The sequence below is a fragment of the Melanotaenia boesemani genome, chromosome 2, assembly GCF_017639745.1.
Source record: "Melanotaenia boesemani isolate fMelBoe1 chromosome 2, fMelBoe1.pri, whole genome shotgun sequence".
NCBI classification, from domain to species: domain Eukaryota; kingdom Metazoa; phylum Chordata; class Actinopteri; order Atheriniformes; family Melanotaeniidae; genus Melanotaenia; species Melanotaenia boesemani.
In genome coordinates this window covers 5,646,224-5,717,699 of record NC_055683.1, presented here as the reverse complement: position 1 = coordinate 5,717,699, position 71,476 = coordinate 5,646,224, and the positions used below count along the sequence as shown (strand labels likewise).

General features: G+C 41.5%; 3 protein-coding genes across 5 annotated transcripts in view; 2 read left to right on the top strand and 1 right to left on the bottom strand.

Moving 5' to 3' along the window:
- The first annotated feature begins 1,222 nt into the window (after positions 1 to 1,222).
- actb2 (actin, beta 2) lies at positions 1,223 to 5,440 on the top strand. The gene is made up of 6 exons (XM_042008429.1): positions 1,223 to 1,347; positions 2,732 to 2,861; positions 3,163 to 3,402; positions 3,788 to 4,226; positions 4,326 to 4,507; positions 4,603 to 5,440. Exons 2-6 carry the CDS (start codon positions 2,739 to 2,741, stop codon positions 4,744 to 4,746), a joined length of 1,128 nt encoding a protein of 375 aa, XP_041864363.1. The 5' UTR covers positions 1,223 to 1,347; positions 2,732 to 2,738; the 3' UTR covers positions 4,747 to 5,440.
- Positions 5,441 to 11,779: 6,339 nt separating this feature from the next.
- On the top strand, positions 11,780 to 50,776 carry tnrc18 (trinucleotide repeat containing 18). Of its 2 annotated transcripts, none has more exons than XM_042007200.1 (30): positions 11,780 to 11,872; positions 13,596 to 13,947; positions 23,378 to 23,515; positions 27,679 to 27,783; positions 28,120 to 29,871; positions 31,906 to 31,993; positions 32,125 to 32,354; positions 33,065 to 33,211; positions 33,522 to 33,706; positions 34,093 to 34,507; positions 34,630 to 35,616; positions 35,704 to 35,849; positions 35,937 to 36,070; positions 36,203 to 36,316; positions 36,414 to 36,597; positions 36,682 to 36,997; positions 37,411 to 37,623; positions 39,851 to 40,009; positions 40,357 to 40,793; positions 41,137 to 41,268; positions 41,385 to 41,526; positions 41,605 to 41,722; positions 43,033 to 43,108; positions 43,198 to 43,306; positions 43,402 to 43,518; positions 44,014 to 44,166; positions 44,809 to 46,559; positions 46,655 to 46,891; positions 48,467 to 48,541; positions 48,675 to 50,776. In XM_042007200.1, the coding sequence occupies exons 2-30, from the start codon at positions 13,728 to 13,730 to the stop codon at positions 48,879 to 48,881; spliced, it is 9,087 nt and encodes a 3,028-aa protein (XP_041863134.1). In that variant the 5' UTR covers positions 11,780 to 11,872; positions 13,596 to 13,727; the 3' UTR covers positions 48,882 to 50,776. The 2 variants fall into 2 exon arrangements, with proteins under 2 accessions (XP_041863134.1, XP_041863127.1); XM_042007193.1 differs by having other exon boundaries at positions 11,782 to 11,920.
- An 18,194-nt stretch (positions 50,777 to 68,970) lies between these two features.
- slc29a4a (solute carrier family 29 member 4a) overlaps positions 68,971 to 71,476 on the bottom strand; it is a 19,159-nt gene continuing 16,653 nt past the window's right edge. For both annotated transcript variants that reach the window (XM_042007975.1, XM_042007983.1), the window contains exons 9-10: positions 71,137 to 71,377; positions 68,971 to 69,757 (exon numbers count right to left, since the gene is read on the bottom strand). In XM_042007975.1, the coding sequence (XP_041863909.1) occupies positions 69,612 to 69,757; positions 71,137 to 71,377 (387 nt within the window). In that variant the 3' untranslated portion in view covers positions 68,971 to 69,611. The remainder of the gene's footprint in view (positions 69,758 to 71,136; positions 71,378 to 71,476) is intronic.

The following is a 71,476-nucleotide window of genomic DNA, read 5'->3' as shown; positions in this document are numbered from 1 at the left end:
AAGCCAGAAAAGACAAAAAACAAAAGTAACTGAGAGAAGTGGAAGTGGTACAGGAGGAAGAGAAGTTGCTACATGAGTCAGTGGACATGGACATGTTTTTTTTTAACAAATTAAATTAAATAAAATTTGAAAAACTATTTTATTAATCCCAGGGGACATTTACAAAGTTGTAGGGTTTAGTTTTGTTTTATTAAAAAAGTAGAATTACATGAATTAATAATTAATATGTATCTTATCTTAATGTTTCAGAAGCATGAAATGAATAAGTAAGGTTGATGCTGTGTACATTTCCAGGAAAAAAGCGAGGAAAAGATGGGGGGACAAAATAGGAGGAGTGGGCTGAAAGTAAAGAACTAATTCCATTGTAGTGTAAATGGGGAATGAAATCTTTATATGAGCAGAGAAATGAAAATATCACTAGCCTGCAAACTCAAGGTTAGCTTTAGAGAATGTCACATTACTCTCTTTAATCAGGGTCTGAAGAACCCATATCTTTTCAGTTCAGGTCTCAGTTTGATATAGTGAACCAGGAAGTTGGTTAAAATATTTGGGTAGCCAAACGGAGATCCATTGATTGAGCTGGAGGTCTGTATCAATATCTGACTGAAGTTGGCTTTGTATACATGGTCATTCCCCATTCTGTGACAGAGCAGCTTTACTGTCCAATGTGTTATGTGACTCATGTGTTTGATCTGGTGACAGATTGCCTGTGACTCCCACTGAGCCTTCAGATGTTTTTTTCAAAGTGGGCATCACATCCTCACAAAGCCTGGTCAGAAATGTCATATAATGAATGGCTAATCTAAAGACAGGACTCTGAAGAGAGATCAGGCTTTGGATAAAAGTCTTGGGCCTTTGCAGCCTTCACGGGAGGAGTCCAGGGTTGAGTTCTTGCAGTTGACACATAAGTTACTTGTCCATCTGTTTAAGACAGATGCGAGGACATATTTAAAACTTATCGAACTTTATACATAATTTTAAATCTGTCTATAAAAGGTATATCATGAAATTAGACTTACTAAACCTTACCACATCAATCCCTTCCCTTTTATTTTCTCCAATCCTTTGCTATTATCGCCTCCCTCTCTCTCCCTTGCTCTCAAATCGCGAGCGCTCAGTGCACCACATTGTGCACGCGACGTGCCCCAGTGCATGACGCTGGACCAATCAGAGGGCCAATTCCGAAAGTTTACCTTTTATGGCGACAGCAGAGCAGCCGACGTAGTATAAATATCAAGTGCCCACGGCTAACGGATTCACTCTGAGCGCCGTCACACCCACAGCTTGTGCGGGATATCATTTGCCTGAAACCGGTTCCCTTTAAGCGAAAAGCCCCCCCACCCAAAGGTAAGTAGACAAAAGTAAACTTACTGGGTACTAATTTTAGCATATTTACAAAGTAAACAATGAATAGTTTATTCTTTAATTGAAAATACTTGAAATGTGTCAATTTTTACATGCAATGATGATGAGGACCACGAGGTACGTTTGTCCTGTAAATTTCAAACTGCTCTAATTATACTTTAAACTAAATCTTTGAACTCCAGTTGTATTTTGGTATTTTTTTTCTAATATGTCGCATTTAAGGCTGGCGACAAGTAAACTTGATGTAACTGATTCGCAGGTGCTTTAGGTTGCAACCGGCTTATGGTTCAAGTTGCCTTTTCATATAAGTGGGTCCTCTTTAAAGGACTATATGATGTTTGCTTTGATATGTATTGGGAGCTGGCGTTTTATCCTCCAGAGTAGTTTCAGACAGAAGTTCAGGTTGTCTGGATCCCGGCTGCTCCCTTTGTGCGCACGAAGTATCGGGGTGTGACCTAGTTTAGCATGTTAGCCTAGCCTGTCATGCTAACACGCCCTTCAGACTTGTAACGGTTTTAATTACGGTTGCTTTTCACAGACGTATGCATTAAATACTTGAATGTGTTTAAATTCCACTTTATAGTAGTTACGGGTTGCAGTTGATTGCGACAAATGGAAGCAAAATTTTGGCTTTTTTTTTTTTTTTCTTTTTTTTTTCTTTTTTTTTTTAAAAAGACAATTATATGATTAAAGGAAGCTGCTTTAAAATACTGTCTTGTAAGTTTTACGCGAAGAAAGAAGGAAATCGTGATGACACATCATTCGGTGCTGGAAAAGGCGTGGCTTTCAGGAAACTGTTCAGTCATGGACTTGAGGCCATTCATGATTAAAGATGTCTATTATGCAGCCTTTTTATTTTTTTATTTTTTTAAATGTTAAACATTTAAGTGTAATGATGAGCAAAATACCAATATGTTAGATGCACATGGGTTTTCCAGATGGCCTGTGTGCAGTGAGTGACTTGGTTGATAATATGACGCAGTGATGAAGCAAAGATTTCTGATGGATATTAAGCAACAATGGGGGGGGGCAGGGGGAAGTTAAAACTGTAGTGAACCGGAGGGAGTGGTCTCGCGGCGCTGAGTCTGATAATGTCGAATGTTCCTTTTTTCTTGCTGTACTCTGGCCGCGCGCCACAGCGCCAGTGGCCGCAAAGCTGCTCAAAACCGAACCATGTCCTTATATGGTAACAACAGAATGCAGCACCACTTCCTTTTGTCTGGCTTGGTCAGAATGTGGAACTCTAGCTCCACCCAGCGGCTAATTCCGCGTATTGCTGCTAGGTGACAGGAAGTGGAGATGGCTGACTGTAGCGCAGCTGCAGATGGGTGGATGTGACTTGACACGCTTTTCTCTCTTTTAACAGTTAAGCCATGGACGAAGAAATCGCCGCACTGGTTGTTGACAACGGATCCGGTATGTGCAAAGCCGGATTTGCTGGAGACGACGCCCCTCGTGCTGTCTTCCCCTCCATCGTTGGTCGCCCCAGGCATCAGGTTTGTGTTGACCAAGAATCAGTCTTAATTTAATTTTTTTTTTTTTTTTTTTTTTTTTTTTTTTTTTTTCTCCCCCATTTATGAAAATGACTTCTAGCCTATTTTTAAATGGGAATATAACTTAATTTGAACATAATTATAGAAATGACACAGACTACTTAATGAGCCATGGTTATATTTTAATCATTGTATAGTTAACTGAAAGTAAATGTTTAAATTTTTTTTTTTTTTTTTTTTTTTTTTTTTAACCCAAATTGTTTAATAGTACAGTTCAGTTTTTAATAGTAAATCTTGTCTTCAGGGTGTGATGGTGGGTATGGGCCAGAAAGACAGCTACGTAGGTGATGAAGCCCAGAGCAAGAGGGGTATCCTGACCCTGAAGTACCCCATCGAGCACGGTATTGTAACCAACTGGGATGACATGGAGAAGATCTGGCATCACACCTTCTACAACGAGCTGAGAGTTGCCCCTGAGGAGCACCCTGTCCTGCTCACAGAGGCCCCTCTGAACCCCAAAGCCAACAGGGAGAAGATGACTCAGGTACACAGCTTTACTACTTGAGCAGATTTTTATTTTCCAGACAGAAGTTGCTTTTGCCTCCATTTCCTCCTTCATTCTTACTTCCTCATTCCTCCCCCTCTTCTCCAGGACTTCTCTCCTATCAGATGATCTGTCATCAACAGGTCTCTTGACTGTGTGCTTATATCTGCATTTTAAAGTTTAGCAGCGATTGGTAGATCAGCACTTAGTAGATTTGACATGCACAAGTGTGAAGGAATGTTTATTTTCTGCACTTTTCTACTAACTTCAGTGTAAGCCTCACTCTAATGCATGTAGTGAGTGCAGTGGCCACAAAATTTAGGCAGTTTGGTTTTAAAATTAACTTTTTTTTTTTTTTTTTGCTTTTTCTCCCCTCTCTTTACAGATCATGTTTGAGACCTTCAACACCCCTGCCATGTACGTTGCCATCCAGGCTGTGCTGTCCCTGTATGCCTCTGGTCGTACCACTGGTATCGTCATGGACTCCGGTGATGGTGTGACCCACACAGTGCCCATCTACGAGGGCTACGCCCTGCCCCATGCCATCCTGCGTCTGGATTTGGCTGGCCGCGACCTCACAGACTACCTCATGAAGATCCTGACAGAGCGTGGCTATTCCTTCACCACCACAGCCGAGAGGGAAATCGTGCGTGACATCAAGGAGAAGCTGTGCTATGTTGCCCTCGACTTCGAGCAGGAGATGGGCACTGCTGCCTCCTCTTCCTCCCTGGAGAAGAGCTATGAGCTGCCTGACGGACAGGTCATCACCATTGGCAATGAGAGGTTCCGTTGCCCAGAGGCCCTCTTCCAGCCTTCCTTCCTTGGTATGTTCCCATACTTGATACAACTTGCATTTAGTGTTAAATTACTGTAACTTGAAGGGTTGTCAACGCCACATGCTGACAAGTGTAATCTGTTCTCAGGTATGGAATCCTGCGGAATCCATGAGACCACCTACAACAGCATCATGAAGTGTGATGTTGACATCCGTAAGGACCTGTATGCCAACACTGTGCTGTCTGGAGGTACCACCATGTACCCTGGCATTGCTGACAGGATGCAGAAGGAAATCACAGCCCTGGCCCCATCCACCATGAAGATCAAGGTGAGTCCTCTTGCTCTGAAGCACTTGATTTGCTGTTTACATGAACACACTTGCACAAGTAGCTTTGGTATAACTCTTGTCTCGTGTTCTTGCAGATCATTGCCCCACCTGAGCGTAAATACTCTGTCTGGATCGGAGGCTCCATCCTGGCCTCCCTGTCCACCTTCCAGCAGATGTGGATCAGCAAACAGGAGTACGATGAGTCTGGCCCCTCCATCGTCCACCGCAAATGCTTCTAAACAGACTGTTCCTCTCCCCCAACCAAACACCCAACAACTTCAGCTCTGTGCAAAACGACCACACCACACATTTCTCATACACACTTGGGCGCAGAGCCTAGATGACCAACTCATTGGCATGGCTTCAGTTATTTTTGGCGCTTGACTCAGGATTTAAAACAACTGGAACGATGAAGGAGATTTTGGCTAGATATAAACACCCCAGAGTTCTGCAGTTGCACCTGGGGGGGGAAATAAAAAAAAAAAAGAAAAAAAAAATGTACATTTTGTTTCTTTGAGTCATTCCAAATGTTTGTTAACTGCATTGTTCAGACACATGATTCCAAATGTTACTGCATTGTTCAGACACGTATTTGCCTCTGTGAAGGCTACCCAGTGGTTGGCGCATACTTAAACATGGTTGTAGTATCGCTTCTATGTAAATTATGTCTGGGTTTTTTGTACTTTCAGCCTTAAAAAAAAAAATATCTTGGTCCCGTTTTGTTTTTTTTTTTTTTTTTTTTTTTTTTTTTTTTTTTTAATTTTTTTTCTGTTATGCAAAAACCCAACTGTGACCTTCCCCATGTTGAAGGCTTCATCCCTGGGTGGTGGGGCACGGGTCTTGAAATGAAGGGGTAACAAAGGGTGCCAGACCAGTGGGGCCAACCTGTACACTGACTAAACAATCCCAATAAAGTGCACATGTGTTCCGACATGTCTTGACTGTCATTGTGTGAATGTGTTGGGCAGTTATTTGTTTCTAAAATATGTACATTTGAGCTTTAACTACAGCTATTTCGCCCAGTAAGGTCTCGATGTTATCTAAATAACTAGATTCTCCTGTCTTCAACTAGGATGAACTACACTACCAGTTGAAGGACAGTTTAAAGGCTTTAATACAGCTCAAGCTCTTTGTGTTGAGCAGTGACCTGTTATGTAACAAGCTCTTTAGTTGTGGGGGGGTCATGTTAAATAGTATGAAGCACAAAACCAGCATACAGACATGTAATTCAGAACATGTTGAACAAGCTGTATGTGTTCAGTTTTAGTTTTAGCAAATTCAGCCTTTAAGTTACCAATAGCATAACATTCTAGCATCTCAGCAGCTGGGAAAACTCCCCTGTTTGCAGTTATGGTGATACTGGTTAGTCTGTAGTTGGACTGGTCTGAAGGCATAAATATTCTAAAGGAATCTGAATACAAAGAAGCAAACTAGTGGTATAGATGAGTATAAAATTGGTCTTTTTCTAATCAAGTCTAACCTAATTCTAGTTCAGCTGTCTCTCAAATTCCTGTAGAATTCGAATTGACGTTTACTCCTGATTTCAGTGCAGGCAGCAGTTGTCTGCAGTCCCTGTTGACTTCTGTCCTCAAGCTATTCAGTGTTTGGCCAGATGTGACCTTAAAACTTGTAATTAGAGTTTTAAGGGGTGGCAGCTCATCAGTTGAGTGCAGTGGTTCTTTGCCTTGGTGCTAAATCTTGCAAATGTGACTATAACCCTGAGGCAAACATGAAGTTAACTTTTCTATGTGCAACATTCTGGAAAAAAAAAAAGCTTTCATTCAAACCTTTTATTGTACTTGTAGATTATACCCTTTTAACAGCATGACCAGTAAATTCTAATACACAACTATTAGAATGTTTTTGTTAATCAAATGCCTTGTAAGCATATCTGCATGGCATCCTTTGAGATGAAACCACTCACTGAGACCAAAAGATTACAGAATATTGGCTCATCAGAAGTGTCAGTCTTGTGTAAATGCTCTTTTTGTTCTAATGCCTTTTTCCTGTTAAGAAATCCATAATAACCTGATTGAATTGGACAGTAGTTGCACTGTTTGAACAGCAGATGGCAGTAAAGGCTCATTTTATAGGCTAGGACGACTTTCTCCTGCTTGTTGTCAAAGCTGTTCTAAAAAGCCTGATCTGATCTTTAATGTGTAATATGTTTGCATTCCCATTTGTGATGGCAGTTATATTGGATTAGATTTGTGTGTGTGTATGTGTGTTTTATTTGACTGGTATAATCAACAGTGGCCATCACATACAGAAGTGTGTGCTCAGTGCAGAAATAAAAATACCATTAAAAGAAGCTGATGTTTCCTGCCAGCTTCCCTCTGAATGACGGGGAAAAAGATCCACTGCTGATACAGGCCCATTTCCTTTGCCCTTCCAAAAACAGACCTTTACATTTGTAAATTACAGGGATGAAAGAGGATAAGATGGATGTTCAAGGCAAATGGAGGAGGGAGCAGCTCCATCCTCACGCTCTGCATCATATCCTGTTTCTGTGTATGACAGCACAAATCCGATGCTAACCAAAGTCACCCTGCCTTCATTAATCAGGGCGTCCCACTTTAATGCACCACTGTGGGATGAGTGAAAGTCTGTTTGAGAGGGCACGGTGGGCCTGTGCACACACATACAGAAGTGAGTTCTTACACTAATATGAATTCATGTATGCATGCAGACCACTGGTCCATCCACATACACACTGAGGATCAAGTGTGTTTGATATTGGTAATTTATTCCATCTTCTTGCAGCCCTCACCACCACCGCACCACACCCTTGCAATTCTGCTGAGGTGGCTTCTCCTCTGATATCCTTTTACTGCCACACCAGCAAAACACTCACCGCCAGGGAAGCAAGTGTTTGGCATGTGTGTGTATGGTGTGCTGCACAATGTGAGTGAGCTCCACTGTACCTCATTTTATTCTGTATTTGTGCACGTCAGTGTGTTGCTGTGATTTGATTTAAAAAAATCCTGTTGCAGCACAATGTCCTCCCTTGAGAAATGACACAGAGGGGGGGCCAATTTGTTGGAAAATGAGGCTTGCTGTGTTCCTCCATTTACTACAGCAGGGCAGCTTTAGAGCAGATCCATCGATTCAGAGCCCACCAAGGATGCAGTTCTCTTCTTTCACCAAGAGGGGGAGCTGCTGCACAAACTGGAGCTGCTGGATAGATAAACTGGGTGAAAGGCAAATAGAGGGCTACGATTGCTGACAGAAGGAGGCCAGAATAGAATACTAGATCATATTCAAATGCAGTACGTCCTCTTTTTCAGCCTTCTAAGTTATTTTCATACTACATAGAGCGACCTGCCCACTGAGGGTAATACATCACCACTGCACGGTTATCCCAGTTAATATTTTGTCTGAATGACTGACAGCAGAAGGGATATTTTGGGTCATAAAACTGGGCATGTGGCTTAATATTTGACTATCCTGCTAAGATATACACCAGGATAAATAGCAGTTTTTTGTGGTTTAAATAGCTTTGACACATCCCAGCTGAACTGTTACTCAGCAGGATGTGTTTGTTGCATCAGAGTTCCTTTATGGTTATGGAAAGGCTGGATGGTTTTTCTCAGGAAAAAGAAGCCTGTGTTTTCTCCAAGCTCTAACCACATGAGTCAGGAACAGGCACCAAAAATACACAGACTGTGCACTACAAGCTTGTCTAAGCATCCTCTATGCATAATTGGCACAACCCCCTCAATGAGTGTTTTCATGAGTTCCTTTATGAATTTAGAGTCTTTGCTGGTAGAAATCTATGTAATGTTTGCAGCTTTATTTGTTGCAGCTGTAGCATTGATACAGTTATGATAAAGCAATAAAATAAACATCAAAGAGCACATGGTTGACATTTGCTCAAAATCTCACTCTACATTCATAATTTCATACACGACTAACGTAACAAATAGCTCATTTTTATGAAAACTGCACACTGTGTGTCAGAATATTTTGCATGGTTGCCAGGTTGGTGTGTCCGCAACCAGCTGCTTCTCCTCCAACAAAAAGCTTATAGCCCCCCCCCCCAAACCTCACAAGTGGTCCATCTTAAAACGCTGTGAGGCACTCTCTGATGATTGGCAGGTACCCCTTGAGAACTGTGTCTACATTAATGTGTGCCTCAGGTGGGGGTTGTGTGGTGATGTCAACCATATCAAACTCAGTTATATGCTTATTCCATATGTGTGTTTGCCTTTCTGTGAGTCTATCTGAGAAAATTACACTGCTGTTGGTGTTTTTTTTTGTTTTGTTTTGTTTTTTAAAAAAACCATATAAATGTCAATATTTGATATGTTATGTCAATGACAGTAAATGCTTGTGTGGAGCATAAAACATGGTATGATGAATAATTTAGCCCTGTGGGCATGTAGACACTCTATGAAAACTCCTATTAAAGTGTGTCCATGTGGAAGGAGAGTAAGAAGTCTTTTTCTTATTACTGGCACTCAATTGTTCATATAAGATGATGTAAAAAAAAACATATATGTATGTTTGTTTAACAGGGAACTCACACATTTATTAGAAGAATACCTAAGAGATATATTTACTGAAGTGCTGCTGCTAAAAGGTGAGTGCTTATACAAGAGGACATTTTTGTGCATTATATCTTTTTTCCTTTCATTAATGAATGCTGTCTTATTGCTCTCTTTCACCTGTGTGTCAATGCATCCAGAAGCCTGGAAGAAAATCCAATATTCTGTCCTTTGGTGGGGGAAATGTAATGTGGACTAAGAAAGACATGGTTTTGAGTATGTTTCCATCACAACCACTCATAAAAGAAATATGGGGTCATAAGCTTTCTTTAAAGTCTGGTTGAAGTATGTAAAATAACATAACAATTTAGCAGTGGCTCCATTTTGTCAGGTAACCTTAGTGCGCAGCCTGACCAGATAAGGCGTCATTACTACAATCATTCTAAGTGGTATTTATTGTTTTATGTGTCGCATGCCAGGTGCTGAGAGATGACAACCAGCCTTGCACTTTAACCCGACGATAATCTTTCCGCATGCCATTAAAATACTGTAAATGACACGCAACATGGTTCAAATGCTAAGTAATAACTATAAGAATGTGCCCCGAGCGCTGTGCTATTTATACAGTCTGCGCAATGCCTTGAAAGTCGTAGATCTGAACTCACACATAGGATGATTGTTGTCTGGGTTATGAGTGCAATGAGGGCTTTGAATAGGTCTTTATTGGGTTATCCAGTTAAATGAGACAGAAGGTAGGCTATATTTTCCAGAAAGATGTCAAATTGTTTACTTAAAATTAAAATAGGCTTGTGTCTCAACTTAAGTGAATGTAAAATTGCTATAATTCCCACCCTTATGTCTACAACTACACCCACCTCAAAGTGTAGATAGCCCCCCCACGAAAGAAAAACAGAAGGAAGATGAAACCTGCCTCCCTCTCTCGCAAAAGTGAAAAGAGAGCAACAATAGGGCTCTAATTTGAAGGCATTGTCTGGATTCCCAGTCGGAGCGATTTGGAGAACAAAGGCCCGCTTGGTCCCCTCGGACTGTCCGGGACATCACTCTGATCTCCGCCTGGTAATTCCCTCCCCGGGTCTCGTCAAGGAGGGGGCTGCGAGCTGACGGGTCAGCGGGGTGAGAGTTGTTGCTGAGCGGTCTCTTTATTTTTCCTCGGCTCGGTGTTTGAAATCCAGTTTGGGGAAAACATTAATTAAAAAAAATAATAATAATAAACTAAAGCGCATCGAAACGCTCAGGAACCCCAAAGCGATTTCATTTTCAGGCTTCTGTCGCAAGAAATCGTCCGTGGCCGTTCAAATGCGCCTCCATACCTCTCTCCCTCCTCACCGTCAACGTTTTGGCCGCTGTTGAAGCGTTTCCTCTCCCTTAGCAGAGGGTCGCCTTGAAACCGACACACTGCAAGGAGGAGGGGCTGGTTAGAGTGGAGAGGAGGGGGGCACCATGGGCAACTTGAAACCGACTCTCTCGTTCTCTTTTTTTAAATCAACATTTTTGCAACTGTGTAACATGGAGCGGTGTACTTCACAGCAAAGTTATGGATAATAAAAATCTACCAGTATGCCTGTGCTGTGCGCGAGGAGAAACAAGAGGTCATGTGGGAGGATTTCAAGAAATCCCATTCGACACCAAAGGCTTACACCCCCCTCCCCACCTCTCCTCTTCTCACCCGCCACATGACGCCGTATTCTGAATTTTAACATAATGGTACTAAATGAGTAGACTACGGTACCTTTTTCTCGCCTTATAATGCAAATGTGTGCGTGTTTTGGCCCCTCTACTTGGAGTCGGGCTGGGGAGACACCCAGCGTTGATTTACTTACAGCTTGTTTGCATACCGAAAGCGTGGCATTATTATTCTTCGCTCATGAGTTTAAATTAGTGCATAAAAACTACAGCTTTCATGGAAGTGATAGGAATGGCATAACACAACTCTGGGTGATTTGATAAAGGTATGGGATGGTTTTGAACGCTGAAATTAGGCTGGAGACCCAGCACAGTGCTTTGTGATAGCATATTTGCTATGACCGAGCGGGCATTTGAACACACCTGGTGTACAGTAATAAATAATCAGCAAGCTGTATGTCCTAAAAATTGAGCCAAGAAATGTTTGTAATGTATTTATATAGGCTATAAGCTATACCATTAAACATGGCGTAGCTTTAAACTTTAATACCCTCAAGAAAATGTCATCTTTATACCTAGTTTGGATTTTTAAGGTAAATTAGTGGTTGAGTTAATTATTCACCGTTATAGTGAGAGAAAGGAAATTTGAGGTCCGTGTTAAAGAACTTTTGAGTGATGTTTTGAGGGGGTCACAACGCTCCCTCCATACGTCCCTATTTCCTTTTCATAAACGTCAATTATAATCGGCGTGCAAATTGTAATGACTGGAGGTATCGCCTTAAAATTTCTCCCGCTCCACAAACTTGCACACATATTTAAAAACAAGCACATGCGCACACAAAAAACACACATTTCCATTAAAAAGTGAACCCCTCTGCTTGTTTTGATCATTCAGTCTTGAAGGGAGAGGGGACCTTGAAACTGCTCAACATCCTTGCTCCATAATTGGTTTTATAGTGTTGGCGAGCGGCCAGACTATTTTTTTTAATGCGCTGGGGACTTTGATTGACGTTTGTTTTAGCCAATCAGATAGGAGTCGTTTGAACGCTCCAGGGTTGGGTGGTAGTGAAGGAGATGGGCGGGGCTTGTAAAACAATGCTGTGTTTCATTGCTGAGGAGGACGCGTCAGGGGCTTTCTCCCCCCCACCCCCCAGTTATCCCCCAGTTTACCTTCGGACTAGCCTGTAATGGACTACTCCGGTTTTCCCAGCAACCTGGACGGATTTTGAGAGACGTAGGCATATGTTTTTAAACTCCTTCTTCGCCATTTCTCTCCTTTAAAGTAAGCGGCCGGCCTTCCTTTTTTTTTTTACATTTTCTATTTTCAGCTAAAATGTAAACGTTATCGCTGTTTTAAAACCTACTTTGACAGAGAAAAGCGTGTAAAAAGGGCGCGGAGGATTATTGCTCTGACATGTTGGAATTTTAGGGAGATGTTCTTGGTATGAAGGGAAAAAAATTCGAGACGTTTCCTCTGAAAGTTTTACGTGTGTTTAATGGAACCGTGAAAAGTTTGAAACGTGGCTGAAATGCGGAGCTCCGTCGCCCGCTGCCTAGCCCCAGGGATCTCTATCGAGGCAAATACAAAGCTACCTACCTTTCCGTCAGGGGTTTTGGAGGGCTTAATGGCAACAATTTTGTCTAGTGTTTTTGTTTAAGAAAAATGGTTTATTGTGTTTTCTGAACGAGTCCGTCTTTGGATCCCGCCCGCCTAGAAATCACGAGTCATTGGTGTTGTGTTTTCTTGCAGCCTTTGAAGGTTATCATGACTGTACGCTTGTTTCATCTATTTTAAAATATACATAAAGATTTTTTTAAAGCGTAATTTATATTTTGTTTAAATTACGATTAGCCTAATTCTGATCGGGGTGTTAAAGACCACAATGGTTCCCAAAAGATGCATTTTTATGCTACCTCGGTAGAAGTCATAGTTGCTTGTGGTTGTGCTCCTTAACTTTTATTCCGTCTTTTTATATATATATCTATATATATATATAGATATAGATATATATATTTTATGTAACACGTAATTACGCATGGCTGCAAAGATTGTATTTAATTTGAGTTTTTACAGATTCAAAGCATTTATTTGCTTCGGCTTCACGTTGAATAAACTGGCTTATCCTCCGATGTTAAAACACACTTTTCTATATTAACACAGCTTCAAAATGGTGTTTAAATGGTTTACACCATTTATGTGGAGATCCACTGAGGTCATGGTTTTTGAGTGTTTTGCTTCTAATTTCTTTACCTGGGCAGCACCCATGTCCAATGTCCAAAGGCGAAGTAGCCCATACTAAATACGCATCTGTGGGCAACAAAACACCGTTAGCCCAGCTGATTAATGATGCAGGCTTTTGCAACCTTATTTATTTTTAACCTGTTTGAAATTTATATTTGATGCGCCTCTAGTATTTATGGTGTATTGGTTTACATGGCTGCTCGGGTCCGTCGCGTAGGCTTGCATGATTTACTGTTTAGGAAAACAGCTGGGTAATCGGAAAAAGAAAGAATAGGTCATTAAAATTGGACGTTTAGCGTTTCCATGACCTAGAGAGGGACATTTTCATGGCGATCGCACAGCAGGCTGACCGCTCCTCGCTTCGGTTGTTTCTCTGGGAAGCAGAGCTCCAGGAGCGGCTGCCTGCTCGGTGTGCAGCGGGGGTGTGGAGAGCCGCTCCGACATCACAACATGAAATGATAAAAATAAGTTAAATAAGCATCAAAGTCTGCATTTAGGATATAACGAGGGCAACTCGTGTGGTTTTACTTTAGGGCAGTCAACATTCTGCATTTAGTTTATAAATAGTTTTTTTTCCAAACTGCGTCATTGCACGTATGGGCCGCCTTTTCGTCGAAAACGAGAGAAATCCTAAAACTGTCGGTTTCCAACAGTTTGTTCCGAAGCTGTATGTTATTGAATTGTGTATCAAGTGATGTTTTCTTGTATTTTATAGGTCAGCATTATGGCTGAAAAGGAGTCCGAATCGCCTGGGAAACTAAAGACATTATTATAGCCAGAATTGGCTTCTTTTCGGACCTATATCCGAACGGACAATTTCCTTTAACAACTTTCCCCTCTGTGGATAATGGATGGCAGAGATTTCGGTCCTCCCCGATCCGTCCACGTACCCCCACCGTTGTTGGCGGGGCTCGCAATGGAGTCTCACCGACTCGGAGCAGCAGCAGCCGCGGCAGCAGCAGCCGGGAGGATCCCTCCCTCGCCCGGCCACTTGGGCGCGAGCCATCCGCCGCCTCTCCACTCCGGGAAATTTTTGCCATCGGCCATTAACCTACATCCACATCACAGTAAGTGCCCGATGTTTGACTGGCAGATTCTGTTATGCGAGTTGCCCCACAAGCGCAGCCTTGAAATGATGAAATATTAAAAAGAAAATAAATAAATAAAATGCGCAGTTTGTGGCCATGTGCGGTCATACGGATGCCTGCACGGTTGAGATGTTGATTTTTATATGGTTGAATGGCTGTAATAAAGCTGTAACAAGTTTCAGATGTGATCAGATCATCCTCTTTTGCAATGTGCAACCCATTTGCGGAAAATTGGCAATTTCCAACACACACCGACCGGGTCTGACTGTTTTGAGGCTTTGGTGGTGGTGTAGGTGTTTACTGCAGCAGCGTGTGGGTCAGGCGGCAGTGGTCTTTTGATTGTATGTGGACCATTACACCGTCACTGCTGTGAGAGCAAATGCAGTCCGTGTTTATCCTCTGCGTGTGTATGTTTGCCAAAGTGGGAATGGTGAAGTTGTGACCTTAGAGGGATGACAGAACACTGTTTACCCCGTTGAGAGAATTTGCTGGAGTGTTTGTGTGAGTGAAGAACTATGGCGGTTCTGCATTTAGAGTAAAAACCACTCTGATGGAACATTTGTCAAATGGCTGATGTTTTTTTTTTCCTTTTTTTCAAAGCATGTGTAGCAGTTAGACACTCCTCACTGCTGCTTCCAACACACAGGAGGGAAATATCTGTAAAGGAGAGAGTGTATATTTGTGTGTGTTAGCACTCCTTAAGTGCAAAGTGCAAACTTGCATCTTGTAGGTGTGTGCGTGTATGTATTCAATAGATCATCTACAGTATCTGTCGTTCCCTGCTGAGCTGGTGATTTTCTTCACTACTTGCATTAAACGAAACCTTGAAAACAGTTGTTTTAAAAGAAAAGATGGAAAAAAGGACTGGGTGTTTGCAAGTAATTATGTGGTCAGTTGCAAAGGAAGTTAGATCACTCTCATGAAAACTTACGTTGTGCAAGTAGAAAAGATGTTTCTGCTGTGTGGAAAATCTGCTTTCATAAAGTTACCTCCCTATGAAGTCATAGCTGCAGATACAATTACATTTTCTCTGGTTCCTCTCTGAGGTAAACCACAAAGATAATAACGTTCCACTTAAAGATGCGTTACCCCTTCCTCATCTTTTGATTGAGTGTGGGTTCAGTGCTGTATTTGGAGTGGTATAGGAGGCACTGCTTGGAGGGCAGAGCTCTGATGCAGCGTTAATTTGACATATCGACAAAAGCCCGCACACTGAAACGCGCACACAGACATGAAAAGGTGTCAGAGATGAAATCAGCTCGCAGCAGGGGGGCGTAAGGATGATTGATAGGTGCATTGTGGCAAAGAGATGTAGCAGGGCGCAGTTTATTGCAGTCAGTTCTTCAGATTTTTGCAGCTCCAAGTGAACATGACATACCAGATTTACAGGGAGCAACACAAATACAATTTCTATTTAAAATGTCTGCTGCAGCAGGATGCTTCAGCTTGTCCCCCCCTTTTTGCCTCCCTCCTGTGGCTCAGAAATGAGCTGAAAACTGTCTGTGGTATGGAACAAACTTGAAGCATGACTGGGAAAATGGGGGGTTGTGAAGCTGAATCGACGTAACCACTGTTCTAACCCAGATTGGTAGTTTAAACACACCCTTTAAGCGGGATACATTTTATTCTGCCCACACACTGACCTTCTCACTCTCTCGCACTCTCACAGCCTACACTCACTCAAACAGACCACTATACGATGCAGGTCATTTAGCTTTATGGCACTCTTCAATTTTCAATCCCCACACATTACATCAACCAAAACCGACTGAGATCCCAGTCCCATGTTTGTAATACCACTATGCAGCCTTATTACACAATAATTACCCAGTAACTGCAAATGCTCATAATGTGCCAGTTTAATTGCAATTAAACGGGATGAATCCAGTGCTCAAGGACCTGCTGTGCAATCAGAGGAGCTCAGACAACTCTGCTGCTGGTTTTGTTTACATGTGTTCCTTTGAATTTAATATAGTTTTTTGCGTTGTTGTTTTTGGCTAAAATCTTGTTAGTTAATGTATGTTTCTAGCTGCTATTTTACCCTTAATTCCCAGGAGTCTGCCTGATTTTGGTAATTATGTGTCAGTTAGAATAAGATTTCCACAGGCCTAAATGAAATGGAGTGTCCCTAATTTTCACCGTTCATGTGAAGCATTTCTATTTGGTTTAATCACATCGTTTGCTATGAATATTTTGTTGACATTTGTGCTGCTGGTGTCTCAGTAGCTAAAAAGGCAAGATGTTTCTGCAGCGCCTACTCCTTTACTTGCATGCGTTATATCTAAACAAGGATTAGGTATAGTCTGTGTTTATAGATGTAAAATGGCTGTAAAAGGTCCTCTGTCTGCCGGTGTTTCCATCACCAGATTGAGGCCATCAGTATTCTTCCTTCACTTCTATCCCTCTTGAGTCTGAGAGCAGCAGCGGTAGGACCCCCTAAAATATAAATGCACTGAGGAGATGAGGCCAGAGATGTTTTTTTTTTCTTATGTCCCCAAACTGAAATGTTGCAGTAACAGCAGAATATTTCATGCATCAAGAATTTAAGATTATGCACTTAAGTGTTGAGATTAAAGTTGTTGTTTTTTTCACTGTACAGTATCTTCCAGAGATTTTTTCACAGTGTAGAAGGATATTACATCTTTTTTCTTGGATTTTGACCATTTTAACTACAAGATTTTTCTCATTATTATTGCATAAACTGGATGCAAGTTTGACACACACTTTGGATCACTGTTGAACTGTGTAGAAGAACCTATGAAGTATCAGACAACAGTGTAGAACAAGTGCATGTTGAATGAGACAAAAAATGTCTCTGGCGACAGCATCCCTTATCTGGTAGGCTATACACAAAGGACTTGCCGGAGACGGGAATGAGACGCATGTGTGTGTTGTGGTGCGTCCGGAGAAAGAAGGTCAATACAAGCAGATGAAAACGGCTTGAGACAAATTGGGAAGGAAAACTAAACGGGCACATTCTCTATGGTGGAAAGAAGCATTTTGTCTTTCCGAAGGTTAAGAGCTGAGCTTGCCGTTTGTGTGTGTGTGTGTGTGTGTGTGTGTGTGTGCGTGTGTGTGTGTGTGTGTGTAACGCTGCAGATGGAGAGGATTGAGGTCTTGTGTATGTAGGAGCATGTGATTGCGCTTAGTGCAGTTACTGCTGGGATTTCCCCCTGGGACTATGCAGAGATAAAGTAAGAGATTTATCCCGACCACAACACATTCATACACTGTTAGATAAATGTGGTAACCCTTCGGTTGTTTTCTCATTCCATTTTACACACACACACACACTCTCACGGGTGCAAAGGTGTAATAATTCATCCAGCTAACAGGGCAGGCCAGCGATATCCGTACCAGTTTGTCTTCTGTAGTGCTTGGTTAGTGTTTCTGTTTAAATTAATGAGACTTGTGTGTGTTCATATGTATTGAAAACAAAGGCCCGTGTGTGTAAGGATGAGGCTCAGACATGCCCCCCTCAGATTAATTGAATCCTCCAGGAGAGAAAACAGCCTCCTTAAGAGAATGCACAAGACACTGCTGCCCAGCTACAATAAACCTGTCAAACAGACAAATGACACACACACTCACACACATACACACGCACATAACTGTCAAACATGAGAGTGATAGGACGGTGTGTGTGTGAGAACAAGCATGCCGTGGCATGTTGAAATACCCAAAGCATTAGCTAAGTCATTCACTCTGCCAGAACCCTCCCTTTAACGCAAACAACAGCCTCCAGCACACAAAGGTCACACACACACACACACACACACACACACACACACACACACACACACACACACACACACACACACACACACACAAACACACACTGCCTGTTTGGCTGTGTTGAGTCTCTGCTTGTTCCATTACATAAGCCTAATAATATTCCTCTCAGGACATTCAGGTGAAATCAGAATGTGTGGTGACTTGAGTAAAAACCAGCTCCTTTCGTACTTTCTGTGCCATTGAGGCCCAGAAATGACCAGTTCCTTTCACATCTGTTTTAAAATCAGCTTGCACACAGCGTGGGAAGGTTTGGTCATGTTCCTACACTGATAGCATTTTGATAACTCATAGCACGTCTTTATTATTGTTTTAAGTATATATATATATATATATATATATATATATATAGATTAAAGAGTTTCCTGTCAGTCAGCACACATGTGGTTTGGTGTTGACATGAATTCTTACTTCATGATAAAATGTTAAACCAAGATTCACCCAACTCGGTGTCACAGCTGTGAGAATTTGTCCCTGTCCATGTGCTTTATTTATATATGTCACCACCCCGCTGTGTTTGCCATTTTGTGTGTGTGTGTGCACGCCTGTCGTGAGTGTTGTTACCATTTGCTGGTGTTGAGGAGTGTGTCAAAATCACACCAGTCTCCTTTACAGGGAATTCAAGTGCCACAGGAAGGTTTTTGAAGGCTCAAACACTCATGAGGCATGTTTCTTTCCAAATGACAAAGCAGGTTTTGTACAAACTTTCAAGTTGACAAGCTGAAATAAATCACTGCTGCTTTCTTGACTTGTTTGGTGGATAAACCCGACCTTTGTGTGATGGGATTTTGGTGGCTCAGTTTTGTTTAAGTGCTTCAGATGCAGGGTGTTGGATCACTGTCAAGCTCCTGTGGCTTACTCAGACAGGGTTAATGTTATTAGCAACACCCCCGCCATACCTATTTCTCATTCACACAAGTTTGGGGTGAAAAAGATGATCAGTTTGAGGCATCTAAGACTGCTTAGTCTGCTGTGTTTTTACGCTATTTAAATACAACCAGTGTTGATGTGAATTCAACCAGTTAAATATGTCTGGGAAAACATTTAGTTTGCTTAAATGTTTTGAATTACGATGTTAACGATATAACAGGAGATTTGTATAAAGGAAATAATCTGAGTGTAAATATTTCTATTCACACCATGTTGCACAATAATCCATGTGGCTGCAAGCTTAGATGTTTTTAGAGGTGTTTATGAGCTTTGCTCTTTTAATGGCATCTCCATTTCTACATTTTCTTTTTTATATTTGAGCAATAAAAGGTGCCTCACAGCAACTCATATATTATACTTGTATTATTCACTGAGATATAATAGCAGATACAACTTTTTTTTTAACATATAATAATAAGCAAATGTCTGATTTATTAACCAGAGTGTTCTGGCTAAAGTTCAAAAGCTTAATATTTTACTTTATAATCATAGTCAATATATATTTATTTATTTTCCAAACAGATAAGGCATCAGATCTGATAATTGATTTCTGTGGTTCTCTGTATGAATTTAATCAGTCTGATTATTGTGTAAGGCATTTTTTTCTGTCCACTTTTTATCCAAAATGAAGAATTTTCTTTTTATTACAAATTGTTTGCCTTTTTGTTGCGGGTGCGGCCTACATCCACTTCCTCCTCATAGATTTATAAGTTGTTGTTGACAGTACAGTGACCAAACAAGTAATCATAAAGCTCATCTGGTTTTGAAGTAAATGATCCATGGCAAGTGAAGCAAACTCATCCCTTTTTTTGTCATCCTGGGGAAAATATATTTATATAACAAAATAATGCTGAAGCCTGCTTTCCAGGATAATGTCCTTCGTGCTTGTTGTGCATATTTAATGTCTGCTCAGAGTGGTACAGAAAGCAGGAGATTACTTATTTAAAAATGGGTTTCTTTTGCAAAATTGTTGTAGTAAAGCAGAGATTAGTCAATTAGAAATTGGCACTTCTAGTGTTTGGAAAGTAGCCATAGTTTGGACTTGTTATATTTAAATGAAACTAAAAATGTTCATCTTGATCTTCCAAAAACACAAAGTTTCTCAGAAATGAATTAAAACCAAAAGAAAAACAAGGCCCCCGGGTTTGAATCATTGACAGGCTCTGAGTCACATGCCTGCAGTCGGATTCAAACCTGCACATCCTTGCTTTTCCACTTTTACAGTCTGGGTTAATGGTTACCAGTGTCTGTGTGCCAGTTAGCTATTACATATGCCATAGCTATATATATATATATATATATGTGTGTGTATATATGTATATAAATATATATGTATGTGTATATATATATATATATATATATATATATATATATATATATATAGTATAGTGTAGTATAGTGTAGTATATTATATTATAACCCAGAGATCAATAGAGACCCCCCTCCAGCTAACCCTGCTCTGAGTACTACTGATGGATAACAGATGGGTTCACAGAGTGTGTGTAGGTGTTTGTGTGTGTGTGTGTGTAGCAGGCTTCTTGACCAGTTTTTTCTTAAATTGTGTGTGCTTTTGTACAATTTCCAGTGTTGTTTTTGGATTATGTCGTGTTTTACCACATTTTATATTGACTTGCCATCACGGCTCTTGTGAATTCACAGATTTTTCAATCTGTGTCAGATATACAATGCCGTCTAAATCAGATTTGATCTCCAGCAGGCCATCTCTTCTCTGATATCGAGATGTGTTTTTATGAGGATCTGAACACGGAGGCTCACAGCGCGTTGGGAGACAGAGAGCATGTTTCTTGGCAACTGGCTTATCCCAATATGGCAAACTAACTGTCTTGTGAACTGGGAGCCAAATGCAGTGTTTGTGTAAGTGGTGATGGGGGGGGGGGAGGAAGGAAAGGGCTGAGAGAAAAAGAGAGCGAGCGAGAGAGGGAGGGAGGGAGGGAGGTAATGAAAGAGTAATTCCAAAACATTTAAAGAAACATTTCCCTCTCAGCTAACATTTGGATGTTGTTTCTGGAACAAGGAGTGCAAATGTTTTGCCTCATTCTACCCCTCCCTGTTTTTCCTCTTGTAGACTATTTTGGAAGGGAGAACAGGATTTGGGATTTTTTTTCTTCCCCTGGTCACTGGCACAAAGCATAACTGTAGACCGGAGGGAGCTGTGTGTATGTGTGTGTGTTAGCACTCTGCACACACAGAATAAAGAGCCTGTAGGCTGATGTGATGCTGAGATTGATCCACAGTCTAGTGAGGCATCTGTGCCCCCTTTGCTTGTGTGTGTGCGTGTGTGTTAAAGAGGCCCCGGTGTTTAGCCCGAAGAATTAGAAACTGCTGACATCCTACCAGGACTTCAACATCCCTGACAGGTGGTGGTTGTGAACATATTATGCTACATCTATGCACAGCTCCTCACACACAACAGGCAGTAATTAGTGAATTATAGGTTAGGATGATTTGTTAGAACATCACTAAGCATGTAGGCTTACAGACACCGGAGTGAAGTATTAAAATGCTATGATAAAACAATATCTTGTTTAGTGGTGTTTTTATACTAAAAGGAATTCGATCAAATGATTGCCCTGAAATCTGGGAACTTCCTGGAAAGAGTGAACACTTCAACTCATAAAGATTCTTTATACTCAGACAAAAAAAACTGTTTTTAATACATCATGTCACTGTCCTGTGAAACCAATCCATCACTAAAAGATCAATTTTTCAAGAGCCAAGCTAAACAACTCTCTATCTTGCTTAAATATAGTGAGATTTGTATTTTGGGTGAAAATATTTACAGCCTATAATTATTTCCTGTGTTATATTTCTGGTGGTCTGCTGTTAATGTTCTGATTTTAACCGACCGATAACGTCACTGTTACTTTCTTTATACTGTATGAGAGCTGCTAATGCAAAGCAAACATGTTTACGGTTCATATTAATGAAAATAAGCCATCATTTGGAGTATTTTTTCATGGCTGTAATGGATTGCAAGCTGGACCCTTATTTTTTCTTCTTTTTTTTTTTTTTGAAAATGGAAATCACATCGTATTCCTGGGTATTTAAGGTGGGTGAGGCAGAGTGACAAATACATGTGATATTTAAAATGCAGATTTCTTTTGTTTTTGTTCTTTTTTCCATGTGTAAATACATATATGTGTGTGTGTGTGTGTGTGCAGCTCCAGTGGTATCTGACTCAAAGGGCATTCACATCAAACCCACACAGAACTGTTTGCACATGTGCGATCACTCGACTCAGTGCAGCCGCAAAAACAAAAGTTGCCCTCAGTACACTCACGTGCTCCACAAACGCTTGTGCACCCCCCACCCCACCCCCACCCTCACACATACACACACTGATGCAAACATTAAGTGACTAATAAATCCCCGTTTAACAGGACTGGGTGTGGAAGGTTCCACCTACAGTGTTTTCAGAGCAGAGAATAAAGGCACAGTGCATTACTTCTGTATGTGTGTGTATACACCTCTGTGATTAATTGGAAAGGTGCATTTGGTATTGATTTAAAATGCTGTGTGTGTGCTTGTGTGTGCGCATGCTGATGGACAACAGCTTTAATGTACTGATTTAGATGCAGGGGGAAACTCAGCAAGCACAGCATGTCTTCTAGATTCCCACAGGCCTAATACAGAAACACACACTTTCAGTCCCTTCCCCCTGTAGCCCATATACAGACAGCACCCTTTCCCCTACACACATGGTTAGTTTTATCAGGGTAATGGCTGTGCAGTGCGTTCGGTAATGGGCCAGGAGGATGTTGGTGGTGATGAGGTGGGGGTGGACCTCAGCTAAACATGAAACCTTTTCCAGTTCTTGGCAGGTTGTGATTAGAAGAGGCAGTGGTGGTTCAGAGGTTGAAAGTTTGGTCAGATTGTAAACATGACAAGGGTGGAGTCTAATAAAAGCAATCAATACCCATATCACGCTGAGATACGGGATTGTTTTATGAGGATTTGCTTGGTCGATGTTTTAGTAGTGGACCTGGTTTTTATGTGGAGGTGAGTGGAGTGCACATGGTTTCAAAAGCATTTATCAGTCAAAGATAATTCTCTCTTTTCTGACTGCAGCAGCCTGAATATTAGCTATTTAAATACATTTAAAAACATGAAAAAGTCTTAACTTTTCAGAGTAGAGTGCAAGTTAGGCTGTTCATTGTCCCATTCTCTGATTCCAGTGTCTCACATCTGAAAACTTCCTTGCTCTTGTTTTTGCATAAAACAAAACACACTTCTGTTTTTATGAGTGCGAATAAATGCAGTGACACATCTGATGATTTGTGTCTGTCACATAAAGTCAGCATCTCTGTTCGATCCATTAAATCACTCGCTCCCAGGAGACTAAAGTCCCTCTATGTAGTTCCTTTCCTGTTGAGAGGATTGTGGTTTTTAGTCAGCAGTTACATTAACCGTTCCTTCTTCGGAGTTTAGGCTGTCTGTGGTCTGTCTTGTTGAGATGGAATGGAAGGCTGTGCTCAGTAATAATGTGATTACAACAGACTGCTTTGGCATAGAAACATCAGCGCATATTGACTCAGCTCCTCGCATTCAAGCACACACACACACATAAAAGCATGATCTTGTACAGCATAATAATTGATCCATGTTGTTTTGTAGGTTGCTTTTGGTGGTTTTACGGGTTACTGACTGTTTTCGTTCTTTCTTGCAGGCGATGCCTTTCCGGCCGGCAGTCCCTTCCTGTCAGGTTATCCAGGCCCCTCCGCCTTGACCTCTGACCCCACATACAGATCAACCAATCCCAGTGGGCTACAGATGGCTCAACTCTGGGCATCACACGCTCATGAAGGTAAATAACCTCAAAAACATTTGCATTTCTCTCTAACCTTCTTTTTCCGTCTCGGTTGATAATTGAAAGACGCGACTGGCGTTACATTTTCATGGCATTTCTCTCAGTCTGATGGCATCTAATGCCCTGAAGGCTTGTTCTTCTGTTTCTCGCTGCTTTCACCGCTGGGATCCTGTTTCATTTCTGTGTCACAGCTGGAAGCTCTACTCCCAGCTCTGTCCTAGATGTGTCTCACTTTCTCTGTCCTCGACCCAGTCCTGTACTTTCAGTTGTCGTCTGTTACTGTAATCTATCTTCCTCTGTCTTGTTCTCCTTCTATTTTTTTAAGCTTCCCACCCATTGCACACTTATTCTCTATCTGCTCTCCAGCCCTACTTTTCTACAACATCTTTCTCCCGACAGAGCTCATGAACATAGTTTTAGACACACAGCGTCCTCTCTTTGGACCTGTCTCTGCTTCCCCCAGGCCTGTTCAGTGAGTGATTGAATCTTGGTTCTGTCCTCATTCCCTCATGTCCTTTTGTGTCTCCTTATCAAATTTCCCCTGAGTAGAAGGTCAGATAGGAGGAGAGGCATCCCTCGCATGCTGGCGAGGTAAAGGGACAAACAGATTTCATTTAAGATTTCCCTTCAAACTGATTGCATCGCCTTAGTGACACAAATCAGATTCCATGTGATCAGTTTTTAGATGTTTGGCTTGAATTTCCTTAGTTCAAGGACTGCACAAGGCGAGTGATTTAACCTGTGGTTTTGTTGAGTTTTATTTTTTATTTATTTTTTTACTTTTGGTTTGGAATAAAGAAGATGTGATGTTTCCATTAGTGAGCTTTGTAGGTGCTGATGGAGTCATGGTTGTTTTGTCTGAAGCTGCTGCTACATTTGCATACATAATAAACAATGAAAACAATCTTAAATCGATGTACTTTAGAGACTGTAAAGGCACCAAAATCTGTATGATTTGATCAAGAGCAGCAGCCCCTGCTAAGTCACACCATGTTTGATTCTATATTTAAGTAAAGAAGGAGGCATAAAGCATGAATGGATGTTGACACTTGGCTTAAGTTTAGCTCTAACGGGTACTTCAATATCTTAAGCTAAAAAGGCTGAAACTCCGCTGCTGGATAAAGAAGTCAATGACTTCGCTTGCACTAATATGAATGAAATCTTTCTCAGCCTCAGAGAGATTCCTAATGCCTGGTGGCTGGCTTTAATAGAAGTTAAAGTTTCTTAAAGATGGAGAGGTTTTCAGACAGCAGCTTAGAAGCTGACTTGGTGATTCACTGTAGCTGCATGGGAACCACCTTACAAAAACAGAAACCGATCTATCTAACCAGTGCTTACCTTTACTGGAGATTTAACATGGATTTTTTATTAGTTGCTCCACATGCCATTGGCTGTATTAGCATCCACAACATATACTGTGATTATTAACCCAAATAAAACGCTGCCACATAAACAGCCTTTTATGATAATACTAGCCTTGTTAAAATGATTTTTTATATGAGAAATAGTTAAAAAAAAAACTGGGTATATGCTGATATTTGTACCAAGTACGTGTTTATCATCACAAATGCACAGAAAATAGTTTTTTATGCCCAGTTGAGTTAATTTTTTTTATTGTTTTGAAAATGATTCAGTACATATTACATAATTTTTTAAATCTCATCTGAGATGATAGTTTCATCTTGAATGAAAATCTTTTTCATTACCTGCATACAGCCATTGATGCCTGGTTAGATTTTATATTGTTTAGCTAAAAATTTGTTAATCTTGTGAAGCAGGAGAAGTAGAAAAAGAAAACGAGACAAAATATGGACGATGTTATGAGTGAGGGAATCTGACCACTGACCACATGATTTGTTAATTAACAAGCCAGTATTGTGCCAAAATTGGTTCCCGCTTGAAATCCAACCCTGTTTTTCTAATTTTATGTAACTTAACTAATTATAACACTTCCAAAATCATTCAGTGATGTACATATGTTATAGATTTTTATATGGTAAATATGATAAGGCCATTCTAAGAATGATAAAGTTGTGTTTTGATATTGGAACTAGGGCTGGGTGATATGGCCTAAAAATAAAATCTCCCGATTTTTTTATAACCAAATCCAATTTTAATCTATTTCTTTTTTCTTTTACAAAACATAAATAAACTTATTGAAAACATTTATTTGTTTATATAGATAAATGCCAGCAAAAATAAAGCATATAATGTCATAGCTTTTCCACCATATGAACGACTTGAAACTAGAAATATGCGACACAAATGCACCCGTGATCTCTTTCCATCTGGACCCTTATCATACAGGATCCACTGCAGAAATAATTCCCCTGATGAAGGTTGTCTCTTAACTAAAGTTTGTGGGCTAAAGTTGACTTCTGCATCTTGTAGAGAGCAGCATTTCTCACTGTTGTTATACGCACAGCTAAATCCCAGGCATTAACAAATCTGTCAGACAAACAGCGTTCTGGTGTGGAGGGAGGGCTAAGTCTGCTGCTAACTAAATATGGAAAAAAATCCAGAATTTCATGAAAATAAATCTCCACAAATGAAAAATTCAATTTATCGATTCTATCGATTATTCGCCCAGCCCTAATTTTATTTTTTATTTTTATTTTTTTATTTCGAGCACATACAAAACCACATGTACAGCCATGAGAATTCCAAATACAAAAAAGAAAAATGAAACAAAGATCATGCTCGAAAAGGGGCGGGAAGAAGTAAAACTCAGCCCTAATTGAAACTAATTAAAGATGTTTTGTTTACATGCAGTGGACAGAAATGTTCTATGTTTGATTATGAAGAATATAAATGGACCACAATGTGATTTTAAAGGCTGATTTTATAGTTTTAGCATAAAAGCTAGAAATACATATGTCCTCTAAACAAACTAACATGCGACACCAGCTTCATTCTCTCTGTTGTTAATGGCCATGTTTAAAAGAAAAGAAAAACTCTGTGGGGGTGGCAGGGACTTTTTTTGGGGCCTTGCCAAGGGGGGCCTTGCCAGAAAAAGTTTGGAAACTAGTGGTCTATAATAAGATCTAGTCTCTGAGAGCAGCAGCTGGCTGGCGGGCAGACTCTGGCTCAACACCCCGGTCTGATTTATGAACATTTGCAGGTGACATAAGTTCAACTGTAAAAAGTATAGAAAATTAGGTCTAAATGTTCAATTTGCTGACATTTTTATTGGAGCAATGAATGAGCAGCTTATTTGATAATGGACTAATTATTTGCCCTATTATTATTATTTTTCTTCACATAATATGTGAGTGTTCTGGTTTCCTTAGTTTTCAGATATTGTAAGATTTGGCTTGGTCTTGACTTGGCAAAAGTTTGGTCATCGTGCTGTGGGCGTCTTTGAGCTTTTTAAGTAAGCAAGTGGTCTATTTAAAAAAAAAAGACATTTTCACACATGCACATTTTTCACATGTACGTTTTTAGACTTTGTTCCATAAGGAAAAGACGAGAGTGAATTATCAACATTCACTCCTGACTTCTTGCCTCTGTGTAGTAAGAAATGTGTGTGAGTCTGGACCAGATTCTCTGCACAGGGGAATCCTGGATCCAGATCTGGATTGACATCAGAAGCTAATACTCTTTTAAGGTGGACCATGCTCCATCTCTTAGGATATTTATGCAAAGCTGCCCATTACATATTGAGCAATCCTGCTAACGGACAACCACAACCATCCTCATTATAAATGACACACATCTTAGTTTAAGATAGTTTAAACACCTCCAACCTGCATCTCTCTGAGACAGAACAAAAACAGGCCTACTCCTTAACAGTGTAACTTTCATAATGAAGGATTTCCTGTGAGTGTTTGGTCAGACTGTATTCATTTCATTAGATAGGGGTGGTACTTTGCAGAATGATGTAATGATCTGAAATCCAGCCTGAGCTCTTTAATCTCGCATGCTGTTATCAAATGAAATGGATGTGAGGCACCTCTGATAATAGCTGCACCATAAATAGTCGAACATTGTGAGAGAAAAAACTCCAGTCAGTCATTGTCACTGCTTGTCCAGCTGTTATCAGATTAATTGCAACAGAATTGATTAACTGATAGTAGTGGTGTTCAATCTTAGCAGTAACAAAAAGAAGCTGTGATAATTATGTCATTTTTTCTATAAATTGCTGTATATTGTGTTTCCAGGCTACCCTCCTCTCCCGAGCAGCCTGTACTCCAGCCCCTACCTGTCCCTGGGCCACCTGGATCCTCCCCCGCTCTCGCAGCACCCTCTCTATGACTCCCATAAAGGTCAGTGGCTGTCACTAAATACAATCATGGAGACAAATGGTAGAAGTTGGCATATAAATCTTCATCTATCACCTCATATATCAGTGGAGGTAAATGTGTTTTTTGTTGAGCCTTTTCATTATGAAACTAGATTAAGTTGGTTATGGATCTGCAGCCTGACTTATGTCCCCGGTAGAGCTGGGTGATGGTGTAGGAGTGGTTCATTGTAATATTTTCTTTGCAAGCAGATTCATAAATATTTATTTTCAGCCCAGCCTGTCCCTGCAATGGCCTGTTATTCTCTCAATCTGTATGTGTTTCAACAGTTTGTAAACAGTTTATTTGTGTTTGTTTCAGAGGGATACTTCCTGTCATCCTCTTTGAATCAATCGCCTCTCCACCCCCCATCTGCTTCATCGACCACCCCCTCCAGCTCCACTACCCCTCAGAGGATCTCCCGGGATGGGGGTAGGGACAGGTCGTACCGGGGAGAGAGGGAAAGGGAGAGGGAGCGGTTGCGAGAGGAGCCGCGCCCGCACAGTGTGGTCGACCTGACGCAGGACGGGAGGAGCGAGGAGGACCGCAGGGTGGGAAGAGAGCGGGATCGGGAGAAAGACAGGGACCGGGACACAGAAAGAGACAGAGATGGTTGGTCCTTTCATCTGCACCAGCAAAAGTCAAACTCTCATTCTTCCACTGTGGAGTCGAGATCCAGACAGTCTCCACAGCCTTCTTTTCCACCTGTTGGGGGAGGAGGCGGGGAGAGGTTTCATGGACCAGAAACGGAAAGAGGGGGTCGGGACGAGGAGGGCAGCGGCTCTCGACCCCACCACAATCATAACTCTAATGCTAATTCAGATAACTCCAACTCAGACCGACAGAGGAAGAACGAGTCTGTGGCCACGTCCGCTGGGACCCTTCACATCTCTTATGTCCTTCCTCCTGCTCTCCAGCCGTCCACCGCTGGTCTTCCCCACCTCTCCCTACCCAGAGAGCAGCGAGTCAGCGCACCTACATATGTGCCTTCTGTGGAGGTATACGATGAGCGGGTCGGGCCTATCCAGATCGCCTCTCAGGCCCGAGACAACAAACACACGGACAAACACAGAGACCGGGAACGGGACAGAGAGCTTGACAGAGAGAAAGACAGCTACAGGTTTCATGAGAAGACTCTCAGGGAGCATCCTCGGCTCCAGTCTGGCGATTTAAACAATCAAAGAGAGGAAGGTTCTGTCATTTGCTCCAATGGTTCCTTTGGTAAAAGAGGTCAGGATGCTTCTTTCTCTTCAAATCAATCACAGTTCAGCCCAGAAACCAGGGACATCTCCAAACATCTCAGAATTGGCATAGAGCGGGCAGGGGCGGAGCCTAAGTGGAATGCCATTAGCCCGTTGGCCAACTACGCCACAAATCAAATGGCCGCTCTTGCCGCCCAACACGGACACACACTCTCCTCCCCCCACAGCCAGTCAGCACACACACAAAAGTCAAGTTCTCCTCACACATCCCATCGACCCAGTAGCTCACAATCCTCCCACAGTCAGTCCCCCCAAACACAACATGGACACGGGCGCACAGATGAGGAGGGGAGTCAGAGACGCTACCTGGCCCCATCAGGGCTCTACAGACCCGGGGGCTCGCTGGTGGGAGCGCCCGCTGACAGAGAACGAGGCGGAGGGGCCGGTCTGGATTCCACCGAGGTTTCAGCCATGCAGAGTCTGATTAAATACAGCGGAAACTTTGCTGCTGAAGGTCCCGTTTCCTCTAGGCACATTGTAGATGGGCGGGGAGCTTTTGGGGGTCTGGCTAGTATTGGGATGGTTGCTGAGAGGGAGAGGGAAAAAGAACGGGAAAGGGATAAGGATAGAGAAAGGGTTGCAGTTGGATCAGGCAGTTCGGGAGCAATGAGGGTGCCCCCTCAGCTGAAGAGAGAACAGGAGCGGCCGGACAGCGCCCGCTCGTTTGGCCGGGAGGCGGAGGGCGAGGTGCGCCACCCTCCGGTTGGGATTGCTGTAGCCGTGGCCCGACAGAGAGACAGCGGGAGCACCAGTAAACAAACCAGTGGAACCTCAGACGCACAGAGACCCCTGCTGCAAGCAGCTATTAAAGGTAACTATGTTTAAGGTTTAAACTCCACATCCTTCAAGACCTGTGATTTTAAAAACTCTTTACATTGCAGACAAGTATTTTATTACTTTTACATAGTGAAATCTAGTATATTAAACATATCTTAAAGCGTTCACTTGTCTTCTCGAGCTTCTGCTTTCAGCTCCCTAGTATCTTTCAGAATTAAAATACCAGGAGTACATTTCCTCTTAGTTAAATTAGCCAAATCCTTATTTTGGTTTCTGTGAGTAAAAGAGGATTAATTTTCTTAGCCATCAAAGTCCTATTTATCCAGTCCCTGTTTTGACTATGAGGTCTTGAGGCATGTAGCGTGACCTTAATTGGAAAAAAAAACTTTAACCACTAATGACTTATTTTGCCACAGTTTGTATTTTGATGAAAGGCTCATTTTTGGCGACTTTTACGGGCTCTATGTGCTGCACAGCAATTTCTGTAACAGTTCACTCTGTTCTTGGACATCAAGGTCACTCAGCTGTAATGTTTCTACTCAATCTCTCTGCCTTTTACTTGTTTCTGTGTCAGCTCCATGTATCATTGAGCTCTTTCTGTCCTCCCACAATTCAACCTACCTCGCTGTCTTTTTGCTCTTTTCATTTAGTTGAATGTCTCTCTGCTTCCCCACCCTTTCTGTCCTTTTTTGTGGAGGCACTCATTCCTTGTGTCCCCCCCCACCCACCCACCCCCCTCTGCATTAAACATGTCATTACAGAGTGTGCCTAAAAGCTACAAACAAGCCTTGAATTACAATAAGACCATGGGTGTGTTGCTAAGCGATGGATCAATCTTGAGAGTAACTGTGTATGTAAATGAGTGATTGTCTGTAGATGTTTGCTGGTTTGCATCCTCATTCAGGAATAATAATTAATTTCAGAGTGCATGATCTGATGGCGTCAAGTCTGCACATTAGGAAGAGAATTAAATAAACAGGAGCTTTTCTAAAGTAACACAAAAAGATGGATGAATGGGGGGAAGGTAGATGGATGGGTAGATGGACAGAAGTGAGGAAAAGAAGGATGGTGCAACAAGAAGAGAAATGGATAGATCAATAGGTTGATAGATGGGAAGAGAGGTTTGTCAGGAAGTAAAGAAGTGAGGAAAGAGGGAGCGATAGACAGAGGTCCAGTGATGAGGAATGGGGAAGAATAAGGGGTGTGCAGTGCTAATCGCTGGGTCTCTAATACTGAGGATAGCATGTGGGACGGACTCTCTGTAACCTTGGAAACAGAAACCTTTGCTACGGAGCATATCAGAGCTTGTTAAAGTCTCCTGTCGCTTTTCTGGGCTTCACACACACGCACACACAGAGGAGACCTGAAGGCTTTGACACACATGTATTAAACCCTTCTGCCGCACAGGGACCTTCAGTCTGCGCTGATGAGATGGAGGAGGGTTCATGGGAGAGAGTACGATGTGGAGAGCCTCATGTTTATTCTGGATGGCCCAGTGGAGTGCTAGTGTCCTTTTATTTATTTATTTATTGTTTTTTCTCTTGCTTTCCCTCCCTGTCTTCAGCCGTAGGCCCTCCATAATGAGCCGGATGGGTTTAAGGCTTTGAGTGTGTGAGTACAGTAGTAAGGCAGTGGAGGCTTGTTCACACATTTCATGTGACTTTAGATTAATTGACAAGAGCTGACAGGAGGAGCTGGAACTGTCACTCTATTTCTGTGTGTTTGTACAATATGCACACAAATACAATGTTGGGCTTCAGCCTCAACTTCACATTTTCAGCCTCTCCTCTTGCTTTGACAGGCTGTGTCATGTCACCATTATATAGCTGCTGTTACCCTACCTCTCCAGCTCTCCCCTTCTCCTGTTTTCTTTCTATTCTCACCACATATCCTCCAACATTGGCCCCTCATATCTCTACAGTATAATAAGTATTCTTTCGTTATCTTCTCTTAAATGTATGTTACATGTGGGACAAGATTTAAAGTCTCAAGGAGCTTTGGTGATGCAGCCACTAAACATCCATATCTAATCTTGTTCTTTCTGCCTCTTTGCCTGAACCCGTCATAGATGAGGAGCGAGGGGAAGACCGGCCTCGCCATCATGACGACAGACTGCTGTCTGGTCGGCTGGATCGTGAGCAAGAGAAAGCAATCAGGTGAGAAAGTGAAGCTGATGTGTTTCTGTACAAAGTTGTCATTATTAAGTGGTCAATATGGCAAAAATAATGAAAAGTAAGAGTGTTTTTCTTCATATTATGTATTTCTTAAATGTCTTATCTCTTTTCAGAGAGTCCAAGAATCTGTCTGAGTTTACACAGATGCATCCGGCTCCTCTGTCAAGTGGCTTGACACCTAGTATGATGACGCCAAGCCTCATGACCCCAAACCTTATGGTCACAGGAGGAGCTGCTCTAGCAGGGCCAGGGAGGTGGCCTCCAGACCCCTCAACTCTGACCTCTCACCCCTGGATGCCCCGGCCTGGAGCTCCTCCAGTCTGGCTCTCCAGCTCTCCATACGGTACGCAGACCTACATGTGACTGAAGTCATTTGCAAGCTGCTGCAAGCACATATTTAAACGTTTCCAAAACTGGAATTCACATTCTTCTTGAGACCTTAGCATGATGTCAAAGTGAGGAATGTGTTTAGGAATTTCAAGGATTTGGGGGCTAATGTTGGGAGAGAAGATAAGAAGAATCTATTATAAGTGTGATGGACAACAGGTTAAAACAAGCTGGCAAAATCCTGCATGTGTATGCATGGTGTGGCAGTAAAGGGAGGTGCTGTCTGTGCATGTAGCTGTCCGTCCAGCATCGGCCACAGACATTCCTGATCTTTGCAGGACATTCCAGACCTGCTTCTCCTATGACCGCTGTCCACAAATAACAGTGCCAAGACACACATAATCAAACACTTATGTCAGCCTACATGTAACAAGACAGACGCTCATACAGAGCTCCAAAAAGGGAATCTCTGTCTAGACATTGAGGGCAAAAAAAACAAAACAAATTCTCTCAAAAAGCAGCTATATTCAGTGTGTTTTACCATATGTGACTCCGTTAAGATGTCAGCTTGGATGTGAATTATGGATGAAGAATAAACGCTTTGGAAATGTTAGATTTAGTTTAGCTTAGCGAGATACAGTCCCTCTGCTCTTGTTTTCATTAAACATTTTTTCACACCTCTATCTCTGTGGCTCTTTTGCTCTCATTTTCCCCACTTCCTTTCAGGCCTGGGTGCCTCGTCACTCCACCAGACCCTCCCCCCAGGCTATCCACCCTCTCTGCCAGGTTCCATGCCCCCTCCTTACCAGTTTGCCAGGGACCCTCAGTCTGGACAGCTGATCGTCATCCCTGCTGAACACCTGCCACATTATGGTATGAAAGCTGTTCACTCTCTGTCAATATGAGTGTGTGTATTTACGTATGGTATTTCAAGTATGAAATCAAGCATCTTTAATGTAGAATTTATATGATTATCATCATCTTGAGACAGATGTTAGATTAAGTGTTTACTGAAAACAAATAAGACAACTGCTAACAAAAATAGATAAAATTGACAAAAACAGTATTTTACTGAAAATAAAAATGTCATGAAGCAACACAACACAGCAGTTCCCATCTGGGAGGCAGGGCCTTGTTAGAATGTTAGAGTTATTTCTAAGTTTCTCTCTTTCTTGTGTTACAGGAGGGGATCTGCTGGAGCGTGGAGCCCCAGTGTGGTCGGGTGTGTACGGTTCAGGGAGCTCCTTGCAGCACGCAGCCCAGCTGCAGCTCCTCTCCCAGCAGCAGATGCTCCGGCAGCAGGAGCTGCTGATGATCCAGCAGCACACGGTGCAGGTCCTGGAGCTTCAGAGGAATGCCCAGCTAGTCGTAAGTGGACTAGGCATTCTGCAGCTCACAAGTCACTCCAACACTCATTATTCAACTTTTGCATGTATGATTTTGCATTTCCACATCAGTCTGACTCCATAGTAATGATACAGCATGACTACTTGATGCTTGCTTAAAAGCTCAGAAGTGGTAGTACTTGAGGGGAAAAACCAAGCTACACTATGCATTTGAATTCCCTGTTTTCTTTTTGGTTCCACATATAAAGTTGTGCAACATATTTATTTAACACTTGCATCCTGTGTCTTCAGAAGAATACAGTTAGGGAGTCTAAATAAAGCACACATGATACTAATATTTATACACTGTCACATCAGTTGCACACAGTGAGTGCATCTGTCAGAAACATCTCCTCTGTTGTGTCCCAGGAGCGCTTAAAAGCCAGCGAGCACCGGCCAGAGTTGGAAGAAAAAGCAGACAAGCGGAACGCTGATCCAAAAACCCGACCTTCCTCAATATCCTCCCCGCTACTCTCACCCATTCTGCATCCCCGCAAACCTCCCCTTCCCTCTCGGTCGCCAACCCCATCTACGACCTCCCTCACCCCACTGCCTCCTGTCTCCTCTCCGGTGACCACTCTTAAGTCAGAGGGGGGAGGGCAGAGAGTCCCATCGCATGCACCAAAGCCCCTTCCTCACCCGGCTTCTCCCCGTTCAGCATCTCCACCCCCATCCTCACCACGGCGGCCAAAACAGGAGGTGGTGGAGGAGGGGGAGGTGGGTCGGAGGGAGCAGAGAGAGGGGCAGAAATCAGCTTCTGTATCTTTTCAAGGCATCTACTCTGGTGAGTGTAAAGAGCCTAGCAATTGAAATTTGGGTTTCTCTGGATATTTTTTTTTTTTTTAACTAATTTATTTTAAGTATTCTCCTGTTAACTTCTGTATTTTTGCGTTTCTTTTATAACAGATCTCCCTTCAGGTTACCCTTACCAATCCATCACTGCACCATACGGGACACCCTTTCCACCTTATCACCTCGCAGCACCCACAGCAGAAAACACAGAAGCACATCGTCCCTGCTCTCCTGCCTCAGCTGCCTCTTTACCCTCAGCGCACTGCCATTCAAGGCTTCCGGATGCAGATATCAAACCACGGAAACTAGAACCAGCAAAGACTGGCTCTTTCCTCAAACAGGAACCTGGCGAGGAGCCGCCTCAGCTCGATGCAACACCAGGCTCGCTCGGTCCTCTTCCGCGGAGCTGCAGCCCTGTCCGGGTCAGCGACGATGTAGAGATAGACAGGCAAGCCCCGAAGCCCAAGCCTCAACCACTACCTCTGCACGCCCCCAGTCCTCCAATGCAACAAAGAGAGAGATTGAGAGACATCAGGGAAGAGGAGAAAGAGGGATGTCCAGTTAACATGGAGGTGTCATCTTATTCGTGTCAGACGGTGTATACGCCACCTCCACCACATGCTGAACCTGAGCCTAAACAAGAGGTTGCCAAGGAACCAGAGCAAACTCAATATCCATCAGTCATAATCGCAGACTCAAACAACCAAGAAGTGTCTCAGATGTGTGTGTCATTAGAGCGAACTACCGTCACTGCATGTGAACAAGAACAGCCCGACGCTCAAGACGACTTAACCTCTGCCAGTCAGAAAGAAATCTGCCAACCTCCTGTATATCCTTCACCCATTCCCACCTCTCCGATCCCGCTTGTCATCAGTTCAGAGGATCCCATGGGGGGGATGCTTGCCCTGCTAACAGCCAGTGAAATCGCCCAGGCCAGGCCCAGTTCACCACCCATCCTGACACTCATATCACAGGTAGAAAATCTTCCTGTGGTTTCTGATTGTAGCAGTGCTGGGCCCCTGGAGATGGTGGCTTTAGAGGGGATGGCCCTTCTCAGCCAAATGGCCCAACAAGAGATTGATTACATGAGCCATGAGCAAGGCAAGCTGCTTTCTTACAACACATCCATTCTGTTATTTTGTTTGTAACATCACTCTAATACTGTAATGATCTGTCCAACCCATTCAGATCTGACATTAGAGGGTCTAGACTGTCTTCTTGAAGCCAGCAGACAAATCCTGTTGGAGGCCATTGAGACACAGTCCCACATCGATCTGCCAAGAACGCTGGATCCAAACAAGAAGTACAGCTGGAGGCAGAGGAAGGAGGAGCCAGTAAGAGGAAGAAAAAATGTTAACCGTGAATGAAAATGTTTCAACAAAATTCTGACTCTTTCGTCTCGTCCTTGTGTCTCCGAGCAGCTGTACAGTAAAATGTCCGTGGACATGCTTGACACTGTGGAAGTTGAATACCGTGTTCGCCTGGCTGAGCTTCAAAAGACGTACAAGGAGAAGCAGAGAGAGCTGAGCAAGCTGCAGAGGCGCAGAGACAAGCGGTAAGTGCTGGGGAACACAGCTCACCCAGAAAATGAATTAATCACACTTTTGTTCCTGCTACATCCGAATAAATATCTCACATTTCCCAGTCAGCCAAAACACACCTTTAACTCTTTCATACTTGGTGTCAGTGAGCGGCAGCAGCAGGAAGATGAGAGGAGGAGTCTGACCAGACGGGGCAGAGGAAGACCAAGGAAGAGGAAACACTTGGCCACACCTCCCAAACTGGACAGCAGGCCTGGAAAGTGAGTGTCTAATTGAGCCTTTTCTCTATTTAATGCTTCTTCTTTTTCTTTTTCTCTCTGTTCTCATTGAGTGAGTATAAATATTTCCATCTCTTAGGGTGGGTAGGACAGTGCAATACTCTGAGGACTCTGAAGCTGGAGAAGGACAGAGGAAGAGGTTCCGCGTGTCCAGAGATGAAGAGGAGGCGGAGACAGGAAGTGGCGCGTTGAAGATTAAAAAAAAGAAAAAGAAGAAGAAGAGCTGGAATGAACAAGAGCCATCCACCAGTCACTCTCTGGAGGTAGGCCACTTAGACATGAATCAAAGCACAAGTGGTTCACATTCGTTCTTATTAATTAATGGCACATTTTGGTGGTATTTACAGGTGCTCAAGGCAAAACGTGGACAAATGTGCGAGCAAGAACAGCTGGCCTCTGACCTGGATAGAGCCCTGTCGCTGTCGCAGCTCAGCTCTCTTGGCGCACCCCGCAAGCTTGCCTCTGGCGTGAAGTTAGACAAGTCGAAAGCGAAGTCTGCAGAAAGCGGACTGAAGGAGCGAGGCATCCACTCCTCCCTTAAAGGAGGGAAAGTCAAGATGGCCACCAAGGCTTCTGCCTCAGAGATTGTCCAGAAAGTGAAAGGTCAAAAGAAGACTGCAATGTTCTCTCCCATGAGATCAGAGCTCAGCAGCTGCTCCAACAGTGAGTACCTAAAGAGAAAAATGTCATTTATATCTGATGTGTCCAAGATGTGCATGCACAGAAACCCACATGTAGGCAAAGGCAGAAGTCTTGGGAATTCCTTTTATGATTAGTAGAATACTACAGTTGTTCCATAAAACTATTTTTTTTTTAATAAATACATCTGACTAGTGGCTGCTGGCAGGCTTGTAGATTAAGACACTATTATGTGAGCTCATCTACTGTATATTTTGCATATACACGATCATACTATGAGTTAAACACATCGGGTCGTCTAGATGTGTTTTTACATCAGGAAACAATAGTTTAAGTTGATTTTGCTGCATCTTGAGTAGAATCCCTCTTTGAACCTGGTTCTTTGTTTTCATCCCTGTCGGCTTCATTAATCATTAACCGTACTTTCTCCGCACCAGACTCCGATTCAGAGGAGCACAATTCCGCTCGAGGAGGCTGGCCTCCTCTCTCTGGGATGCGTTCCCACGGCAACCTGACCAGGAAGAGGCGGCCCACATCGTCACCGACATCCCTGCAGCCCAGACAAAAATCTCAGAAGAAGAAACACAAGCACTTATCCCTTCTCCTGGAAGAGGCGGGCCTCAGCTCCTCTGACGACTCCTTTGACCAAGGTTACTGATCAAATCTTACAGCTCCAAGCCTTTTTAAGGTTGAGTCAGACAAAACTGTGTCTCTGAGCCTCCTCACAGCTTGAGTCTGTTAGATACGTTTTGCTAAAGTAGCCGTTTTCAGACTGTGCTTTAGCTTGGCCATCCCTACCTCTCTTGCTGCTGGCTTGTTTGCAAAGTAGCAGTGTTTTATTTTTGTTTTGTTTTCTAAGAGTTTACCAATTTCTATGGACTTTTTTTATTGCCTGGATTGCAAAACTGTTTTTGTAGCATTTTGTACAAAGTATGTGAATTGTGAGATTTTTTTCGATGAAGTTGTACTGCAGTTTGGTGCCTATAAGCTTTATTAAAGGTGTTGATTTGATTGGTACAGATTGCAAAGTGCTGTGGTCTTTGTGTCTGCTTCATCTGTTTGTCTGTTTCTGTCAGTCTGTCCAGCTGCCACTGCACCTCACACATCCTTTAGCGTGCTCTGTTAGTCAAATATCCCTGTTCTGGCAAAAAAGGTTGGAAACACATTTGGAAAGCTAGCAGAGGATTAGCTCAGAGCACACAGCTTGAATCTGATTGGACAGATTGGTGGTTGATCAGTTAAAAAATGGTTAAAATAAGCAGATCTGTATTTATTTATTTTAAAGAGTTAGCCACTTTAATATGACTCCAAATGCTTTTTGATGATGTGGCTCAGTGTTTGTTGTGGGTGGTCTGCATAAAGGGTGATTAGGTTTGGGGATATTTGGACAATAGAGCTCCTCCTGTGTGTACTAAACCTTCAAATAACCCTTTTCCCTGCTCTCTCAAGACACCTTGCTCTGTCCTCTCACCTCCATCCCAATCCCTGCCCCCCACCCCCCTCCTTTCCTACCCATGATGCTTTGAGTGTCTCTCAGCCTGTTCCATGTGCTTGTTCTGCTGCTACTGCGACATTACAGAAGCTTGGCGAGGATAAGCGCAGCCTTGAGCCCACGCTGCCTTGCTACGGCGAAACCCCCCAAACACACACACAGCTGTGGCTAAAGGCTTTGCTTGAGCTAAGCTATGCTAAGGCTAGGCTGCGTTCTCGCCGCTGCGCTGCCCCGCCCTGCCTGAGGCCACACCCCTGTCACCTGCTGTGTAAGTAGGAAGTGCCCCTCCCTCTATTCTTCATAACACTAACATGGACGATGCAGCAAATTAAATCACACAGAACATGAACTTTTTATATTGTTTGTTGGTTTTATTTTTTTCCTCACAAATTGAAGCTTTCTAGTGGTAGCCATGGTTGTGCCCACTTACCCAGCTTCACGCCTCCTGATTGCTTGTAAAAGGTTTGAAGGAAGGATGTTTGATGCTTGTCGGGAACAGAGGATGTAACCATGGTTACTCAAACCTCAGGCAAGCATCATGCCTAGGGGCCTCACAGGGCTGTCCTCTCAGTGCCTGCTTGTTGTAACGTCTGTCTGCTACTGTTAACACACAGTGGATTCACAGGACCAAATACAAGAGCAATTCATTTAAATCCGTGTAGGAAGTCAAAAAGATTTAAAGTGCTACGGTGACCTTTAGCTTTACTCCAAAACAGCATCACTGCTGGCTCTAGTTAGAGCTGAAACAAGCTGGTTTCTTTTCATTAAAGATCTTATTTCAAGTACAGATCTGCTGCAGTTAAAGAAATTATGTTCTGTGCATCCACCTTTACTGTTAACACTAACCCCTGCAGAGATGCTCCTCTTATTCACCTCTTGCCATGCAGCTAACTGCTAATAACCAGCAGCACATAGCTAACCAGCAGTATGCTACTCTGCTTGTATGTCTGTGCCTTTTTTTCTCCGTTCTGCTGGCTTGTTGGAGGAAGATAAGCTAGTTTCCATCTTTTAAATCTACATTATTTTCCTATTATGAGTGGTGTTTAAGCCAAACTTTAACTCATAGGTGTGTGTGTTGGTGTGGCTCGTGCATTTTTATGGTAAATCCATAGTTGCCCTGCTCTGTCTTTCTAATGCAACTACAGTGTGAAGGCAGGCTGCAGTGGTTTGGACAGTGTTTCTCAGCAGCTTACACGTTAAGAAGTGTGTGTGTGTGTGTGTATGACTAAGAAAATTGTTACTCTTAAGATCCCACTTGCTGTAATCATGGTATTGTTTTTGCTTGTTTATTTTCGATGGTGCAATAAGAAGTGCTTTTTGACATTTGTCCCAGACGCACACCATAGCCACGTTTGTTTCTGAGCTGACCGTCTTCTCTCTGACAGAAACCTCAGAGGACGAGTCCGACTCGGATGATGATGGCGACTGTGAGGAGAGTGGACTGGGTCTGTTGGCAAAGTTTGCTGCGAGCGCACTCCCTGTTAACTCAGCCCCGTTGAGCCTCCTCCATGATGGCAAACATGACAGCAGGCAAAGTACTCTGGGTAAAAAACAAAACAACAGACACAAATAAGCTGTCATCTCTCTGCAAAACAACTGAAGCAGATCAGACATGGATTGGTTTTTTGTTTTAAGTGGCAACAAGATAAAAAGTAACTGCATTTCAGGCTGTAATTGGGTTTTTCATGGTTGAACAGTTTCTAATTGGAGCATGAAATGATTCGTCTTGAATTATGTATTGGTTTCAAATTGATCAATATTTTTACACACAAGTTTATTGATTTCACAGAATTTAACACTTTAGTTTTTTACTGCCTTCATGTTTAATAGATTGCACTAGTGTGTGTGAAAGGAGGACTTTTACGTCACTTGAACATCTCTCCTGTGTCAGGTTCATCGGAGTGTGAATGGTCAGACTCTGGCTCAGACTTGAGACTGAGGAAGTTCCCTTCTCTGCTGCATGGGAAGCGATCCGCCCCTGAGCTTCCCCACCTGCCTCCGGCTACGCGCCGCGTCGACCAGACCAGCCCCACCAAGCGAGATGAAGCTCTGCCTGTCAAGCGGAAACCTCTGGCAAAACCGCGCCCCAAATCCCGGTCACAGGGGAGATTCAGCTTCGACCTCAGTGAGGACGAGGGGTGGAACCGGCGACGCAGCGAGAGGATTTTCCTCCACGATGCCACCACATCAGCCAGCCAGATGTCTGCGTCGGCTTCTTCCTCCACCAGCCAGAGTTCCTCCTCCAGTTTGGCCCCGCCTCTCACCCCGAAGCCCACTTCTAGACCCAAATCTACTCCACCTGCTCGGGAGGGAAAAGATGTGGTGAAAGTACGTCAAAAGCTCAGTCTTTTTCCTTCTGTGTCCTCATCTTCCCAATGTCCTTCATCCCCTCTTCCATCAAACTCTGAACCTCTTTCTCTCTTGACATATTTGCGAGTATGTGTCTGAGTGTGTGTGAGTGTGTGTGTGTGTGTCAGAGCACCAGCAGGGTTTCTCAGTACTTCAGTCACTGCAGCAGTCCCCTGCTGTCTGTGTCGTGTTGTTGACAAAAAAGGACAATTGCAGGTGGCCTGGCAGCGTTGCACCCTCAGTGTGTGTGTATGTCACCGATTTACAACCTTATTATTCATCTGCCTGTTTTTATCTGTGTGATGCAACTTTTTTCCATCAGAAAAAGAAGCTGAAGGACTCTCCACTGCCTGTGAGCTCATCCACTCTGTGCAGTCTGGTCAGCGATGGCCCTGCGCCTCAGAGCCTGAGCCCGACACACAAGAGCCAACCAAAGGCCAAGACCAAAAGAGAGGTCAGTGGGATGATGGATTTCCGCAAAGTTATTAAAGAACTGAAACATAGCTGACCTAACAAGGTCAAAACCAGAGAATTATAGCTGGTAAAAACTAAATTTTTGGGTTCTTGCAGCCTTCCAGAGGCGCTGTGAGCCGGCTGATGGAGAGCATGGCAGCTGACGAAGACTTTGAACCAAACCAAGACAGCAGCTTCAGTGAAGACGAGCTCCTCCCACCACGAAGCAACAGTGTGACTGAGAGGTCCTCCACACCTGGTCAGTATCCACACATGCACACACTACAAGTGCTGACACACATAATTACTAATTGCTTGGCTGGGCTGTTGTGTTCAGCTTCTGTGCAGTGTGTGTTGGATAAAGACTCTCTAGTGGACGGACTCAGAGTTTTGATCCCAATGGACGACCAGCTCCTCTATGCAGGACATGTAAACACTGTGCACTCCCCTGACATGTGAGTACACATGAAGTACAGCCTGAAACTCTGAAATTCTATTTTTTTGTTTTTCTTTGGTAAATGACTTTTTCACTCAATTTGAGTCCAGTCCTTGTAATTCTCTAATTTTAGCTTTTGTTTAAGCCACATCACACTGAGCTATGAATCTCGTAGCAAACTCAAGTCCTCAACCGGTGCTGTATCTGTTTGACACTTTGCCTTCAGCCTTTTGCAAAAACACATTCCAATTTCATCAGCTGCTTCTATGACAAATACCTAAGATAATACAATTTGACAGATAATGACAAAAATGTTATTACCAAAGAGCTGTTAGCTGGCAGATCTCTGCATCATGTAAAGTGTTTCCTTAATGATTTTGAAGAATTTGAACAAGTGGAGGACAAAACAAAGTGTTCGGCCTAAAAAGGTATGTACAGCAGATTAATGGTATCTGGAGGAGAACAAATCCAGCAAAGAGCTGAGACAGAACCTGAGAGGTGTGTCTGGACCTTCATTTGATCAACTGTTCACTGAAGCCTCAGCAAAAATGGTCTCCATGGAAAGGTAACTGTCAAGAAGTAATTCTTAAGGAAGAGAAACAAGGACGAAAAAGGCTGAGATATGCTGAATGATACAAGAACTGGACTGAAATTCGGTGGCAACAGGCCTTATGGAGTGATGAACTTCCCCATGTTTCAATAAAACACTGCACCTGTTTCCAGTTTTCCTGGCAACATACTGTATATAAAAATGATATATATTAGAAATGAGCTTATTCATTTTTCTGACATATTAGAAGATTGAGACCAATCTCACATCTGTAGTCTAAGCAACAGTTTAAAAAGCCAGCAGCTTAGCTCAGCGTAACAGCTTCACTTTTAATGAGCCTCAGTGACTGATAGATTTGAAGATGCAAATCAGCATATTTACTAAAACTTTATTTAAACATGGGGAGACTTTCCTCCATTCATGCATAATGGAAATATAAAGCATGACATTTAGACATAACCTGGTTGATTTTGAAAGCCAGAAGGTTTAAATGAAAAGAAAACAAACAAACTGGAGCTGCAGCCTTGTGGCGTGTAGCTCCATGTCAGATCTATTCTAGCTGGAGCCAAAATGCTGCAGTGATAGTTCGTAAAAAGGCCACACATTCCTCTGCCTGTTACACATCAAAGCAGTCAGAATCAAGATAAGAACTCTGTCTCTGCCAAACACACCATCTACTCTGGAAACTGTCCTGCGGTGTGATTAAAAGCCACAGGCCTCTGCACGGTGACCCCAAACTTTTGACCCCTGCCCTGTTCCCTCACATTTCCTCTCTGCAGATACAGCGTGGTCGTGGAGGGGGAGAGAGGAAACCGGCCCCACATCTACTGCTTGGAACAACTGCTCCAGGAGGCGGTGAGTACACAGCAACTGCATTAGCTTAGGGACCCTCTGCATCTTCATGTTGTGTTGCTTTATATCAGCTCTTCTTTGTGTATTTACAGATCATCGACGTGAAGCCTCCATCTGTGCGTTATCTTCCAGAAGGCACTCGCATTGCTGCCTATTGGAGCCAGCAGTACCGCTGCCTGTACCCTGGAACTGTTGTCAACGGTGCGACGACGGCTCCATCAGCAATTTAATTATGAAAAACGGTTGCAATCAGCTGTTTCCTACTGACACATGATTGTTTATGTTCTCCCAAACAGGAAGTTCAGATATTGATGAGAATGATGATCTTATCACCGTGGAGTTTGACGATGGCGACACTGGCCGCATCCCGCTTTCCCACATCCGACTTCTGCCGCCAGACTACAAGATCCACTGTGAGCAAACATGCACACACACTGACAGTAGGTTTGTAGATGTTATTTAGAAAAGATAGCACACACACACAAAAAGACTCATTACATTTTCACACTCAGCAATCAATTTGATTTTCATTTCCTGGTAGAGTGCTACTAAACAGCTATTCAGGTGCAACATAGGTTGTTGCTTTCCAGGAGGCTTTATGTGTGTTCTAACCAAATACAGTGTAGAAAATAAGGCGTTCAAATAGAGAAATATCACAAAACATTTTATTGCTTCTGAGGATTTTTCTGATCTGTCGATTTCTGCACAAATGGTCTGAATGTTTTCCTTTGCACAAACAAGCTGCTTCCTACGTGTTTTCATGAAGAACCCAATGATGGTATCCTGAATAGCCTGACCTATTACCTTGGGGGTGCTTTGTGGGCAGCAGAGAGGTCCTGCGCTTATGATTATAGCGTGAGAAGCATGTAGTTTGAAACCCTAGAGTCACACAGAAATCGTCTGTCCAGGCGCTGAGCCATCCCCGGCGCTGCTTGTGGCCAGCTGCTCCAGGAGGAGGGTCCGCAAATGCAGCAAAGAAGGCAAAGAGGCGGGGACAAAGCCGGTGGAGACCACGCCCAGGATCAAAGGAAAACCTGGTCGCAAACCTAAACCCAAACCAGGTGAGGGCTTGTTCTGTTTGATGAATCAAAGCCTTATGCTCAGCCTCATCACTGTCTTTACTCACCCATCCAGCTGCTGCAGCTTGAAATCATATATGGTTAAATATAAATGTAAATAAAAGAACATTCACTCACACACAGGAATAAACTGTTTATTTAGATGAATAATTCTTGGCCAGAGTAATGGCTGTCATTCAGCTTGTTGCATGATAAGATCACGCTCATCTTTAGATGAGTCATCTTTTCCCACCAGTTTTAGGAGTTTTAAAGTCGACTTTCAACAGCTGTCTCATATTTTCCACGTCTGTCATCTCGGATATCAGTTTGTCTAATTTGCTCAAACAGCTGTTGTTGTTCTGTGATATACATCATGTCGCATGCCTGATTTGCTGATGCTGGCTTCTTTTTTGACTGGCTAAGCACTTCTCCACTGTAGTGTTTTTCTTTCGGGAATGTTTTCCTGCTGATTTGTCTTCCCTGCTCGGCATGTGAGGCTGCAGACCGCAAAAATCATGAAGCTACACAATTAATTTGTCAGCACATAGAGCATAAATCCGGCTGCGCTGTGCTTCAGCCAAAAAAATTCAAGTAATTGAATTACCTTTTTTGTCTTTACCCTTTTTCTTCTTCCTCCTTCCTCAGAGACCTCCCTGAATTCAGATGGTCGTGAGAAAGCAGATTCACCGCCTTGCTCTACTCAGTCTGCAGAGAGACCACCAGCTTCAGCAAAGTCCACCCAGGACAGGACCTCCTCAGTACAGAAAGCAGCTCAAGAAAAGCACCGGCCTGCATCCCGGCCAACGGTGGGAACCCCGGTGAAACCAGGTCGCAAAAGCTCCACCACATCCCCCACAAGAAGCCCTACACTTCCCAACTCAGTGCCCAGGAAGAGCAACTCTGCACAGCCACCTGTTTCTAAACCAGCCCGGACTCTCCCACCTTCCCTGTATCCCTCCACCTATGGAAAAGTCTTGACTGTGGATCTGTACAGCGAGCCCAACCTCAGCTCGTACAACAGCCAGCTCAGAGAAAGAGACAGTAACATCTCTGTCAGTCCCACCACCAACAGGCCTGTGTCTAGACCTATTCTGACATCCTCCGCTACACCCAAGCCCAGTGCTACATCCACACCCAGAGCTTCCTCTGCTCCATCCCCTAAAATCAAACCCTCCTCAGAACACCACAGTGGGTCCAGACCCAGCCACGGCTCAGGACTCCTACCCAGCCCCATCTCCAGGCTCCCAACAAGCAAATCCAGCTCTTCTGTGACGCCCAGACCATCATCTTCACTGTCGCCCACTTCTGCCCCTAAACCCAATCTAAAAATGCCATCAGAGCAACTATCCTCCAGAACCATCTCCAGGCCCAAACCCAGCTCTGGTCCAGGTGATGTGAGGCGGAAGTCTTTGTCTGGAGAGCCCCTGGTGAAGCTCGACCATGAAGGTGTCACCTCCCCAAAGACCAAAAAGACAAAAGCTCTGATGCTGCTAGAGAGTCGAGGCGTCAGACGAGACCACACCCCCATCGCCTCAGCTACAGCCAATCAGAAGCTGATGAAGGCTAAACTGAGAGCTCCAGAAAGAGAGGCGGGTCTGCCAGAGAAGGATTCCTCCTGCAAAGCACCGCTGCTGGCTAAAGACAAGGTGGACAGTAGTGGAAATGGCATCAAAGGACAGGAGAAGGACACGAGGGAGGAGAAGGCTAAAAAAGAGGAAAGAAGGGGGGTAGAGAAGCGAGAGGAGAGGAAGATAAAAGAAGAGTCTCAGAGTAGCAGCAGCTCAGATTCAGAGGAAGAAGGAGAGAAAGGGAAGATGAAGAAGAAGAAGAAATGCACCTCAAGCTGTTCTTCCTCCTCTTCATCCTGCTCTGGCTCCTCCTCATCTTCTTCATCATCATCATCTTCATCATCCTCTTCATCTACTGATGACTCTTCCTGCAGTTCAGATGAAGAAAGGACCCCTACATCTCCACCGGGGCCTGTCCAAAAACCCCCAGCACAGGACAAAGCTAAAGAAGAAGCAAAAGAAGAAGAAGAGGAAGAGGAGGAGGAGTTGAAGAAGGACATAGAAATAAAAGTTGAAGAGGAAGAACTGTCTCCTCGCTCAGAGTCTCTCTCCCCTTCAGCCTCTCCAGCTCCTGCCGCTCCTGTTCCCACTAAACCTGCCAAACCAGCCACTGGGAAGGGCTCTGGGCAGAGGGGCCGTCCCCCCAAACCGAAGCCCGGTGGAGGAGAGGGGAAAGCGGGGAGACCCAAGCGGAGAGAGGGGGTCCACCTCCCCACAACTAAGGAGCTTGCAAAACGTCAGAGGCTTCCCAGCGTGGAGAACAGGCCCAAAATTTCTGCTTTCCTTCCAGCCAGACAGCTCTGGAAGTGGTTTGGGAAACCCACTCAGGTGAGAAGAAAAAAACTCACAAATAGAAAGAAAATGTAGATATACAAATTCCTCTGTGCTCATCCATTTCTCATCACTTTTCCAACGTTTTCCAGAGACGCGGTATGAAGGGAAAAGCTAAGAAGCTCTTTTATAAGGCCATTGTACGCGGCCGAGAGATGATCCGCATCGGGGACTGTGCTGTGTTCCTGTCCGCCGGCCGGCCCAATTTGCCTTTTATCGGCCGCATCCAGAGCATGTGGGAGTCCTGGGGCAGCAACATGGTGGTCAGGGTCAACTGGTTCTATCACCCAGAAGAGACAAACCCTGGGAAGAAACTCGCAGACAAAAAGGTAAGTAAGATTAAAATCAATCAGATCAGAGATGCCAGCTGACATGCTTACATGGGTGTTAGAAAAAGTGATCCCATCTGTTGTGTGTTTACATGATGGGCAGTTTTAATACAATTGTAAGGCTTTTGACCATAGACCGTATATAAAAGACGGACGGAGCCTCCGTGACGTCACCCATAGGTTTCTGAAGAGCTGAATTGAAGGTTATTGGGCGGTTCCCACCGGCGTCACAAGTGTCGTCATTCCCCGAAAATCCAAAAATGGGCGAAGAGGTGAAGCTGAGAGGTGTTGTAGAAAAATGACCAAGAGTCGGGAACAAGTAAAAGTATATTAGGTTTATTACAGGAGAAGTATTGAATACAGAATTACTTGCAAGTAATGAGAGTGGTCGTCCTGACTTGCGTGAAGTCAGGAGAGACTTTGGGGAGGTGAGAGGAAAAGCAACAGTTATACATTTTTGTAGAAAGAATCCTCCTTCCTGAAGACCTTGGGTGGACACAAAACTCCAAGAGCTGGCGTCAACGCAACCTCACATAGTTGTGTCTCCATCAGAACCAGTCTAACTAAGGGTCTGAGGAGGACAGATAAAGGTCATCTTAGCCTCGTAGTGAACTTTTAACAGAGCATGTATATGAAGAGAATAAACGTTAAAAGTGAATTAAAGCATGATGAGTAAGAATGTACAATGTAGAAAAGTGTAACAGTCAGTGTAAATACAATTTATAAATGAATATAGTAAAGGAAGTAATTATAGTCATGATTATAATATATACAGAGCATAATAAGTCAAATTTCTTCCACAGAGGGAAGTGTAGACTCCGAGCTGCCTGTAGCTAAGAGCTAACTGAGCTAACGGTAGCTAACCAGCTAATGGAGGTAGGCAGGCTAAAGCTAAGGTGCGCTGTTAGCCAGCTAAAAACCGCTGCATCCTTCCTTCTTGCCGTAGATATTGGATACCTGTCAATCAAAAGGACACGCCCTAATTATGCTGAATTTCAAGATTAAATAACATCAAAACGGTTGAGTTAGAAAAAAATTCACCCCCCTCACAGCTGTCATGAAGGTAAACTTGACCTATTAATCCTAAAATGAATTTTTGTACCAGGCTTTAAACATTTCTGCTGTGAAGTTGGTCTTTTTAACATGGGAGTCTGGGGATCGAGTCTGTTTTGGAGCCAGCCCCTAGGTTGCTGCTTGCTTTTGACAAGTGCAATGTGTACCAATTCAGGAGATAAAAACTTGATCAAATATCTGTGTGAATAATAATCCTTAATTCTTTCAGATTTTCCAACATAAATGTTGTATCTGCCACAGAACGGTTCTAATTTGCTGTCGTCATTTTTCAAGCTTCTCCTGAAACTGGTTCAAGCATGCACATAAAGAAAATCCACAACAGAAACGATCAGAATGAGTGTAGACATGTTGATTTTTATTCTGATTAAACGTTCCATTGATCACAAGTGATCCATGTAAACACAGCTAGTGATGATGATAGGAAGGGAAAGGATCAGATTCAGGGGAAAGTCTGGATTTTAAAGCTTTGATGTTAATGTGTGGCTTGTTTTTTTCCCACAGAACTGGGATCAGATGTGTGGTCAGTCTCTACCAGCAGCTCTGCACTCTTCTATCCACAAAAAAGACTTCATGGAGGTGAGCATAAATCAAAATATAATCAGTAGATTATTTAATTGGTTTTAGTGGCAGAGAAGTACAGCGAAGTGCCTCAGATTAGATAAGAAAAGCCTCCAGTGGCTTCACATTAAAGTCTGTTTTTCTGCTGCAGCGCGCGCTGTACCAGTCCTCCCACAGCGACGAGAACGACGTGCAGACCATTAGTCACAAGTGTCTGGTGGTGAGCGTGGAGGAGTATGAGCAGATGACCCACACTCGCCGCTACGCCGACAGCGAGGACCTCTACTACCTGGCTGGCACCTACGAGCCGACGACCGGAATGATCTTCAACACAGACGGAGTTCCAGTTATCTGTTAAAACGAGAAAAACACACACAGGAGCTCCCCCACGCTGCTGAAACCAAGTTAAGACAACCCATCCTGTGGTCTAATCACTGATCGTCTCTCACGTTGGATCCTATCGCAACCATGATGCGACCAACTGAACTGCTCCCGACGCCATGATACACTTCAGACAGGACTGTCGCCAAGAGACAGGAGACACTACAGACAGTATTAAAAGGAATTCGTCTCCAAAAACGTTTGCACACACATGAACTTTCTCAACATGCTTCATGTGTTCATGGGAAACTTTCAGAACAAACCTGAGCACTTCAGTTTCCTCTTACATGTAAATATACCCTTCATGAACTCACACATACAGTATATATGCTCACATATACTCAAACACAATGTAAATACTCACCCAATGCGCACACACACACACACACACACACACCGGTATCTAGAGGAAAATATGAGTGTTTTATTTTCATGTTATAGATTTATGTCAGAGTACTTTTTTCTGAAGAGGTAAACAGTCAAGAAGCTTTAATGAACTGTGAAAGATGATGCAGGAGAGAGGCCTGTGTCAGTCCGTCCCCCCTCCCTCCGCCAGGCCGGACGCACAGACACGCACGCCCCGGTGTGATGTTGTGATTATGATGTTGCTGTGGTGATGTTAGTCATGTTACAGTTATATAAATGTATCTACAGAACAGCAGGACGCAAAGAAAGAGATGCACAGAAAGAGAGGTAGACTCCTACCATCGCTATCCAACAGAAAGCACTTAAAGAAAAAACACTTAAAGTCTATTTTCCTGTTATTTAAGCCCCGCCCCCAACACCTCCCATCATGACAATCCTAACTCGGGCTGACCGTCCGTGTGCTACTAAAATGTGTGACTCCCTCATAGACTCAGGCTAAAGAGAGAGGAATGAATCTTGTACTATTGAAAGTGTTGCTCTTTTTTTTTTCTTTTGAGTTCCTTATTTTTAAAGGAAAAACACTCGAACTAAAGCCAGCTGCTGTTGGTGTAGCATCTGCTACACTCAACACTTTTCCTCACAGCCACACTATGACGAGCCTGCAGGCCTGTCTGGAGGCTGTGGAGAAGCATTCTGGGAAATATAGGACCCCCCCCTTTTTTTTTTTCTTTTTTTTTTTTGCAAGTTAATGTGCAGACAATGTGGTTAACCCAGTGGGTAGTTTCTTTCTCTTTTTTTTCTTTAGTTAGGGTTGTAAACACTGCAGTAAGTCCAAGATGCTTCAAGGTCGTGGTTCCAATTCACCGTGAAGCTGTCAGCACTGATCACATCAACATAATTCAATTTCAACACTCATCTTCCAAAGTTTGGCTTCATCTGCTCTTTTTTCTGTTTTTTTCCCCTGTCTGCAGCCTTTGCAACCTCTAAATGTCCTGTATTTAGTGGACTTTCGTTTAGGTTTCTTTTTTTTTTTTTGCTGTTGTCACCCTCTGCAATCACACGTTACCCTCTAAGCAATCACCTCTGACATGAGTGCACTTTGGACTGAGACTCTGTGCTCTGGGGTCTTGTATTATGTCTTCCTTGAGTATTAACTAAACTCCCCCCACCCGTTCTCGCTAACACTCCTTTACAGCAACAAATGCAAGCAGCCATGTCTCTTTGAACACATTTCTCCCATTTTGGTTATTTTAGCTGCTTATTGTTTTTCTATGTGCCTCGTTGAACCATTGTTTTTAGGTTGAGACTGTTGAATGTCGTGCTCAGGATTTTGTGAGCGTTTTGGACAGCCTTACTCTCACATTCCTTATAATGACGATTTGCCAAATCTCTCTTAGTCACCTTCCCCTTTTACTCCCCCCAGTTATACTCAGTGTCTTTAAATGCGGAGAAATAATCAGATATTTTCTCATCTTTGCCCACTTTCCTCCATATATATATATATATATATATATATATATATATATATATATATATATATATATATATATATATATATATGAATATAGACTGACACTCAGATATGTAAGTATCTATGTGCAGGTTACTGCAGAGTATATTGCATGCATATGTGCAGCATATACTACGCTGTGTACACATGGCGTATATTTGACTATTAACCACGCTGCCCTCTCTTTGCTTTGCTCTGCTTTGCTGCAGAGATTGAAGATTGTCTTGTTGATATTCAATAGGTGTAATATTTTCTACTCTTTTGAGACCTTTTGGTTTTGTCTACATTTCTCAGATTTTTTATTATGTATGTTTTTTTTTTTCATGACGTTTCGATAGACGATCCAAGATGTTAATGTGGCGTTTTCTTGTCAAAGAACAAGCGTGCACATTTTCTGATAATTCAAACAGCCACCCAGTAACGGAAAGTTTTAAAATGTGCTGCTATTGGTATTTAAAGTGGTTTAACCAGGTACAGAGTGACTATGTTTTTTTTTTTTGTTTTTTTTTTAGATTACTAAAAATCTTATCTGCTAAAGGCCCACATGTTCCTTATTATGCTCTTCTCCTGAGTTCAGACGTTTTGAGCAACAGGTGGCTAGAATGGATCTCCGTTTGGTATTTGAGCATCCTGGAGACACAGGTCGCGTCGGTGTTTGCAGACTGAACAAGTTAAAGTGCCCGTTATGAATGTTTGTTTACCCCCGGAGCTGCTAAAGCCTTTTCCTCTCAGTGTGTGTGTGAGTGGACAGAGGTAAGGAGACTGATAAGACATCAATTTCTTATCTCCTGATGCCACAAACACACACTCACCTGCACACCCCCTGTAACCCTCTAAGACGTGTTATTGCCTTCCAAGCTCTATTTTCCCCTCCCCATCTCTATCCAAAGCCTCCAGGCCTTCAAACAGGGTCCAACAAAAAACACACACACTTACCCCCACCCCACTTCACCTTTATTTAATTTATGTTTTAATAGCTTGACTTTTTACAGTATGTGTTGTGTTTTTATTGCCGTTTGCATCTTACATGAGCTCATCTTTAAAGTGTTTGTTTTTGCTGTGATTGTTATTTCATTTTTCCTCCTTTTGAATTCTATGGTTTCCCTTGCTTCCCCTCTCTGAACAATCATCCAGCCTCTCATGCAATACTGCTGATGGGTACTGGGAGCTAGCTGCTAGAGAGAGAGAGAGAGAGAGAATGAGGAGAGTGAGAAAGAGAGAGGTGGACTGGAGGCTGGTTCTTCGTCTGCTGTTCCTTCAGTATCGTTATCGTCCTGTTACAGAGAAAAAAAAAGATTATTTTGAACATAAATAGAAAAAAATCCTCTAAGTTTTGTAAATGATCCTTCACTGTCGAGGGAAAATGAAGCTATCAGAATATACTTTGTACACATGTCTAATCTTGTAAAAATGCAAAAAAGATACGTTTTAGAGAGAAATCTGAAGCTAGATATATTCTGTCAACCTATACTATATGTGTAAGGAACATTTTTTTTTTTTTTTTTTTTTTACAGACAACAACCATGTTTATCGGTGTTTCTTTGAAATTGTTTTAGTAAGTCAATATTTTATAGTTAATCAATAAACAGATGGAACTGTATCACCTTATCTGTGAGACTTGGTTTTGTTTTTTCTTCAACTTTTCTGTCTAAAAAAAACGTCCACACCAAAAGGGCTTGTGCTCTGTTACAGAGGAAACTACTTTGAACAGTGCCTGCTGAGTGGCCACTTAAACGTACCTCCAACTTTAAAGCCTCTGTCTCAAAAATACCAAATCAAATTTACTAACTTTACCCCTCCATTTTTTTTTTTAGAGGTATGGTCCTTCTTTTCATTTGGGTATTCAGCAGTAGCGGTCATCTAGTCCTTTAACCAGGGTGTTGGGGGGTCACTTAGGTGGCTAGATGGCCACTATTCTTTGATATCCAAATGAAAAATGGGGTAAAATAATTGGAGTAGTGCTAAGGGATTCAACGGACTTTAATAGAAAATGATTTTGTCGCCATACAGTTTAATTTCAAATGATCCTCCAGTATTTACAGTTATGTAGTGACTACATCTAATCAACAGAGAAAACCAGTGAGACTGTTTCAGGAAGTTTGTGCTCTCAGGCTACAAAAGTTTCCAGATGTTTACAGCAGCACACATTGAGGTTTTTATAAGGCTGAGATCCATTTCTTCCTATTACAGCAGCCTTGGAGCAATATGTGGACACCTAGCTACATCACACTGAGAGTAATGACATTCCTTGCATTGTGAAAGTAGACAGTACATACATTGAAATAAAACACTTGCTTATTCAATACTAGTCAAATGTTTTGATATACTTACCCATTAGGTTTCACTGGAAAGTGTGTGTGACTGGTAGTGTACAGGGTAAAGAGTGTAACAGATCTTTTAGGGGGCGCACCGATGAGGTATTTTTGGGACTGCAGGGACTTTTCATGTTTTTATCATTTTAGAGGAAGTTTTTTTTTTGTCTACCCTACACCACAGGAAATGCTGTTTAGCACAATTCATTAGACTTATAGGTTATTTAATGCTTTCATTTCAAAGTAGAAGCTAAGGGGAAACACGTGATGGAATTGCACCTTAGTTGGTCCACAGGAACATCCCCTCTGCAGAAAAAAAACCTTTTAAAAAGTTTCCCTAACCCTTAAAGGTACCTAGATCTAGTTGGTCTGAATGCACCTACTTTCTTTGTCCCCACTGCAGGAAGTCAAGATAATATTTGTTTTATCTCCCACCAAAGTCTTGGTTCTGCTCCAAAACAAAGGGGAACCCTCAGTGACTTAAATTCATTGTGATTTATAAGATGAACGATTTCAATTTCCAACACAGCATCCTCTGCTGTCCTTTCAAAAGTCCTCTATAAACATTTAACACTGGCTAATCTGAAGTCTTTTTGGCCATTAAACAAAATATATATATAAAAAAACGACAAAATAATTTTCATATATGTTCCATTTATTAGCACGTGTCAGGATTATTGTAGTGCAAAAGGTATGCATATGTTTGCAGAAGATAAGTATTAGAATATAAACAACATTTTTTTTTTAGCAAAGTTTAAGATGTTGCATTCAGTCTCAAACAGTAGGTATTAAACATGGTACACACAGCGTTCACTGGCACAAAACATTTCAGACAGGAACAAAAGATGCCACAACAATTTACAGTTTGAAAGAAAAGGGTTATTTTTACACATTTAAGCATGTGGTGTGGTGGTTAGCACCAGCTTTTTCTCTCTGGATACTTGGGCTTAAAAACATGCACGTTAGCTTTATCTGTGTTTTTAAATTCTCCATAAGAATGTGTCTCTCTGTGATAGCCTGAGGGGCTGCTAGCAAACATGCTAATGAAAGCTTTAGATGTACTCATCAGACTTGAGAGCAGCATCTGTCCTTTGCATTTTTTTCTCAAATTCTTGGTCAAACTAATCATTTATGTCCACTTCACCAAAATATTAAAATTATGAATGTTTCATTGTCATTTGCTTTGATGCTTCGCTCTTCTGTCACCTGATTTCCTGCAGTTTTCACAGTTTCTACCAGAAAAAGCAACTCACTAACCTAAAATAGCTGCTTACTTTTTTTATTTTTTATTACCCTTGTGCATGTTTCAGTTTGCTTGGACTGCTCCTTTAATCTATAGTGGCCTCCATCAGGCCTCCATTTTAGCAGCCCAGTAATGAAGCTGCTGGTTGTGATAAAATGGAGGAAAGTTCAGTTTCCTCTGCTGAGCTGATGACCTGACCACAGGAGAGACATTTTCCCACTGCTGACCGTTTGTGACTCTGCACTCAAAGAGCTGGTAAAGAGTGCGTGAGTGTGTGCCTTTTGAATTCCTGTGTGTCCTTGTGTAATTAAATCTTTGCTGACTTGAACTGAGTGTGTGTTCCTGTTTCACAGTGAGAGCAGCAGTCAGGGGTTTGGACACCTCTCTGTTTCCTCCAAATGACCAGCATCAGCATAACGCCACAGCCTGCTGGGAGCTTCCTCTGATGCACACACACACACCAGCACAGAAAGGTAGCCACACATCTTAAGACACACACACACATGCACTTACAGACACACACTTCTTTATTCATACCTCTGCATCGCCCCACACAGCCTTCTGTGGGTGTGTCAGTGTGCCATGCGCTGATTGGATGACATCACAAAAACAGAGGATTTTTATTGGTCAGTACTGCATTGCTTCTAAAAGGGGGACTGAAATGCAAGAGTGTGTGTTTGAACTCATTACTTCTGGATCCAGACATATGTGTGTGCTGCACATGGTTTCCCAGGAGACAGGTATCTGAGTTAGGGAGCGTTCAAATGCATATTGAGCACAGCAGTTTGAAAGGCTTTTTATTCAGAGTAGAGACAACTCAGACTCACAGAGCTTTGTTTGTCCTTCAATGCTGGTTTGTAAAAAAAAAAAAAAAATCCCCTCCTTGTTTGTGCTTCCCACTGCAGGCAGCTGTTACTGTATGCTATATTCCCAGGTTGAGACCAAAAGTAGATAGAAGAAGAGTAAGTGTTGCTCTTAGATGTTTTAGATTCTGAGAAATGACATTGATCCATGGATGGTTCATCTTTAAATAGTAAAGACTGGAGTTCTAAAGCCTCAAGATAATCTGAGGCCATATTGGACTTTTTAGAGCCAAACTGATGAGACAGTGTAATGGACTTGGACTTGCTACAGTACTCACCCGTCACACAAATTAAACAAACCTCTAATTGTTTAAGCAATGAAGTTCAGATAGTCACAGATACTAAAATATATCCCCTAACTGTTACTAAGAGGGAAATTACCTGCGAAGAACAGTTTCTTTGATCTATTTATACACTAAATGTAGCACGGCCACTCATTTATATTTTTTGTAGTTGACTTACATCATACTGGCTTCGCTCTGGCTGTGGTTTTTAACTTATCAGGGTAATCAGGGTAACAAACTCAGAAAAGTGGTTTAGTACTAATTTGCACAAGCAACATGCAGAGAGATGTATGCATATGATGTGCACTGCAGCACCTTATGAGAAAAACAGCATATCAGCACAAGCACGTCATACTATCAAGCATGGTGGTAGAGGGGGGATGATTTTGGCCTGCTGTGCAGCCATGGGACCTGGACACCTTGCAGTTACTGGGTCAATCATTAACTGTATATCAAAGTTATCTAGAGTCAAAAACGAGGTTATCTGTCTGACAGCTAAAGCTTTACTGAAATAAAATGGGACAATGATCCCAAACACAACAGCTAATGTGCAACAGAATGACTAAAAATGAAAAGCATCAAGGGGCAAGGTGGAAGGAAACAAAAGAGGCAGAATCCACAGGATCAACACTACAAGCTGTTATAACAGATACTAAGATAGATACCACTTAGTAAATGACAGATAACCTTCACGATGATAACCCTTGGATAAAAAAATAGTTAAAAACCATAACCTGGAGGGAACAGAGAAGATATTGTGGTGGGGTGAGTATGATACAGATTTAATGCCAAACAAGAAAGACACTAGAATTAAAACACGGAGGAGTACAGGGGTTACTGCATGCCGTTGTTTAATACAGAATGAAGTTGTAAAAAGTTACGAAATGTGCAAGAGGGTACACGAATTGGACAAAGACTTCTTTAGGTATTTACAGATAAGTCATTGGTTGAATAAGATCATGAGGGATCAGGAAAATTAAGCATTGGCATACTAATATTAAAAGTAAATGAGAAAGAGAAGGAGGAGTGCAAATATCTGATGAAGAATAGGGGAATATCTGTCAATCACAATGGAAACTACTCATTCACACAGCTGGAAGGAATTTGGGTGGAAAAGTATCATGAGATTCTGCTCAAAACAGACATCAAGGTGTTAAGTTGTGGGAGGTTATGTGGTTCAGCACAGGCCAATCATCACCACATATCCTGGGGTTGCTCAGAGGTCCCATCCTTTTGCCGATAACTTCATAAATATTTGGAAACTGTATTTCAAATACAATATTTTCTCCATTTGATGTTTTCACACTGTATAATATTGGAGCAGTAGGACTCAATCTGAAGCAGACAAACATTAATTAAAATATTTCTTGTATTTAAAGTCATTTACTATTTTGTAGGAGGGAAAAGGGTCTTGACTTAGAAGTGGCTACAACTAGATGCTCCAACATCAGACGATTAGTACACAATACATGATATTGACATCACGGAAAGATGCAATAAGGATGCAATTAGAGAAATTCCTGAGATGGTGGATAAAATGGGTCAAGTGTATCGCTCCATGGAGACCAGACTTGCTATAATTACCCTTCTATAAAATATTGTGTTGTGAGTGTATCTTTATGAACAGATGGGTGAGATTGACAGCTTTTTTTTTTTTTGGTTCATGCGTGTTTTGGTTCATTAATTTCCTTAAAATGTCATTGAAAACGACAAGAAGAGCAATAACTGAAAGATTAATGCTACTGAAGCATAGATAATGATATGAATGATAATGGCACCTATAGAGGTGACATTATCAAATCAAATCAAATCAAATTTTATTTATAAAGTGCTTTTCATGCCAAAAAGCAACACAAAGTGCTTTACTTAATAAAAACAATATATGCATAATAAAATAAAACAAGCATTTACACAACAAAGTATTACAGAGCAATTTGAACTATTCCACCCAGACAAGAACGTTAACGCTAACCTTTTTCTTTTGTCTCTTAATCAAATGTAGGTATAAAAATACTCATAAAATCAGCATCTGCTGCGAGGAAACATTATTATGGGGATCCATCCACACCCGAAGCCCACCCACCCATGACCACAGCCCTGATCAAGGTAGGCCATGGTCACCATCGCAGCCATAGCGCATCTCTGGGATGATTGTGACACACTTGTGAAACACAGCGTGACATATCTGGTTGTGTCACAAGCATTATGTAGATCATCTTTACCTTGTGATAAAGCCATTCCACAGAGGAATCCAGAGGTCCTTCAGGTCAATCGATTCTTTTCCCCCACAAATGACATAATGCTGTAATTAGCTAGATTCACTCCTTTGTGCTGGTGGTCCTTTTGAAAACAATTCTTTCACTGAACAGATGAACCAGCCCTAAAAGAAGATAAGGTTTTGTCCAAACAGAGATATCTTTCTCTACATCAAGCCACTTGTCCCACTATAATCACAGCTTAGGACCAAGAACACACACATCACAAAGATCAGATGCCCCACTGAGGGCTCATGATGGCATCTCAAAAACCAAAACAATGGCGGCTTTATGTACTTATAGACAATCTATGGATGCTTCCTGAACCTCTACACGGGTATCCTCAAATCACTGCACTGTTCAGTGGCCAGTACAAACACTGATATTTTTCTTTGTTAGCTTAATTTTTCAACCCTCATGGCATGCCTCTTGGTAAAAGATCTTAAAATAAACATGTTGACGTTACACTGTACATACTTTATTATTGCAGGTTTAATATGAAGAGAGGACAGAGTGGTTTCCCTTCAACTGCTTTCTTCTGTTGCTTTTTATATTGTTACGAGTAACCAGTTGTTCACTTCACAGCCTCTGAGATTTATGTTCAGATTTTATCTCCTACAGCTGGGAGCCAGTGCTCCTGGTTCAGCCATCACAGAGTTATTGTAATTGGCAGGATTGTCATTAAGCACATTCCAGAATAAATAAAGAAATAGACCAACTTCAGCAAACTTTGGCAAGTTATTCCCCATCATTTTTCATAAAAATACTTCAAAATGACTGACTAGGTCATTTTCCTCATAGGACGTTATACCATTTCTGAGAACACTAACTTTTTTTTTAATGTGGACACCGCATAAATGTATTTGTCTTAACTCGCCTAATTCCTAGCCAACAAATCTATACTTTTTATGCTTGAAGCCTTCATTTGACAAGACTATACCCAGTCTATTGACTTACTCCTTCAACTGAAAATGACAGCAATAAATGCAATTTCACATTTTTAATAACAGAAACACAAATATCAAACAGATGTGTGTGAGAAAGCCTTGTGAGGGCAAAAGCATATGCAGCCTGATTAGTCTCTTGTTTAACAAGATAAAACTTGTTGGTATTCACTCTTGTTTTAATATTCAAGGTATCAGTCAGTCACAAACTGGCACCTGGTTGGCACCTAAATGACTTTTCTGGAGCCTGTGATGATCCCATCTTATATCCAGAATCTGGATGTCCTGCAGGATGGCTGCTGTCTTCCTCAGAGCCAGGATTGTCACAGTGTAGCAGCAGAATTTGGGTGTAGGGAGGATAAAATGGTTTGTCCTGAGTCCAGACCTCAACCCAGTTGAACACTTGAGGGATCAGCTTTGGGATGCTAAAGTAACCGATGCAACCACACTGGTTGACCTTCAACAACTCCTGGTTGAGGCATGGGATACCATCCCACAGCTAAATGTGACCAGGCTGGTGACCAGCATGAGGAGGAGGTGCCAGGCTGTTGTGGCTGCATATGGATCTTCTACATGCTAATGAGGGTCCTGACAGCACTATCCACACATTTAGCTGTGTAACTCCTTCCACCCAAAGCACAATTCTTACAAGTTATACCTTCTTGTAAAGGCGACTGATCAGACTTTCCAACTATAAATGATAAAACAACCATTTCCATTATTAAAGGGGAAACATAATCAACCATACACACATTTCCTTACTTTTTGTGCTGAGTTTAGTTTTTCTTTAAAAAAACAGCAGTTCTCTACAACATATACATAAATTTTACATCTGAATCAGACAGAATGCTGGACCTGATTCTTAAACTACCCCTCAGCACTTCCATCTGATGGACATCTTTGTTTTGTTTACATAAACTTTGACATATTCAGTAAAAACCTTTCAGGAGTTCCAGCAGACAAAGAGCAGGCGGTTTAAAGTGCCACAAATGTGTTGCCTGGGTTGTTGCATTGAGTTGTTGCACAATTTATACTTTTGAAAAATCTAGTAAATGAAAGCTGTAATATTAAAATGAAACAAAACACTATTGATTCCCACTTAATATTCCTAATCTGTATTTATATCTGTGTTTTCTTTCTTTTTTCTGGCTTTTGATCTCTCCCTTTCACTCATCACCGCGCCTATTGTTCTTTTGCCTCTTGAGATAAATTTGAATGTGAAATGACTACTGAGCCATACAAATATTAGTTCAGAGTAAGATCCCTCATGGAAAAGTGTGCAGTGTGTGTGTGCATGTGCGTAATGTGCTGCATATCAATTAGCTATCTATTATTCATGGTGACAATGTAATGAATGAAACATCACAGTCTTTGTATTTCAGGCATGTTTGCTTGCCTCTCTCTCTCTCTCTCTCTCTCTCTCTCTCTCACACACACACACACACACACACACACACACACACACACACACACACACAGTTGCCGTTGAGGACATTTAGACAGGAGAAACAGTGTGAATGAAATCCCATTGTAGCTGTGAAAATGTGGTGATGCCCACTGAATACCTGACAGCTGAATCAAGCTAAAGACCACCAGCTCCTCCTAATTAAGAAGCAAGTGTATAATTTATACTGAAAATGAGGACAGTATCTAAAACCTCTATTAACAGTGTCCTCTAACTGTCCAGGCACCAAAACCCTGAAAAGAGATGAGCTCCTAAAAATGTTGATGCGCTGGTTTGCGCTCATTTGTTATGTTCTGGCAGCAGAGCTGAAGCACCAGCAGGTGCTTTATGGGTATTTACCCCCTGGGCTTTGCCTAGGAGGCAATGCATTTTGTCGAGCTGCTTCTCCTCTTATGATTGGTGAAGGTTGTTGGGACCAGACTGACAGGCTTTGCAGACCAAGGTTGATAAAGACACCCCAAGAGTACTAAAGAGTTGTTTTATGTGTAAGTTAAAGGACATATACTGGTTAAAAAATAACTTCAAGAATAATTCCATGGATATTTTTTTTAAGGTTAAAAAACAATAAATTCAGTTTTATGTAAAATCCAGGTCTTCATGTGTTTATGACATGCTTATAGATTAGTGTCATTTGGTTTAATAAAAAAAAGTATAATTGAATGTCATCTGCATATAATTGCCAATTAATTTTGTGTTCCTACATAATATTGCGAAATTGAAAAAGATATAAAGTAAAACATATGACAAATCCTAATGTGTCAAAGATACATGGCTAAAACCAGCCTTTTTCAATTATTTTAATCTCAATGACATCTTCTAGTGTCTATAATTAAATATTGTGCTCAGTAGTAATAAATGCAACATTGAGATCTAACAGGACAAGTATAGAAATGTGTCCAATGTCTGAGGCCATGAGAAGATTATTGATGACATTCACCAGTTCTGTTTCTGTGCCATGATGTGGTCTGGATCCTGACAGAAACTCTCCAGACAGATCATTTGACTGTTTTAGCAGCGTATGCTAGCAGTGTTGCATGTTTATGATGACAACGCTCAGCGTGTGCACATCAGCAAAAAGCTGTGTAGAAAATGATGTGTCATGTGCAGCTTCAGCTATGTTGTCTGATCTAGGATCACATTTTGAAGTGGCAGAAATGTAGCTGAAAAATCAGAACTAACAATCAGATTTCTGCATCCACGCAGATCTGAGAAAAACTCAAACATGAGTTACATCAGTGGCAAAAATCACATTTGATTCATTTTAGTCTGACAGTGAATAAAGGACATTAGAAATAAAGGGAATTTGCATATAGGTCTGTTGTTGACTTAAACATCTGGCTTTTTTTTTAAGAATCAATCACAGCAACAATAAAATTTTATGGTCCATAAAATGTTAATAAAGACAGACTGACGTACTAAAATGGAGGTATTAACTAAAGGGGAAACATTAAAAGGCAGTTTAGCTGGAATTAAGTGTAAAGGACACGGTGATGCTTTAGATGGCTTAATTGTAGGATATATTTGAGTATATAGAGTATCAGTTAAAAGTTTCCCATGAAATCTGATGCGTAGGTGTATCTAAATATTTGAAATTATGGAGAAAAGGGACAACATTGATGTTGTAGGTTATGGAGTCCAGTGATCTAACAATTTTATTTAATTATTTTTTCATATCTTATTATAAGATACTTCTCTTCTTGCTGAAACTTAAATGTAATAATGTGCAAGGTTCATCAATAAACATAAAAAAATCAATAAATATGAATGGAAAGTTCATTATACAGACCTGATAGGACACATTGCCAGTTCTTGTTACACATGTCCAGAAATTTAATTCTCAGACAGCGTGAACCTTCATCAATAACATACTAAATGTCTGAAGAATGTTATTGTGTTTAAGTATCTGCTTACTTTGGATTTAATCCCACCATTTTGGATGAAATGCACTAAGATCTGGTGAGATCACTTACAACACAGTCCCTGCGATGGACATTGTCTTAATAAGAGCATATTTCTATTTAAAACCTGCATTTATCAGGGGTGGCTTATAGTTACTGTCCGCTAACTAGAAGTCAAAAGTTTCTCACCACTCCACAGTAAGAAAAGCATCCTTTTAAAAATTATAGCCATTTAATTAAAAATGGGCCCGGATTTTTTCAAAAGTTTGAACCTGCTTACCCATGAAAAGGGTATAGGTTCAAACATTGAAAAGGTCCTGTGTATCAAATTTGCAGTATTTTCAGTGAAAGGTTTAAATTATTTGCAACTAACTGACTTTTATGGGCTTGTATTTAATTATTCCTGTCACAATTTCAAGCACTTATAAATAATTTAATATATATTTTTATAACCAAAGGATGACATTCAACCAGGTCACATGACCCAATAAACCGATCAAGTTATGAGCTAATGTTGTGATTAAACAACGGTGATGAAGGACAGAGGAAAACGATGACTGGCCACCTCCGCAGGTTTAGATAGGATCAAAAACAAACAAGTGTTTTAATTGAATATCTTCGTGTACTGATCTCTTTTACTTCCCCGTTTTAGGATCGATCTACACCACAGAGGCAGTGAAGGGATGTGAAAGTGCTTGTTGTTGCATTTTCAGATCAAAAATAATCCATATCTGTTTTGTTTTGTTTTGTTTAACAGACAAAAATTGCAAAGATAATTGCTGCTGTGTCTCTGTTAAGGCTTCCTTCTTCTATTTCATGCAAGATTTTAACCAAACATTTTAAATTTGCTCTGAAAATAAGATAATTTATCATTGTGCTCATACACAGAAAAGACGGGTGGTTAGAAAATCTCATTCAGTTGCCAAAAAGGCCGCAGCAGAAAGTTAAGAGTCGACAGTCTAAACTTTTTTTTGTCCTTGCGCTCTCTTTCCTCTCTGTCCTCCATCTTGCACCTCCTCTTCCTCCTCTATGCTACAGTATGTGGAGCAGCATGACTAATGATCAGTTTCTCTGTCACTTGCCAGAGACTTTCTTTGCCCGTGGCTACATCCAAAATTAGCCCACGTGCACATCAATACGTGCACAGACACAATTGCACACACTTGTCCACCCCTGTGCGCAGACACACACCCGCTAATCAGACACACACACACACCTAAGGAGGAGCAGCAACACTTTAACCTCTGCAACACTATAAACAGAAGATACAGCGGAAGATGCTCTAAATTTTTCTTTTCATGGTTATGTGCCCTAAATAGAGTTGCTGTTTGACAACAGAGGCGTTAAAGGTCAGAAATAAAGAATATTCCTTTCATTCTCACAGTGCAGTAAATGTACGGTCCTATTACGGCTCAGTTTCTGCACTTCATGTTGTTTTCTGAGCGGCAGCTCTCTCTGCTGGATGGAAGCAGCAAATACTCATTTTCTTCATGCACCTGCTTTGTTTCACTCGTTGATCCCTAAAGTGAAAGGGTTAAGAAGAACAGTGAGACAGACACATGTAATCAAAGACATAAAAAAACACATTTAGCTCTTTGTTCCATTGCCTGCAGTTCTAATGTTCATGACTGACAGCTGCTAAGAATTAGAAAACCTGAAGAAGGGAGCTGCCCATCAAACCGCTTTCTACCGTCTTGCTGAGCAACTCCTGAAATAAAACAGATATTTCTGCTCACAGCTGCTCAAACGGGAAAAAGAAACTGACAAAGTGAAGGTGTTCCTGTTTCTGTTATGACAGACACAAAGGAGCTGTGATCCAAACATGTCTTGTTCCACTTATCAACACTCCTGCAGTAGAAATAGCAGCACACACACATAACACACACACACAGAGACATCAAAGATGTAAACAGCTGTTTTATTACGCGCCGCTGATGGTACAGTGTTGAGCCCAAACTGGCTGTTTTGTTTTGTGATAATCCAGGATCACTCAACTAAATCAGTTAATTACAGTTTTAGCTTGTGTTGTTTGGGACTTTTTTACACATCGTTTCTTATAAATGTACACATTTTACAGGATTATATTTGTATTGGTTAGCTTTAGTTTCTGATTCACCTCATAACAGTTTTCTTCCACTTCTAAAACCAAATTACAGCAGCAAGGGGGAATCAGGAAAAAACATCTTAAGTGTTGTTTCCTTTCATTTCACATGTGGGTTTTACAACTTCATGCTATTGTGGCACCAGCATAAACTCCCAAATTATATCCTGGAACCTTTTTTTTTATTTAGTCTTTATAGAGAATCCCAAAAGCTTTTAAATGATTTCACAAATATTATGTGCAAAATATGTTACAGTGGATATTATTACAGAATATACAGAGTATCTGTGAATATGTGTACCATGCTTTTTACACCATCTTAATATGTCACAGTGTGCAGTCACATGTTCAGCAGCTAATTCAAGCTTCTGTTGTTAGAGGTGAGAAAATGTCGCTGATTATAGATTAAATTAAAAACAGTCACATGATGGGCCAAAGGATGAGATGAGAAGCAGCAACAGAAGCTTTTATTTATATTTTTGCTCACTCCTTCACACGCCTGCATGACTCTTCAGTAATTCTCCATCCTCTTGTTTTATGTGTTTTCTGAGCAATCTGTGTAAAAGTGTGGGTGAAATGATCTGCTTCTGTGGGGAATAAAACTCTAAATCTGAGAAATGTAGGAATCTAGTGGTTCATTTTGCTGCTGAGGGTTCTAGTCCATTTTTTCTTTATATTTTGCTTCCAAGTGAAGTTTTTCTTTTTACATTGGCTACCTTTTCTATCATTTTCAACCCAGTCCTTGTACCTGACCATTTTCAGAGGAATGTTTATTTTCGAGCCCCTTAACATTGAGTTATGAATCCTCCATCCATCCAGGTTCTACACCCGCTTATTCTAGTGGAAGTTTCATGGGAGGGCTGGAGCCTATCACAGCTGCTATCATTTGAGAGGCACACTGTAAAAAAATCAGTAATATTACAATTTTTTCTGTACCATTTCACAGTACTTGTATTTTTTAAATATGGGAAATACCAATAAAATTACAGAAAATAAATAGACAAAAAATAGATTTACATGTCTAATGTAGAATAATATGAAAAAATAGTAAAAAATACAAAATATTTAATTAAAAAAAAGGAAATCCAATTTTATTTCACATTAAAAAGACATTCAAGCTTAATACCATTAATATTCTGTTATTTTATTGGGAATTTATTCATACTGTTATATCATGAAGATTTATAGACTTTGTCTGTAGGTTAGAGAGGTGGATTTGGGACTAGAGAACCCAGGTTAAAGTCCCTGGACTGGCAACAAAGGTAAACCCTGGTGAGCCCTTTGGCAAGGCTCTTAATTGTTTTTGTAATTAATTTAATTGTTATTATATGTGCTAACATTTCTCATTAAACATTACAAAGTCAAAATAAAGGAAAAGATCCCATGTAAAAGTAAAAATTTAAACTGTATTTTTTATTACAGAATTTTACTATTTGGTTTCTTCCTGTCTTTTTACAATATTATTCTGGCACCCCAGTGGCCAGAATATCAACTTTTTAAAAAGTATTTGTCTTTTACTGTGCAGGGTACACTCTGGGCTGGTCACCGGTCCATCACAGGGCTACTTGTGAATCATTCAAGCATAAAAAGGTATCTAACTCAAGGTGAGCACCAGTGTTGTGTATATACATAACGCAACCTACCAAATAACCAACTTCAAATAGAATCTTTAATCACTTTGTTACTATCAGTGTGTTGCAAAGATGCATAATTTGTTCCCATTTCTTCAGTTGCATCTAAAAGATATTTGTACACTGAGCGACTTCCCAAAGACCTCCTGGTTAAAACTTGGCATGTTTCAGCATGGTGTTAAAAAAAAAAAAAAAAAATCCTGTCTGGATCTGAGAGATTCATCTCAACATCAACTTTCAGTTGATCCACCTACTGATCACTGAAGCCCCATCAAAAATGGTTTTGAAGGTTTTGAAGCCATCCTTAAGGACGAGAAACAGGGAGAAAAGGCTGAGGTATGATACAAGAACAGGACTGAATATCAATGGCTACAGGACTGACAGGCTGATGAATCCTCCCTAAAGTCCTGAGATCAATATTACTGAAGCAGTGTGGGATCATCTTGACAGAGAATGAAACAAAAGACAGCTGACATCCAAAGAAAATCTTTTAAATATCCTTCAAGAAGCCTGGAGAACTATTCCTGACGACTACTTAAGGAAAAAAAAAGGTTATCTAGGAGGGTTCAGACTGTGATGAAGAGTAAAGGTAGTCAGCCCAAATACTGACTTTCAAGCATGTTAGAACTGTACAAACTGTTTTTCTCGTATATATTATATTGTGATGTATATTTGCATGTTTCAATAAATTGCTGCATGCGTTTCCTGTTTTAATGGTAACCTCTCCAAGTTATTATCGCTTTATAACAGTTTCCAAAGGCTCCAGTCCCCCAATTTTCCTTAAATCAGCTTAAACACGTATAGAAAATGGATGGATAAATGAATTTATCTGTGTACCAACATGCAGATGGGCAAAACACTAAGCCTTGTACTATATAATTCAAACCCCCAGACTGCTGTTGCAATAGGGATTTCCTACTAACACTGTTTTACATGTGTGTGTGGCATCGACTGAGCTCAAAAATCTGTGAAAAATACTGTTGTTAAACAAGTGGCTGCCTTTTATATATTTGTTGTACAAACAGGAAAGAAATGTTCTTGGCCATTTCCCAGCAAGAAATCAAATTTTCTCAAAAAAGTGTCACTTGAAGTGTGAATTCAACTTGTTAAATATGCATTTACTGCATTTTCTCCACTCTCCCACAGAAGCCCAGGACAGGGAGCTAAAGATTGTTTGAGCAAAAATACCACCTTTAACTCAGCCGCTCAGCGAGAGCTCTTAGGCAATATGGAGCTCTCACAACAGCAGGACATACATACAGTAATGAGGGTAGCTCCCAAATGGACCTGTACCTTCAAATGCTGCAGATATTAGGCTCCATCACCTACATAATGCAGTGTATTTTATGGCTTTCTACACTTAAGCCTGTTTTTTTTTCTAATGTATAAATTTTAATATTTCAGTGATTAGAAGGTCAGCAGAGTTCAAACAGATCCAACAGGATGCGTGGGCGAACTCAAAGTCAGCCATCTGCTGCATTGTACCAGAAAAAAGCCAAACAAAAGGAAACAGATGCTTTGTGAATAACTTATACTAAGTGAAGCTATAAAACATACAAATCTGTTATTTTCTATAGGCTTTGCATTAGTGAAAATAAAAACTCTTTACTGTGAGTACATTACATTCTGTATATTTACAACTTTACATTCCCGTTTTTTCAGGAACAGGCCGACCTTTTGGCACAAATTATTTTTTCCTGCTTATATCGCGTGTTATTACATTGACATGAACCACACATACTGTTCAGAGGGACTAACTGACGATACACATCATTTTAGAAAAGCTTGGAGATTCTCATATCTCCTCCTTTGATAAACACAGTGGTGCATTTTCTGAACAGTAAAATGAGTTACACTGATTTCCAAAAGAAATTCAGTAAAAGATCAAACATTTTTGCTAAATTAAGGACCAGATTTTTGCAAGTGAACCTCTAAATAAGCTCGATGTATTTGAAAATAAGTTCTATTGACTAATAATGTTAGTACAAAACCTTCTGAAAAAATAACATACCAAACTTGATAGAAGACAATCGTAAAAATCTAACCTCTATTAAGCATGGAGGTAGACTGATCATGATTTGGGCTGACCATAAAAAAGCTGTATTCAGTTCATTTTTGTCAATTTTGGAAGAAAATGTTACACCCTAAATACGGAAACAGGATGACCTGCATCCAAAACACAACTAAAATCTGCTTTTAAATAGCCCAAGAGGCAGACGTTTTATCATGGCTCTCATGTTGCTCTGACCTGAATGGCACCAAAAATCTGAGGAAAGACATTAAAGCAACACAACATAACTTTCTGATCTTAAAACTCTATGTTTCTGAGTTATTTTTATGGCACACTAACATTCATTACGCACATTCCTGGAGCCATCATTGTCCTGTAGTGTCCTGGGGACAAGAAACTGCACTTTATATTTGTTTAGTTCCAGCCCAGAGCATCACGTGACAGCTGTGTCTTGTTTTACAGCACGCGTTGTAACTGATTCAGCAGTCCCAAGAGGACTTTATTGGAGGAGGCGAGGAAAAGAAAGAAAGAAAATGACTGTGCAAGAAATAAGACAAGAGTAGACCTAAGACTGGCTTTTAAAGGCTAGCGAAGGCTCAGAGAAGAGACAGGATGCAAGACAGATGCTGAATTAGGGGTGGAAAGTGTGGAAATCTGCCAAAGTTCAGAAGTGCCACTTTAAAGGAGCAAGACAAGAGTCTCACAGAACTAGAGGCTATTTCAAATAGAATAAGTAAAAATCTAAAATATCATTTGAATGAGTTTGTTAACCTTAAAAGGAGTTTGCAAGCTATGATCCCTGCATAGGGATCATGCTGTCAGTGCAGTCAAACCGTTGTCTTAGTGTTTAATATGTTGTAAAATAGGGAAGTAACTTCACTGGAAATTTTACAGGAATGTGTCGTCTTTGACTTGATGCCTTTTGGAAATCAGATAATCTTTTACCTGCTTTGATATTGACAGTAAGACATGTTGACCAACTTCAACTTTTGCATGCAACTGTATACACAAGTACATTTTCTTTTCTCTATAACAGACAGAACTTTTTATGGTAACTGTTTAAAGACCAAATGGGATGGACTGTGATACAATAACGGAATAAGGAAAAAAATAAAAACAAATAAAATTAAAGAATTTTCCAAATTCCTGAAAAAAAATTATTTCATTAGTTTCTTTAACTTTGACACATAAGTATATCAAATCACAATATTGTTATGTGTCAGCAGTGGGGTGTGTTGGGGTGTCCTACTCATACAGTCACTGTGCAGAAGTTAAAGCTTTAACGTCTGTCCTGTTGTGGTAAATAAATGTTTGAACATTATTGTTTCTTTTTGGTGATGAACCAAAAGCCAGTAAAATCTCCATGAATGCATCTCCTTCAACAGCTGACTCACACTAATTATTCTGGGATGTCATGAAATGCAACATGTGTGATTTAAAAGACAAAATCTCCTTTACTACTGCAAGAGTTCGCTCCTTGCCACAGATCTTGACCTGACTTTACACCTGACAAACGTTTGCTCACATGCAGACAGTAATTTAACTGTGTGATACCTAAAGGGCTTAGATCAGCTCCGGTTGCACCTCCCTATAAGTTCATCACAGCATCTGTTTTTAAAAGTCACTGGTTCTCTACAAATGTTTCCTTTTATTGTCCATCACTTGATGCTGCTTTTTATCTCTCCTCTCATCCTCTGCAGCTGGACTCAAGTCCATCAGTCCACACTGCTTTAAGTGTAATTTTAGTGTAATGGTCGTGCTGCATGTGTGTACATTCATGAGTATAAATACCTCTGTATGTGTGTGTTTTCTGTATGTGGACATTCAGTACCCAGTAGCATTGTAAGGTGCATGTATGTTGAGTGTGGAGAAGCGTGCTCCTCCTGCAGGAACAGTGAAGCTGTAAGCTGCATAAGCCACAGCGGAGCCAACCATCAATCCTGTCATATAGGAGACCGTCATAGTATTCCCTGGAAAGAGACAGAGCAAGAGCAGCGAATGACTGTTGAGCTGACAGAAATGAGAGAAAACTAGCTTATCTGGGGTGAATTTCAAAGGTTAGCATCAATCCTCCGAGGAGAGTGTGAGTAAGAAGTGAGTAAAATGTAGAACTGCAGGAACTAGATGTGAGATCCATGTAAGAGGATGAGTGGCTGCCCGTAAACAAGATCCTAAACAGAGTTTCCTGATTTGAATGGCACAAAATAACAAAGGACTCTATGTTTCCAGGAATCCCTACCATTAAATTTTACATATTACAGTAGGTAATTTGTGCTAACAAAATATTTTAATCTGGGCTCATAGAAATGCTACCAGGCAGACATGTGACATTTGAATCAAGACCGGCTTTACTTCAGCTGCTCTAGTCTTATCAATCCCTTTAATTTTCTGCATTTCTGCTTAAATACCCCGTAAACCATCAGATTTTCACAGAATACCAAAATGAGATAAAAAGAAACTAGTAAAATCATCTACATATTCAGGAAAATGATCCATTACATACCTGTGAAAGGCAAAAGCATGTAAACCTCTCAGACGTGGTAGCTTAACTCTAGACCTTAGGGTCCACTGTCTTGTGGGCTTTACATGCTTCTCTGCTGCAACACACCTCATTCAAATAAAATAGATCTTCTCAGAAGCTTGTCCCCAACTTCTGCAACTCAACTCAAATTTTTCTATAACATTGGAGAAAGTAAAACACTGCACTCCAACTTAGGAACTCGTCTGTGAAACATGGTGGTGGTAGTTTCATGGTGTGGGTCCATTTTGCTGCTGTACAGGACTTTTATGTACAGTTATTGTTGCAAAAGGAGGTCTCACCAGGTTCTGAAAGCCAGGCTTCACATACTTTTGCCAAACGAAGACTCATCAAGGTTAATGAAACCGTACTCAATTAAGAAATTAGCAAGTATAAATATTATTTTTGTCTAATTTTGAAAATTATATTCACTTTATCTATTTTGAGCATTCTTAGGCATTATTTATGCAGTAGTGCAGATAATTTTCAAGGTTCTAGAAACTTTAAAGCACTCATGACTAGGTAGTCATATGTTATCTAAACTTTAAGGTATTTGTTTCATTATTATTTATTATTAGCAGATGACATGCCCACTTTAATTATTCAACTGTAGGTTTGTTATTAAAAATAAATGTTTTCTAATCTGGAAAAGCTTCTGATTTTTGCTTAGTTGTCTTAAACACTCTATAAACTGTTTTGTTTTATTGTTGACACATTTCCATAGATTTGAAAGCTGACATGCCCCCCCCCCCTCACACACACACACTTTTATGTTAAAGCTAGACTAAAGGAAGACAAAAATTAAAAATAAACACCCCGACAAACCCTCACCTGCCAGCTCCCTCTGTTCAGGTGGCACTTTTCCAGCAGCCTGGATCATCGGCACAGACCCAAAATATCCGTTGGTGACTCCCATAAGAAGGGAGAAGAGACACGGCCAGGCGGGATGGGACAGCGTGGGCGCATTGGCTGGGTACACGCACATGACAAACAGAGGGATGAAGACCACCCTGAGGCAGGAGAAGAAGAGCAGGCGGCCTCCAGACCAGTCATACGGCAGCGCTGCCAGGATCTGAGGAAACAGTAGGAGGCATTTCAGAGATTCTGGGCAGCAGATTTACCACAAAGAAGCGCAAATCTTAATTAAAGGGAAAAATGAAATATGGATTTT

What these genes read in the sequence shown, in the direction of transcription:
- actb2 (XM_042008429.1), top strand. Translation starts at nt 2,739, where the DNA reads ATGGACGAAGAAATCGCCGCACTGGTTGTTGACAACGGATCCGGTATG. An exon ending in CTTCCAGCCTTCCTTCCTTG is followed by an intron (nt 4,227 to 4,325) that starts GTATGTTCCCAT and finishes ATCTGTTCTCAG; the next exon opens with GTATGGAATCCTGCGGAATC. An exon ending in CATCCACCATGAAGATCAAG is followed by an intron (nt 4,508 to 4,602) that starts GTGAGTCCTCTT and finishes GTGTTCTTGCAG; the next exon opens with ATCATTGCCCCACCTGAGCG.
- tnrc18 (XM_042007200.1), top strand. Translation starts at nt 13,728, where the DNA reads ATGGATGGCAGAGATTTCGGTCCTCCCCGATCCGTCCACGTACCCCCA. An exon ending in GCTCTCCAGCTCTCCATACG is followed by an intron (nt 32,355 to 33,064) that starts GTACGCAGACCT and finishes ACTTCCTTTCAG; the next exon opens with GCCTGGGTGCCTCGTCACTC. An exon ending in AGAAACTCGCAGACAAAAAG is followed by an intron (nt 46,892 to 48,466) that starts GTAAGTAAGATT and finishes TTTTTCCCACAG; the next exon opens with AACTGGGATCAGATGTGTGG.